The sequence below is a fragment of the Antechinus flavipes genome, chromosome 2 (assembly GCF_016432865.1).
Source record: "Antechinus flavipes isolate AdamAnt ecotype Samford, QLD, Australia chromosome 2, AdamAnt_v2, whole genome shotgun sequence".
NCBI lineage: Eukaryota > Metazoa > Chordata > Mammalia > Dasyuromorphia > Dasyuridae > Antechinus > Antechinus flavipes.
This window is the reverse complement of record NC_067399.1, coordinates 86403822-86475910: the sequence shown is the minus strand read 5'-3', so window position 1 is coordinate 86475910 and position 72089 is coordinate 86403822. Positions and strand designations below refer to the sequence as shown.

Below are 72089 nucleotides of genomic sequence, written 5' to 3'. Positions count from 1 at the left end.
AGTCCTTTCCAGTTCTAAAATTCTATAGTTCAACAAAAAACTGGACATTTTGTTACTACTTATCCTCATCTCAGTTCCTTTCTGTGATGCCTTTAAAAGGTCTCATGCAAGCCCAGAGGCCAAGAAAGAAATAGATGTTCATTGGGTCTAAGAGCGTGGTCTAAGGAACTGATTAATCAGTGTTTCCTTGGGTTGTGGAGAGGTTTAGGGGGAAAATATCCTAGACTAAAAAGGGAATAGTTTTTCAAAATCCAGAATTCTGAGGAATGTGGGGAGACAAAGATCTGACTTAGGAAGGAATAAGGCAGGAGGATCTGAGTTCGGTTTTGGCTTCAGACATTTATTAAGTTTGTGATCCTGGGCAATAATTTTACTGCTTGCCTTAGTTTTCTCATCTGTAAAATGAACTCAAGAAAGAAATGGAAAACCACTCCAGTATCTTTGCCGAGAAAACCTCAAAATGGGGTCACAAAGAATCAGATGTGACTGAAATGACTGAACAACATTTGCCCGCTGAATGTCTATCAAGGATCTGAAGTTACTGGACACAGGTGTGTGAGCTCCTCAGGTATGGATTTCTTTTTTATTTTCAAGATCAGATTATTTGTTCACAGATCTATAGAAGGAAGGGGCCTGGAGGCCACCTTGTCAAATCACACCATCTCATTGCACAGATGAGGAAACTGAGTCTAGGAATATTAAGTTACTTGCCCAACCAACGCAGGTTCTTTGATGCTAAAAGTCAGATTCTATCACTCTGCCAACCCAGTACAGCAGGGCAAATTCTTTGACCTAGGTCAGGTCTTTCTGCTGAGTCCAGCCCAGGTCAAGCCTAGTAATCATTCCTGAGACAAAGGCGAGGGAGGACAGGCTTTTCTTGGTAACCTGGGGTCATCATTATGAACATCAATGACTTTACTGTAGTACAGTGGTCCCCTCAGGGGCTGATGGGGATTAGAGAATTTCACTCCTCCTTTTCAGTCTAAATGACCCCTGACTGCTGAGCTCTTTAGGTTTTCTTTTTACTGCCCAACTGTTACTTATTTCTTCTATTTCTATGCTTGTCTTTATAGTGCCTTCATACCTTCTAATTTGATGCTTCTATTATTATTATTTAATATCTAATAATTAATGAGAGTTAATTAAATAGGAATTATCATCTAATATTAATGGGTAAAATCACTTTTTCCTGCTGGGTCTTAGTTACCTAAAAATAAAAAAAAATGAATTTGCTGATCTACAGTTTCTAAGACCTGTCCAATAGGGATCTCCTATTCTTCTGTCTAAACTCTCATGGTGGTAGATTCTGAGGAGGCAGCAGCTGTGCATCAAAGAGGGTTCACAGCTGTCCAGAGTGATTGATTCCCCCGTGGCTTTAAAAGAACACCAAGGCATAATGCTGGTAATTGGTGGAGTGGTTCTGTTAGGAAGCTGGCCTCTGGGTATTTGTGCTGAAATGCAGAATTTTTTTTTTTTTTTTTGAGAATTGGAATTGATCCGAGTTATAATTTTAGAGATGGAAGAAATCTTAAAGGTCAGCTAATCTAACTCTTTTGAGTTAGAGATCAGGAACCTGAGGTCAGAGAGGTGACCTGTGGGTAGTAGGATTTGAACTGCCTCTTCTGGCTCTAAACATGGGGCTCTATTGCATCTTTCCATGATTATATTGAAAGAGAGTGGTCATTTATGGTGACTCTTTGGAATTTGGAGGAGTGTAATACACATTAGGGCATATGCCACTGGAGCTGTCTTTAGGACCCTGAGAGTCAGTTCTGGGTTCCCTGTGTGTTTTGAGTTGTTGGTGTGTGGGGGTTGCTCCTAGGGTGAGGTTGAGACATGTTTCCCTTGGACCCTAGCATTGATTCTCACAATCAGTATTTAAAGAGTAGTGCTGACAAAGCCCAGGCAGATGCTAGATCTGATTAGCTTAGCTCTAAGCCCTTAGAAGTGGCCACATGGGAAAAAGAGACTAGCAGGGCTAGGAGAACAAACAGATCAGGCACTTGGGGTGCTTGAGAGTGATTAGAGTGTTAGTGGGTCCTTAAAACAGAGACTGGGAAGCCAAAGAAGGAAACTTATTAGAATCACACTTTTTACCTCTCTATTTGTTCACGTAGGTGATCTGTCTTGTGGTCTAGAAGATTGTAAGCTTTATGAAGGCAAGAACCTTGCCAAAAAGAGGCACAATGTTAGAACACTGGGTCCAGAGTCACAAAGACTTGAGTTCAAATTTAGCCTCAGATAGTAAGTGACTATGGGCAAGTTACTTCATTTGAGTTTCTTCAGTTATAAAATAGAGATGATAATAATAGTATCCTACTCCCAGGGTTGCTTGTGAAGATCAAATGAAATGATATTCATAAAGTCCTTAGCACAGTGTCTGATACAAAGTAGGTGTTTAATAAACACTTGTTTTCCTTCTTTAAACTTTGTTTCTTTCACAGTTATTTTAGAATGGTAGAGTTTTCAAATACCCACCTTTCAGACTAGGAAAAAGATCTGTTAGCTGCTTTTCAGTCCCATGAGAAGAGTCAGTCAATATCTACAGCACTGGCCAAAATGGATATTTGCTCTCGAGAAGGAGATTCCTCTCCCCACCCCTAGGAGCCAAGGTCTTAGAATAAGGAACAGCCAGTTAGCCAAAAAGGACATGTAGGTTTTCTATTCTATTTCTATTCTAGGTTAATTTTCCTTTTAATCTTGTTTAGTTGCTTCACTTATTTCTGACTCTTTGTAACCCCATTTGGGATTTCTTGATAAAGATGTTAGAATGGTCTGCCATTTCCTTCTCTGGATGCTTTGACAGATAAAGAAACTGAGACAAATAGGGTTAAATGACTTACCCAGGGTCATATAGTAAGTGTCTGAAGCCAGATTTGAACTCAAAAAGATGAGTCTCTGTGACTTCAATCCCAACTTTCTATCCACTGTGTCACCTAGCTGCCCTCCTTACTAATACCTAAGCATTTAAAAATACACCATGACTTGTATTTGGTGCTGAGGATACAAAAACAAAACAAAACAAAACCTCCAAAACAAACAAACAAAAAGCCACTCACAAAAAAGCAGACCTTGAACTCAAGGAGCTTATTTCTAGGCATTCTGTCAGAAGCCTCCAGTTGACTTGGGCTTAGAAATTCTATGTTCCTGCTTAATGTCTTATTGCTTTATTGAACACATTCAGCATCATTTTAGAGGCTTCATTTATTTTCTTCCAATAAACTACCAAGGGCTTTCTAGCTCTGAGGTTCCTCAGTTCTTTTAAGTCTCAGAATCCTTTAGTCTTTCAGACAGAGATGGGACATAGCAAAATAGAAGGACAAAAAACAACAGGCAAAGCCTTTAAGGGGCAGCATCCTTTTCAACGCTCTTCAATATTACATTTGACATAGTTTTAAAAATGCTCATCATTGTAAGACAGCCTCTGAAAAAACCTTAAGAGAATTTTATAAGTAGTAAAATATTTGAAATTGAGAGGATGCTCATCATTTGGGGAAATGGCTGAATAAACTGTGGTATTATGAATGTAATGGAATACTATTGTGCAGTAAGAAATGACGAACTGGCAAATTTCAGGAAAAAGCTAGAAAGACTTCTACAAAGTGAAGCAAAGTAAAATGAACAGAACCAGGAAAATGTTGTACATGGTATCAGCAATGTTGTGTGATGATCAGCCATGATTGACTTGTCTCTTCTCAGCAATACAATGATCTAAGACAAGTACAGAGGACTTATGAAGGAAGGAAAATAGCATCCATAACCAGATAAAGAACTGATGGATTCAGAATGCAGATTGAAATATAGGTTTTTTTCCCAATTTATGCTCGTGTTTTTTCCCTTTTGATCTGTATCTTTTTTCACAACAATGACTAATATGGAAATATGTTTTACATGATAGTACATGTATAAACTAGATCAAGCTGCCTATCTTCTTTGGAAAAGGGGAGGCTAGAAAGGGAAGTAGAAAACTTTAAAAGTCAAAATCTTGTAAAAATAAATGCCATAAATTTTTCTTGTCTTGCATCTGGGGAAAAAATACTATTATATTAAAAATGAGAATATTGTAGAGTATAAGGTAAAATCCCTTCTGCTTAACAGATTATATAATGGAATGGTACTGCTGCTGAATTGTACAATTATTTGAGAGCTACTTTAGTGAAGTTTAGAGAGGTTAATCACTAAGGTGGTGACCAAGGAAGGATTGACTATGATAAAATATCAAAATTGTTTTCTGAGCTATAAAGGAGCTATAATCTGCATTGGAGCCACACCCCTGAAATTATAGATCCCTGGAGTATTGACATCTAATGGTATATTTAGAAAATCCAAATTTAGAAAATTTAGAAAATCAACAATAACAAAAAAAATGATCTTGATAATGAATGGTTTTAGCAAGATAACAGGAGATAAGGAAAACCTACAAAAATCATGAACACTACCTAAAAACACAAACATGAGTAGAAAGGGAAATACTATCTTCAATAAAGATAGTATATCAAATATTTAGGCTACTAAAAAACATTAATGTAGCTAGGTGATGCAGTGGATAGAACTCCTGTCTTGGAGTCCTCTTTCTGAGTTCAGATCTGGCCTAAGACACTTAGTAACTGTGTGACCTTGGGCAAATCACTTAATCCTATTCGTCTCAGTTTCTTCATCTGTAAAAACTGGAGAAGGAAATGGTAAATCACTCTAGTATCTCTGCCAAGAAAACCCCAAATGGGGTCATAAAAAGTCAGACATGACTGAAATGAGTTAACAACTTTGTAATAATAAAAAAAAAAAATTAAAGTTTCATGTAATGACAATTTTAAGGCAAGTTTAACAAATAAAAGAAGAATTTATTTGAAAAAAAAAAAACCTCATAGTCATGGCCACGTTTAGGTAATGTAGGAAAAATTGCCTTGCTATCCAGATTAATTTACAAATGACTATGATACCTATCAAAATGCCAGTGGTCTATAGATAAGAACATTTTTATGACCTCATCAATTTGACTGAGAAAACATCAGTTATCCATTGTGAACTTTTTCTTTTCTGTTCTATATTTTGAACCCCTATAATAGGCTTCCTTTCTTTGTTCTAGTCTGAGAGAGTCTGTTTCTTTTCTTTTCCAAGGCCAATCCCTCTACTTGTGCTCTTGGTATCTATCTCAGCTTTCTCTCTTAATTATTCTGTTCTTCTAATCTCTAGTTTTTCCCTCTCTGCTGATATAGTCAGCAGACCTCCATCCTTCAAAAACAAAAACAAAAAAACACCCTTCACTGTATCCCCTTAAAATGACTAGCTATATCATTGGCCAAATTCTTATAAAAAGTCATCCGTAACACCTTGCTTTCATTTCTTCTATTCACTTTTCAGCTGAAAGTTCATTCTCCATATTTATCAGCAATCCCTTAATTGCTAAATCCTATGGCTTTGGATATTATAGTAGACAGTTTCATTGATTACTCTGTCATGCTTTATTGTATTGATTACTTTTTCCTCCTTTCCTTCCTTCCTCTATTTTTGTCCTAACCTCTGTGTCATGCTGAATCCTTGTTCTGACTCATTTTTAGACATCAAATGTGTTTTCAAATCATGTTTCTTTTTTTTTTAACTTTTGTAAATTTCTTGTCTATATTTCCCTTTCTGGGTATGCATACAATTCTCACCCTAATTCAAATCCTCATACCCTCTTGCCTGGATTATTGCCTTCAAATTGGTCTCCCTTTCTACTTACCAGTCCAACTTCCAACTCAGCTACTAAGGTGATTGCTCCTCCCCAAAATACATCTCCAAGCCACTTTTTACCGAGTGAGCTCCAGTGATTCCCTATAAACTCTAAAATCAAATGTAAAATCATTTGTTACTTAAATCTCTTTACAAACTTGCCACTTCCAATCTTCTTTCCAATATTCTTAAGTGATCCCAGTTGAAAAAAGTTAGCTAGTTGGAAAATGTATTAGGCTTTGATAACCACTAATATCTTAGTTATAAAATCTTTCCAAATGTTTAGGAAGACCTGGTTTGAGGATACCTCTAAGCATGAAGCTAAGAAGCCCCACTTACAAAGGCTATTGAAATAAAAGGAAAAAGGAGCTGAGTGGATCATTATTTTATTCACTGACATCCACTGGTTCTCTGGCCAAGTTTATCTCACACTACAAAGCAAACATTGGTGTTCTAGCCAAACAAATACTCAAATCAATGAATTTAATGTCTATTAAACCCCTCTTTATTAGTATTTCTACATGAACGGAAACAATTGAGTTTCTATACTTACAAAACCAAATACTGTCTTTTAAATCCCATCAAGGCATAGATATAGTCCATGTTTCTCAAGTATCTTCATTCATAGTAACTAAAAGGAAGGAAATTTTTCAAGTGGCTTGATCCTCCAAATTCTAGCTCCCATCCTCTCTCTATTTATATCCCAATCACTTATCATGGGACACATAGGAAGAAAGAGAGAATCTTTTTTTTTTCTTCAAAAGCAAGCTGGCCCATGGTGTATTTCTATGCTGTTCCTACTTCTGGGAAAATGATGCACAGGTGCATAACTCATTGAGCACATCATTTCAAGCCATAACCATTTATTAAGCACCTACTATGTGCCAGGCACTGTGATATAAAGGAAAAACAGCAGAATTGAAGACACATTTGTCTGGTGTGATGGACACCTCAGAATGGAGACATTTCCTCCTTTCATCTCCTACAAAAGATCTCAAGGTCACTGGTTTGTAAGGATCTTAGTCTCATATATGGTCAATGAAGTGACAGCACCACCTGGTGGTCACACAAACCATTCCAAAGGGGCTGAGACATCCCCCTATTTGAATACCACTGGGGGCTTCTCTTTAGCCTTTTCCCCTTCAGTCTGTGTCTCTACCCGCCTTGGCAGCTTGAGGCTGCTTGAGGAGTGTCCTTTTGCCACTGGTTGCTCAAGATTCCATACACAGTCCTCGTCCAGGTTTGTGCTCCTGGTTAAGGGCCCACAGTTGGGAATTCTTCCACTTATCTTAATTCAAAAGTCCACTATTTGGTGTTTCATTCACATACAAAGCTATCCTGTTGGAAACGATCTCGTAAATTCAATCATACTAAAGTGTGGTGACTAAATGTGAGTTGATCTCACAATTCTAAAGAAAGGGCAGACAATACTACTTTTTTAAGTGTCCTAAAGGAGTGCCTCCAGAATACTTGGTAGTATTTTTTTAATGCTATAAAGCCCCCATTCCAGAGCAGTCTTTTCACTGCTAGTAACTAACTCACCAATTCATTTAACCAATTATCCTTAATTGGTTTTTACAAAGGAATATTTGCTTTGAAATTAAAGTAAAATAAAGGGAAAGATACATTAACATATCCCCCAACACTAGGGATACTCTCTTTTCTACACCACCACAGCTTCTGGAGAAAGTGGGCTCTGGCTTAACAGAATTTCTAGATGACATTCATCTCACCGAGTTCTCATCCAAACATGGAATAATTGCTGGTTGCAGTGTGTATCTCAACTCCTAATGCATACATCTCAAGAAGATAGGAGCTTGGGGAGGCAGGAGGAAGCCTGATGCTGGACTCTCTGGCTTTAAAACCTAGCATGTACTCTTTTTGAAGATTTTCTGTTGCTTCTTTTTGACATTTTGAAGCTTCCATGGTCATTTCTAATCTCTTTCACCTAAAACAGGAAAAAAATATACACAAAGATGGATAAAAGCATGTTGTGTGTTTGGTTGAATAGAGAGGGCCCAGAGCCTCTCCCCTCACCACATTATCTCTCAGTAGAATGAATCAGAACCAGAGAAACTGTCTGTTGCTGCTGTTGTTGTTTTAGGGGGCAATCTTCCCTTTACAAAAATCAATAAAGTTGACTTTCAATGGAAGCACCAAGCAGTAGTAGAACATACAGTCTTAGTAGAGACCTTGAGGATCTTCTTCCTGAATTTCAAAGTCCTATATCAAGATTAGGGGAATTTTTGAATTATTTAGGATACATGATCCTAGACAGAAAAGGATGGTTTCAGGGTTTTAGTTGTCTCTTGAGTAAACCTCTAAGTTTGAGAGTGCCTGAATTTGAGAGTTTGGGTTCTTAACTTTAAAAAGAAAATTATTTAATTTAAATTTTAACAGGATAGTTTATTTACAATTGAATTTTTGTAAGGTATTTATAAGACAACTGATTTTACACATCAGAAATGGTATTGAAAGTATGAATTACAATACGGACGACAATCTGTGAAATGGGTGTTAAACAAAAAGAGCTTAAATAGATAGACAAATTGCTTTTCTTTTAATTTTTTAACACTAGCTTAAACTTGGCTAAAGCAAAATTTTAGAACAAAGAACCATGTTATAGGAAAGAACTGGGCCTTCAGTTGAATATTGAATTTTGCAGTGTTGTGTCTCATATAGGGAAAAATAAGAACATTTCTTCCCTCTCCCCACACTCACACATCAATAACACCCACTATAAATTTAACTTTTGGTACTTTGCTAGCTTGTTCTGTGAATTTTTAAAACAGGAAACCTGAATGTATAAGAAAGAAAGAAGCCTGCTAGTGGGGCAAGACACAACAAGGTTTTTAACTTTTTTGTGCCAGGGACCTCATTGGTAGTTTGATGGCCTATAGACCCCTTAAATTTTTAAAAATGTATAAAATAAAAAAAACATAGTATTACAAAAGAAACCAATCCTGTTGAAATACAGTTATATCTATCTGTCTATCTATCTATCTCCTATATCTGTTGGTCTGTCTGTCTGTCTGTCTCTCTCCTCATCTTATGTTAAGAACCATTTTCTAGAGAGAGAGAGATTTCTTGTTACATCATACTTGGAAAAAAAAAGTTTAGAGTTCCTAAAGTCCTTGTTGAATTTCGAGAGTAAAGGCAGTGAGATAATTCGATGGATAGGTCTGATGAGAAGAGGTGTCTTTGTTCAGTAAGCCTACAAATATGTTTTCCTTCTGGGACAAGTTGTTTTATAGTAGAAAATCATTGGGTATTCTGTGAAACTTAGGGAGACTGCATAAGAGTTCTTATGAAAGAGGAACTTATTGGAATGACAAATATTGGTCTAAAAGCACCTCCATCTGCTGAGTATTTTATGTTTTTTATGTGTTAATGGGCTCTTGGGGGTCCTTATCATCTTTTATAGTTTCTATGTTGCTATCTCAAATGCAATTCCCATATTGTATATTAAATATGAGTTGAAGATCTCATCACTTGAATTTGGAGAAATTGAGGTTCAAGTCATATGTAAATTTCATTATCCTGGGTCTAAAATAAAATAAAACAAAAGTTCTTTGTAAAAACATCTTTCTCCCTTCCCTGAAAGACTATTGGTGAGGGAATCTTTTCCCTCACCAATAGTCTTTCAGGGAAGGGAGAAAGATGTTTTCATATCCCCATTTTAGAGATGAGTTAGAGATTAAGAAAGTCAAGCTCCAAGAGATAAGGGACATATCTATTCCTGCAGCTACACAATTAAGGAATGTCAAAACGGGTAATTTGTATTACCTGAATAATCTGGATTGTTTAAAGTAAAGCCCTTTAGGAAAATTCCAGCATTATTAGGCACTTACTACATTCAAAGAGAGCAGTTTGCACTGGAGAAGACCCAGTTTAATGAAATCTAAGATCTTACAGTCTAGTAGAGGAATACAAACAGATATGCAAAAGTATGTAATATCTGTATTACACAATGATGTACTTTATTAAGGGATTGTTAGGGAGAGAGTTATAAAGCTTGAAATGTGATTAAATTACATCAGGGGCTGATTGGGAGATTCCTTCATGGGACCCCTGAACTGCTTGATGAGATGACAGGATATAATGGGCAAGTAATAGAGACAATAAGGCATGAATCTTCACCCCTTCAGACTTTGACTGCATTATTTACAATTTGTAATAGGAACACTGTTGTTAGATGAAGGCCCTTGAGGACCCATTGAATGGAATAGCCATAGTCCTTGCAGTCTAGATGAAAAGCCAACTAATCCCATTCTGGAAAAAAAAATATGGAAGAGAACTGACTAGGGAGGAAGAACCTAGCTCTTCATTTCACTGGTGAGCTTCTTGGAGAATGCTGCAATGGGTGGGAAAGGAAGGAGGGAAATGTTTTCCTTTCTACTCTCATTCAGTGCCGGATTTTTGCATCTGAAACACAAGACAGCATCCGTTGGATGGCCAAAGCTCAGTAGAGCCTGGTATTGCAAGGATATCAATTGTTCTCTAGTCCTGGAACATCAAAACCAAGAGTTGCTCCTTCTCACATGGCCATATATGTTTCCTATATGTACGCCTCAGTATTTATGAATGTGGTGTCCACTCTTCCCACTGACACAGTGTGTTTGTGGGAAAATAGGCCACAGGTTGATGGGGAGATGTTCTATTTCTGCTATTCTCTCTTTTAGCCTCAGGGCTCCTGCAGGGGTAAAGAAGATGGGGGAGAAAGGGGAGAATGAGAAGTTCTGCTGGTGAAATAGAATTCCAGCATCTTTTTCTGTATCAAGGAATTCAGGAACTTGTGTGAAGGACAGATGTCTCACCTGTGGAAACACTCATCTGTCAAGAGAACTCTTTTAGATTATAAACTGATGAGAAGCTGCCAGTCTTTATTGGCAGGAGGAAGCTTTCCACTGGGTGCTTCTTATGCCAAGAAAATCACAAGGGCAGACAGATTTTTAAAAATAAAATCAAGGCCCTACTCCAATGTCCTGCATAGATTTAATAGATTCTAAGAGACCTTGCCTGATCTCCCAATCAGTGGCAATTTCTTTTGTCTCTCATATTTCTGTAGCATTTTTCTCTGTATTGATCATATAACATTATCATGAGCTGCCAGGGGAACTAGCTTCAGAGAGGACTCTAGGACTACTGGATTGGAGGGAGGTCTTTCATGGAGTGGCTCCTGCTCAGGGAAAGATTATTGACCAATTACCTCCAAAGAGAAGCTCTCACCAAGACTTCACGAAGCCCTTCTAAAGACAGGAAACCTGCAGATTCAAACAGAAAATCTTATGCATCAGACTTGTAACTGGGACCTAAGTGCAGGTGTGCTGAATGGATTCAGTCCTGAGAGGCCTTTGATCTGCAAAAGCTTCTGTTTTACCAGCAGTTACCTCTCACCAATTTCAACAGATTCTGCACTTTTTTTTTTCCTGCAGTAATATTTTTTCTCATGTTTATTTTTAAAAGGTCTACATTTGTGGTGACCATCTCCCATTTGGGAAATTAACTGCATACAGATGTTGATGCGGCACAGTGTTCTCCCAGGACCAGAAACCACTGAGGTTTGGATATTGGTTCAAAAAGAAAAGGGGGGGAATGGGAAACCCAAGCCTCTCTGCATCTCTCTGAAGCATGTGGCAAAAATTCTTACCCTTCCATAAAATGCTTAAATGAGATTTAATATTGGAAATTGAAGGGTGGACAGGTTTTGAAGGTTTTGTGCCCAAGTGTTAAAAGCTTCCATTGAAATTGTCATTTGTTAGGCGTTTATGGATATGTCTGCAGAAAAAGGACCTGCTGTCTCAGCACAATTTTTAAACCTCTTGGCTTTCAGTCTGTGGGGACTTTGAAGTGTATACAAATGCTTAGCTCCCCACCCTGTCCAGCATGAGGCTTAAGCCCCACCTCTACCCAGGGCTCAACAGTCCTGGGCTCAGCTCTCTTCCTAACTTTGGATCCCTTGACCTCCTTATACTTATGGCCCACAAGTGTGGATTCTCCTGGGAAGTTCTGATGGGACATCTTAAGGGGAGATAGAAAATGGATTGCTGAAGTTTGAGTGGAATATCCAGAGGTGAACCCTAGGATACCTGCTGATTCTCATGGAGCTGGGGAGAGTTCAATAGGCTCTCTGTCCCTAATACTCTAACATCACTTTGCCCTAAATTCCTGCTCTTGCAGTTACAGGAGACTCTCCTGGATTATTTGATCTTAAAATTCTGATTTTACAAAATACTCTTCTTTTCCAACTAGAGAAAACTTTAGTCTCTTCCTTTACAGATAAGGAAACTGTGGCTTTTAGAGGAAAAAATACTTTCCTAAAGTCACAAAACAAGTCTATGGCAAAGACGGCATGAGAACCCCTTTTTAGTTATCTTTTTACCAGAATCATCTACTTCTAAATCCCTTATTCTGAGGCCCTGTTAGATGCTTCTTTCTTTTAATCTCTCATGGTACCTTGTGAGGTCTTATAGGTGTGTGTGTGTGTGTGTGTGTGTGTGTGTGTGTGTGTGCATCAGCCCATACCTTCTTAAACTTTTTCTACTTGAGACCCCTTTTCACTTGAGAAACTTTTATATATGATCCTGGATATATAGGTTTATAAAAGAGGCATACAAATCAAATGTTTACTGATAATAAATCATAATTATGCAGCTCCCACATTCAGTTATAAAACCTTATATGGAATTTCAAGCTACAGTTTAAAAAGCTGGGGAATAGAAGAAAGAGTATTGATTTAAAAGTAAGAAAAGTTTAGTGCTCTTTCATTTTTCTTGAGGAAATAATTTAGTCTCTTAATTAAAATGGGGATGAAGTACCTTGAGTGTCTGTCCCCTCTAACTTGTGGGTACTAGAAAATCTATCCCAGGTACAAAACACTTTCTGGGTCAGTGTCTATTCTAAACCAGAGCCTCTGGACCCTTAGTTCAGAAAAATCCCACTCTTTTCCCTTCTCCCCTTCTCACTCCCAGTGGAATCTATTCTCTTATGGGTTCTAAAATAACTAGTAGGGGAAGGAATACACACAGGAAATACATGTGACCTGGAAATATCTGTATCTTTAGAGGGGTAAATTTCCTATCTTAGTATATTTTTGTTTGGTCTCACTGTAGCATTATTTGCTGGCCATCTTGACTCTTTTCTGCTAAGATGCAGTGGTGAGAAAACCTCTTTTTGATAATGGTTGGTGCACAGCTTTTTTTCTCTCTGATCTAGGCTATGATCTACCATAGGCAGACAAATATAATCCAGTCAGTAGGCCCGAGACTAAGATTAAGTCCATTCTTCTATCTGTGTCTGGCACTGATTCCAAGTCCAAGGCTCAAAACTATTTGATTTAAGGGAAAAAAAAATCTTTATTAGTTATGTTTAATCCCTGATGGTGATTCTGGGCCTACTAAAACCTTTTTCATGGACTCTGCCAAAACGTCCTTATTGGCGTATGTAACAGAAATCTGGCAAGAACAAAAGCAAAAAGAAGGCAATTTTGTTGTCTGCTACCTTTCTGGTCCACATTTCTGCCTTTATTATGAGAATCTGTTGGCAAAAATAACAATCACCACCACCTTGACTTTGTTTTTGCATTGAATTATGGCTGATTCCTGCTTTGCATTCTAAAGTTATTGTGGGGATTAAATGAAATGACATATAAGACAATACTTTGAAAAGTGTACCCATGTAAAGCACAATTATGATGATTACTTTGCTTTGACACTCTCTGTCTCATCTCCAAGTCTATAGTTCCTATTTTCTCAATTCTTCTTCCCTGTAACATCATTAAGCTTCCTGAGGCATAGCAAAAAAAAAAAAAAAAAAAAATGATTTAAGGGAAAAAAAATTTCCTAAATGTTGGAGGGAAATGGAACCATTTCCAAGTCCCTCCATCTAGTGACTGTCTGATGCCCTCTGCTGGATGAATGAATCTCCTCTTGAAACTATTTTTGGTCAGAAAACTAAAGTTTAGTCTTGTTTCATATCTTTTCTCTATCATTTATTAAAATAGGTAGTATGATTTTAGAGTTAGGACTTGGAGATCTGGAACCTTGGCCTTTGGGGAAGGTGCAACCTCCTTGCACCTTCTGCACCTCCCCTAGAGTTGGCTATTCTCCATTCTTGAGTTACCTGGTTTCCAAAGCTTTTAGGGACAGGTAATGGGGGTGTTTTGGGGTGGGGTATGTGGGATAGTATCTAGTGGTTTTAACTATGGAAAACCTCTGCATGTGGCCTTGTCCCAGCATAACCCATGTTTAAATCTTGACCTCTAATCCCTCCTGAGGCCTTAAGTACCTAGGAAAAAAGCAAGAAGGTGGGGAGGGGGCTCCCAGCAGGAAGTAAGAGTTCTTGGTGTCTAGGGTGAAGAGAAGAGGACAAATGTGTCTTTATATCATTAGGTTAATATGTACCTTGAAGATTGGGGTAATAATTTGTTAGAAAGGTAGAATTCTCCCTAAGTGGAAACAGGGCACGTGTACCCTAGGCCCCTCCTTCAGGAAGCTGTCTAATCTTCTCCAGAAATTCTAGTATTAACCACTGGGCAACTGTGTGGTAGGAGTAATTGCTCTGTGTTCCTCCTTTTGAGGGATGAAGCACCACCCTATGATTTATAGGAGACACAAAGCCCTCATGTTTCTCCACATATCTAACTCTAGGATGTACATTTACTAGGGAATTAAAAAACACTTCACATCAGGTATGCTGTCAATGAAATAAAAATCCTTCTGCCTCTGTTGTCTCTAATTCAAACTTACAAGTTCCTGGACAGGTGTGGGTGATTGCTGGGAGGCCTGAGTCATTTGGAAAGAAGAGGGGTTCCTTTTGGCAACGGAACCGTCTCCCACAATTTTTCTCTAGAGGAAACTTTCTGTCTCGTCTCTGTCTCTGTCTCTTTCTGTCCCTATCTCTCTCTTTCTCTGTCTCTCAGTTTCTGTATCTCTCTCTTTCTCTGTGTCTCTGTCTGTCTTTCTGTCTCTCTCTCTTAGAAGATTCTCAGAGTAAAGAGAAAGACATCTTAAAGACTTCAAGGGAGCAGGGAAGAGCATAGCATCTTTTACCCTTAATATTCCTCATCCTAGACATCCTAACACTATAAGTGTGACCTCTGACAGGTGACCCCCCTCTCTCATCTGGCCAGTAAAATGAAGACACTAGATTAGATACCAACTCTAGATCCCACAACCTCTAACATACTTTGCTTTTCCCCTTCCCTTTTTGGCTAACTTGCTCTCTCTCTCTATTCTTAGTCACAAGCCACAGGCAAAGAGCTGAAGATGGAACATTCCCTGGAGAACATTCCCAGAACAAAATTTCAGGGAGCTACGTGTTTAGGAAACAGTGAAATTAAGGAGGAGAAGTCAAGCTTAAAAAAGAGATTTGATTAAATCTGAGTGCATCATAGAGCTTTGATGGGCACATGATTCTGGGCAGAATTTCAGAAAGCATTGATGATTTTGTATTTCCTGTTTGTTGATAGCTTAACGATTTTCTCATTTGTCCTAGGGACCAAGGTTCACTCTTTTTTTTTTTTTTTCCCTTTCACTTAATCACGTGGAAGAGTCAGCCAATCAACACCTAGATGTGTTTCCTCTCAGCCAGCCCTTGATCTCTACATCTAGACTGCACTGAGGTCAGGGCTGGGGTTAGGCCCTGGGTCTGTCTATGAAGGGGTTGGGTACGGGTTGATTTCCTTTCTGCAGAAGGAAGTCACATATTTTATTTGTGGCCAAACCTTTTCAGATCCTCGTGATCCAAGCCTGGACGCAGCTTTCCCCAGGTTGGCCAGGAGGGACCGACCTTCTGTCTGCAGGGCTGAGAGCCCTATGACCCAAATGCCAGCTTGAGAATTTGGTGGTATCATCAGTCTGCCAGCTCTTGCTTCAGAACGCTATGGATTTCCCAACTAAGTTATGTGCCAAACACAGGGAGGCCCTGAAGCTTTGTCAGAAGGATCAGAGATGTATTTGCATGGTGTGTCATGCCATCCAGCTTCATACCCCTCATTGTCTGCCCAGGGATGAAGCTGTCCAGGACCGCCTGGTAAGTATTATGTTAGACACCAGGGGAGACTTCTTTGGTAAGCCATGTTGGCTGTCTGTCTGTCTGTCTGTCTGGATGAATGGCAGACAGAACATTTATTAAATGCTTGAAACATGCCGGGCATTGTGCTGAGTGCTTGAGAAACACATACAGGATGAATAAGATACTCTCTTCCCTCAAGGATCTTATGTCCTAATGAGAGAATATAGCATAGAAAGGAAAATTAGAAAGGAAAGTGGAGCTTGCTCTGTAGAGTTTGAAGTGCTCTATAATATGAATCCCTAGGCTCACAGGGTGGACCCCTGATAACTGTCGTATATATCAGCTTCCTTAGTTAGTGAATCCTAGGTATTATTGGGATCTTTATGCCAACAGTTTCTGAAATACTCAGGAAAGTACATTCTCTTTCTAATGTATATGGTGTGTCAAAATTAAAATTTAGAGGCAGCTAGGAAGCACAATGGACAGAATGCTAGTCCTAGAGTCAAGAAAACCTGAGTTCAAATTTCGCACCAGACACTTATTAACTGAATGATTTTGGCAAGTTCAACCTCAGTCTTCTCACCTATAAAATGGAGCATAGCATCTATCCTCCCACTGCGACTTTTTCTCCAGTGACTTGATTTTGATTTTGGTTTTTAAGAGAAATTAAATTTATAGACAATAATAGTGACTCCTCCTTGGAAATGGACAGTACTCTGTTATGGATCCTGAAACCACTTTTGTGACAGGCCACTTTCTCTTTTGATTAGTTTTTGGTGCTTCTATGCAATCAATCCTCAATTTCTTCCATACTTCCCTTTGAGACTTCAAGAGAGCATGTGCATGCATGTGGGCAAGTGTGTTTAGATTGATAAAGAATTTCAGTTATCAGATGTCTTCATGTTCTCCTCCTCTTAAAAGTGAAGGGCAGGGTGTGGAGGTAGCATTTGCATTTTCTTATGGTTTCATGTAGGACAGCTATGGGATGTTGTGGATGGAGTGCTACCCAGAGTCATCTTCCTGCTGTTGCTGTTTAACAGGATGTCTGTCTCTTGCTCAAGGAAGTATATTTTCCTGATTCAAATGTGGCCTCAGATACTTAATAGCTGTGTGACCCTGAGCAAGTGACTCAACTCAGTTCTCTTCAGTTTCCTCATCTGTAAAATGAGTTAGAGAGGGAAATGACAAATTATTCCACTCTCTTTACCAAGCAAACCCTAAATGGGGACATAAAAAATTGGATGTAACTGAAAATGACCAAACAACAGGGTTATTATGAGACTCAAATGAGAAAATATTTTTAAGTATTTAGCACATGACTGGAATATAGTAAGTACTAAATGAATATTTTATTCTCTTCTTCCTTTCTGCCTAAAAGAAATGTGATTAGGTAGATAGGTGGTATAATAGTTAGAGCTCTGGAATTGGTCTCAGGAAGAATTGAATTCAAATTCTGTCTCAGACAATTAGTCAAGTCATTTAGTCTCTATTGACTTCAGTTTTCTCATCTGTAAAAGAGGGAAAATAATAATCTATCCACTAGAGTTATTATAAGATCAAATGAGGTAGTCTTAAAGTACTATGTAGATGCTAGCTTTCCCTCCTTCTTCTCATTCTAACCTCTGTTCCCCAATAGACTAAAAAAAATTATCATTTTAAAAGTTGTTGCTTAGCTCTGTGAACAAAACTCTTATATGAATAATCCTTCCAGCAAGGCAGTGATGCAGCCAGATTATGGACAGTGTGTCTATGGCTAGAATCTCAGAGGATCGCCTGGCACTGTGAGGTTTAGTGAAAACCCCCATAGCCACGAAGAATGCATTGAATCAAAGTCACAATGCAGTACAATCGAGTCAGTAATGGATTTAGAAACAGGGAAATCAAAGGACATCTGCCTTGGCAAATCACTCAACCTTTTCTGGGGATCTAGTTCTTTCTGCATAAAACGAGATGTTAAATGTTTCCTCCTGAAAGCTTTTTCTGACTTCCTGGACTTTCTCTACTATGCCCTGTCAGCTAGTACCTTTATCTCCCCTCTTTTCTAACTTTTCAGCTTGCTTTTATGTGTTACCTTTCTCAATTAGAATGTAAAATCCTCAGAGATTGGGACTGTCTGACTTTCCTTTTATATTTGTGTGCCCAGAGATTAGCACAATGACTGGCATGCAGTAAGCACTTAATAAATATTTCTTGACTTAACTTGGACTAGAGAGTGGAATGTAAGAACATGACTATTATGTTAAGAAAAATCAAGCTGGATTCCTTGAGTAAACTGTGTAAATAGAAATTATCTCCTGTATATAGTGTGTATACAATCTACAGTAATAAAATTGACTTATAGCTTAATTGGCCACTCAGAATTTCAACCCAATTCTTGTGACTTCAAATTGAATGCATTTCCTGCTTTATTAGGCTGGAAGAGCCAGACTAGAGTAGAGGTGAGAAGTCAGTGGAAATGAGAATAGAACAGCAATATAAAGGATAGACTATGGTGGAAGGGCTGAGTGAATTGTGACAGATAAAGAACATGGATTTAATGAGGAGAAATTTCTAACTCCTTGCATGGGATAATCTTTGAATAATGGGGAAAATGTACACACATAGGTGTGTACACATACATATTTGAATGTATTTATATATAATGTATAGAAACTGCTTTCCTCAGTTTCCTCATTTGTAAAATGAATGAGAAAATAAAATGGCCAACCACTCTAGCATCTTTGCCAAGAAAACCCCAAAAAAGAGTCTTAGAAAATCTAGACATGGCTTAAAAACTCAACAAAAACAAGAAATATACATATATTTCATCTATCCATCCATCTATCTATCTATCTATCTATCTATTTATCATCTTCCTTCCTTCTTCTTTCTCCTTCCTCTTCCCTCTCCCTTCCTCCCTGCCTCCCTGCCTTCCTGCCTCTCTGCCTCCCTTCTATAGTGGGAGAAACAAAGTTGCCAGCTAAACTCCTTCCTTAGGATAAATTGTCAACTCAGCTGACATTCCTGAAGACAGAGAAGGAAGAGGCCCTGGAGACAAAGCTGAGTGGGGAACAAGAGATCCAGGGGATGCTGGTAAGTGGACAACCTACTATCTGTACATTATCTGAGAGAGAGGGAATCTTTGGGGTGGCTGAGTAAGAGAATATTCTTCTTGCAGGGCTTTTGGACCTTTCCTTCTTTTCAAGTTCCTCAGGACAAGTCGGGCAGCAATCTTTCATGGTCCTATTTGTTTGCCATTGGCTATGGACAGGGTAGATTTCTTTTAGAAACTCAAAGTAAAGTGATCTGTGCAAGTTTATTTATTTATTTATTTGTTTTGCTGAGGCAATTGGAGCTAAGTGACTTGCCCAGGGTCACAAAGCTAAGAAGTGTTAAGTGTCTGAGATCACATTTGAACTCGGATCCTTCAGGTTTGGTGCTCCAACCACAGTGCCACCTCGCTGTCCCAATCAGTGCAAGTTTATGTAAGGATACTGCAAGTTATTCCACTCCCCTGCTCACTTGGACAAATCAATGGGACCTTAGAAAGTACTGAATACAACTTTTAATCTGACGGAGGACTATCATTGCATTGGGTTTTGTTGATTTGAATGAGAAAACTGCAATCTTTGGTCTTCAGCAAATACCAAAGAGTTGCTTTCTCAGGTTATAGCCTTGGAGAGATAGAGAGAAACCATTTATCTCGTAAGTTATACCTGTACAGGTAGAAATGCCCATAAATATAATGCACATATCCTAGGACAGCCAACCTTTATTATATGGCTTTGACTTTTAAGTCCTTGTCTTCTAGTGTTGGATCTATCTGGCCTGCATTGGGATTTTTTAGTGGCCATTCTTGATGGGAAATGGTGTTGTTTGGAGGTTGGTTTTATTCCTTCCTCTCTTTTCCAGGGATTAAAAGAATATTAGGACCCTTCATGCCTCAGAATAAGATTCTAGGCAGGACAGTCCTAAAGGGTCTTGGAAAGGATTCTTGATTTGAAAGTGGCTGTTCTTCTCTCCTCTTCCCCCAGAACCTAGTCAGTGTGGAGATGAAAAAGGTGGCAAGTAACTTCAATAAAATGCAAGAGTTTCTGAAAGACCAGGAGAAATCCCTGGTGCTCCAGATGGAAGAGCTGAACAGGGACATTACTGAATGGAAGGAACAATTTACAACCCAGCTTTCAAAAAAGGTGTCATACCTCAGTAATCTCATGGCTGAACTGGAAGAGCAGCACTGGAACCCAGTACTGAAGTTACCAGAGGTGAGGGGAAAGGTAGCTTGGGCTCTGGGCCTTTGTGAACAAGACTCAGTGCCGAGAAAGAAACTTGAGGTCTAGGATGAAAGGAGAAAGCATCAAGTGGGAAAGAAGCAGGAATAAAAGTATCTCCAGGAAGAATCTTTACTTTTGGATCTTGGTCTCCTGTTCCCTCTTCCTTTTTCCTCCCTATATTCATCATTGTTTTTTTCATAACATAACCAGTTTAGCATATGTTTAATCTTCACAATGAGGTAAAAGAGTTTCAGATTCAGAATACATTCAATTGAGATTAGTTTATCGATTTCCATTTTTCAGTTAATTTATTTTAGCAAAGATGTATCAAATGTCTCTTCTCTACAGGGTATTTTGTTAGACCACAAAGAAGAAAAAAAATACATAAACCCTACTTGCCCTCATAGAGCTTACTTTCTTGTGGGAAGGATACAAATGTATACAGATAAGTTAAGATGAGTTATTTCAGGTGGGAGAATTTATGTCCACATTCAGATTTCTCCCAAGCCACTTACTAGCTTTATGATTCTTGGCAAATCCCTTAATTTCTCTATGTCTCAGTTTCCTCATTTGTAAAAGAAGGTTGGATTTGATGGTGTTCTAGCTGTAAATCTTTGCTGCTATGATGAAAGGGGAGTGGGAATCAGGAAAGACTTTCCTACAAGGGTGAAATCTAAACTGACTTTAGAAATCTCGGGTCACTAAAGCAAGAGATAGATCAGGATTAAACAGAACAAAGAGTTTCTTCAGGTATTTCATTTAACCTTTCATCCATGTGCTATTTGCCCCAGAGAAGGCAGGTTTTTGCCCCTTTGAGCCCATTTTCATTAATCTGAGCTCTGGTTTAAAAAAATGGCATTTCTCTCAAAACTATCTTTCATCCATTTAGCTAGTGCTTGCATATCTATATCTTGAGAATTCCTCCTGTCTTACTACCATATTCTTCCTATGATCTTCCACATCAGCAGCTTTCTTCCTTTAAGAATCTGTAATGCTTATTTCCCTTTTTGTCCCATCAATCTTTTTGCCTTGGGTTATGTCATCAATTCTGATGTCTACTTCTGCCCTGCAGACTGGCCACCTTGGATTTATCATATTGATCCCCTCATGTTTTTTTTCCCAAATATTTTATCATCAATCCCTTTTATGCCATACTACCTCCTGGGCATCATGTCCAAAGCTATCCCAGATCAAGCCAGTGTACGCTATCTTTTTGTGTGGAAACAATAAACAAACTAGAAGTTGTTAAGAACACTTGTCTTATGGTTTTCTTTCTGGGATTCTGCATTTTTAGCATAGATGGCTCCTCTATTTCCTCGGTGATGCTATTACCTTCCATTTACTGTATATGTGTGTGTATGTGTGTATAACATCTAGTATGTTTTATATGTTGTCTCTCTAATTAGAATATGAGTTCCTTGAGGGTTGTGACTAGTTTTGTCTTTCCTTATGTTCCCCAGTGGTTAATGAGGTACCTGAAATATAGCAAATACTTAATAAATGCTTATTGATTGGCTGACCATGGAGTCAGTATTTTCTATTATTAAATCTGATCACTCTTCAGAAATAGCACACTGGGTACATGCCATGGTAGGGTGTGGGGGGGAGGGTACATCTCTGATTCTTACCACAAATATTGAGTTACCTTCTTTTTCCCTCCCTTTCCTAGGACACTGGAAACCTGTTACACAGGTAATGTATCATCATCTCCATTTCTCATGCCAAACATGAGTTGAGGCCCTATTCTATAGGTGACTTCTGCATCCTCAGTGCCATGATTAATATAGGACAATTGGGGTATTCCTGCAGGATGGGGAAATTGGAGGATGCTCATGACATTTTTGCTGAGGAGGAATTTTCTGTCCTCATTCATTCAGGTCTTGGTGGTGGTATGTACTTTTCCCATGGCTGAACTACCATTAACTTTGACCTCTTTATCCCCTGCCCAACTTTCCTCTTGGACTGTGGAACTTTTATCTCATGTAGAAAGCTCCTAAGGTCTACTTCCTCTTCTTCCCAGTGGCCTCATTGCAGGATCCTTATTGGAGCTTATTTTTTATTCTCCCCAGATTTTCTCCAGGAGAGTACAAGTCCCCATTACTTTTCATCTCAAGTAAAAATAATGAATGAAAAAGGTTTTTAAAGTGTTTACTCTATGTCTGTAATAATCTAATGGCATTTGTGCCATTCCTAGACAGGTCATGGAAATTGAGCAATAACTTTGAAATGTTCTCTGTTCTGGGAGCTGAGGTGGTGGCAATAGCATGAAACCCTTCCGTCCCTGAATTGGTTATATCTTGGAAGAGGATAATGTGGTCAAACAGTCTCTCATTGGCAAGAGGGAACCTCAAGGACTTTGTTTCCAAAGGTATTGAAATCATCTGAGTAAAATATTGCCAGTGATGAACTTCTTGTTCAGTGACCTCTCCCACTTTCCCCATGCATGTAACTGGAACCTCCATTACTTTGTGTCTCAACTTCCCTTTAACCACATGTGCCCTTTTTTGAAGTCGTCCAGAGCCTTAGTAAAATATTAACCTATGAAGAGAATATTTCTTTCAGAGGGGAAGCATTGGCTTTTATTGATCAGAAGGGACAAAATAATTGACCTACCATGGTCAATTGACATTGAATGTGGAACAGGATACCCATGGGCTGTTCATTTGCTCCCATTCTCCTGTGGTACAGAGACTTTGGCTCTAGAACAGCTCTAGCACCATCTGTTTTCCAGAGCTGAGATGCCAGTGATCAAAAACTTCAAGCCTGTGCTTCCAGAACTGAGAGACAGAATCCAACACCTCTGTGGGCAGAGCTGGGTCCTACAGAGGAGTATGAAGCGATTCACAGGTCAGAAGAACTGGAATTGTGTGACCCAGGCCTATGGTGTGTGTGTGTGTGTGTGTGTGTGTGTGTGTGTGTGTGTGTGTAAGAGAGAGAGAGAGACAGAGGAATCCAGAGACAGCAAGAGAACAAGAGTGAGAGCAGGCAAAAGAGAGAGAAAGAGAGAGAGACTGAGAGACAAGAAACAGAGACATAGAGACAAAGAAAGAGAGATAGGAGAGAGAAACAAACAGAGAGACAAAGACAGACAGAGAAAAAGAAAGACAGAAAGAGTAAGGAGGGAGGGAGAGAGAAAGAGAGAAAGAAAAAGAAGGAGAGGGGAAGGATTGGGAGAAGGAGAGGGAAAGGGGAGAGAGAAGGAAAGAGAGAAGAAGAAGGAGGAGGAAGAGGAGAAGAAGAACAACAACAATAATGACAATGACTATAATGACAACACAGGAGAGAGACATGTGTGCATGTGTATTGAGATGCTAGATTATACTGGCCTATGAGATTTTGATTGTGTGTGCATATGTACACAACTCTCTAAAACTAGAAAGTAAAATCTAAATTGGTATAGGAAAATTCTCAGTAGGATCTCCCTTCATTGGTAAAATCTCAGTTCTAGCCTTTCTGCCTTATCAACAAACACTCATATTAACAGATAAAAAATTGAGCATGATCCAGTAGGTTAAGTGACTTATCCAAAGTCATACAGAGAATAAGTATCAGAAATAGCATTTAAACTCTGAGTCAGTACTTTTATCACTGAACCATTTATGTTTATATCTATCTATATCTATATCTATATCTATATAGGCACACACAAATATCTATCAACACACATGTGTATACATACATCATGACACATGTGTGGATATATCCCCATATACACACATGAATATATGCACATATAATACACATATACTAATGTGCACATACACACATGTATATGTATGTATAGATACACAATATATTTGTATACCACATATATAAAATATTTTTAGATGCATGCATATTATATACATATATCTTCATGGTATAGTATCTATATTCATACAAGTATTCATATATATGCACACATATATGGTACAGTGGAAGGAGCACTAGTTCCGGACTTGGAGGGTCTGGGTTCAAATGCTACCTCTGACGCTTAATCTCTGTGTGGTAATGGCCACTTCTGTCATTTAATTTCCCAAGGCTTCACTCAGTTTTCTCCTCTGGAAGATGAGGGGAATTGATTAGGAAGATTTAGAAGCCTTTCCTCTCATGAGCTATAGTTCTACGACTACTAATGCTTTCATTTTATAATTGAGAGCTTCAGATTTAAACTTGAAAAAGTTTCCTCACTTCTGGACAGTGGTGCTCTTATCACATGCCATTACCCCTTATTCATGGCTCAAATCACCATTGACTCAAATTCAGCCAAAGAGGCTTTAGATCCAAGCTGTGATTTCACTGGCAGAAGGAGCTCCCAATAAGGAACTGCTTCAACTAACATCAGCAATGATTGAAATGGAGACAGATGATCCTTTATTCATTTTTAGGTTAAAAATGCAAATGAACTCATATCTGGAGTCATGTAATTGTGTTTGTAAGGAATGTTACATGCATGGTGGCTGATGACTGTGATTGTGTGTGATTGTCAGCAATAGCATGTGATGTACATCATTGATTTTATGTATATATATATTTATAACCTAAATCCAAAAAGATAGGTGAGGAGAAATGTCTCCATAGAAGAAATAAGATAGAAGATTATAATTTTTCCCTTTTTTCCCTCCTAGAGTGTCTTCAGTCAGAACTGGAGAAAAGGAAAGGTAGGTGAATGTAATCTACTTGTTAAGAGAGCATGTTGGAGGCTGCCTGTATATTGGAGTTCTAACATCAGAACCTGTTTATTCCATCATTGAGGGTTGACTGGGAAGGAAAATGAACAAGGGTGAACAAGGAACTCACCTCCATGGCAGACTAGCTTCCACAGCTCTAACACAACCAGCTTTTTTCCTTTCCTCCTTTTCCTAATTCCTCTTCTCCTTCTCTCACCCGCCTCCTTCCTGCCATCCTGGTGGTGTCCCTACTTCTCTCTTCCATATCCCTTTTCTTAGCCTTTTTGTCTCTCTTTACTCTCAAACAGTGGTGCTGACTCTCGACCCAGACACAGCCAACTCTCATCTGTTCATCTCTCTGGATCAGAAGACCGTGTCCTTCAGGGAAACCCCACAGAAGTTACCCTACAGCGCTGAGAGATTTGACTCCCATTTCTGTGTGCTGGGCCAGGAAGCCTTTAGCTCCGGGAAGCATTGCTGGGAGGTGTGTGTGGGAGTGGGCTCAATGGAAGGCTGGGCTGTTGGGGTCTCCAGGGCCTCTGGGAGAAGGAAAGGAGAAGTCAGTTTTGTCCCCTCAGAAGGGATCTGGGCTATCCAAATGCTGAAGGGGCGTTATGAAGCTCTCACTTCCCCAGAAACTCCATTGACTCTTAACAGCCCACCTGAGAGACTGGAGGTCTCTCTGGATTATGAAAGGGGAAGCCTAACCTTTTCAGATGCAGAGACAGGAACTCTCATCTTTGCTTTCTCAGTGGATTTCTGTGGGGAGATTTTCCCCTTCTTTTGGCTATGGGGTCAAGGGGCCCAGCTCACTGTGATTCCTTGACTTCTAGGGAATCCTTTTTTTCACTGGGCTCCAGTTTTCTTATCTGTGAAACGAGGAATATGTGTGCAGGAAGGCACAGGCTGACCTTTTTTTATCTTACCAGTCCAAGTCAGCTCTCTATGGAGAGAGCAGGTACCTATAAACTGCATCTATAAATACCAAACAGAGGGGTCTCCTTCCTGATCCCTTCATTTCTCTATCTTTTCTGATATTATTCACATTCATTTGCCATTTAACATGCCCATTTTAAAATGACTACATCATTAAATCTCAGGGATTTTGAACTGGAAGTAACCTTACATGTTATTTAGAATAGGAATTCTTAACCTTTTTTGGGGGTCTCATCTCTCCTTTTGGCACCCGTTGAAGCCCATGAACTCATTTTCAAAAGTAATATTTTTAAATGCATAAAATAAAATAAATAGGATTATGAAATTATATTGAAATCAAGATATGTTTGTTTTCTTGTGAAAGTTCACAAACTCCCTGAAATCTTTCCATAAACCCCAGGTTAAGAACTCCTAATCTAGACTGACTCATGTTACAGATGAAGAATCGGAGCCTTAACAAGTTTCTCCCTTACCCAAGATCACACAGGTGACACGTGGTAGAGTCACACTTCTGATAACAAATTAAGACTTCTTTTCACTTAAGATGTTGAAGATAGAGAATAATTTTTTGGGGTGGAAAGGAAATGAATATCTAGATAAAATCTATGTGGGTTAACCTTTGCCTTGGTAGATAATAAATTACTTAGCAGAAAGCAGGGGTAAAGGAGAAAATGAGTGTGTGTGTGTGTGTGTGTATGTGTGTGTGTGTGTGTGTGTGTGTGTGTCCCTCTTGATTTTGAGAGAGCAGGCTTCCTGGTCTGATTCCTGAATTGCATAGAGACTAACAGTTGCTGCAAAGGCTTATTCCTTTTCTAGGAACTAAAATGAAGGAAAGAGATGGATGGAGGATTTCGTTGGACTGAAAGAAAAGCCTTTGGTTTCTTTTTGGCTGTTTCCTCTAACTCTCAGGCGTGGGGTGGGGGGCTGGTCAGTCTATTGTGGTCTTGAGTTTTAGTTTCCCAGAGAGGGGAGGTTTTGGCTGCTAGCATTTTCCTTTCTTTGGACACCTCTTTACATGATCTAAGTCTCTGAACCTGGAGGAAGCCATAGTTTGAGTGATCCAAGCCCGTAGGCACAGAGAGCAGCCCAGGAATTTGGCTTCAGCATCATCCTCCTTCTATATTCCATGCTATGGAGTTAACTAGTGTCATTTGGTAGTATCATGGGCTGTGGATCCATCTTGGATTGTATTGCCCTCTAGTGAGCAAATGTCCACATAATAGTGGGTTTTTTTTTTTTGTTTGTTTGTTTTTGTTTTTTGCCATTATTCTGCCAAGCTAGAGTGGAAGGATTCTGGGGCAGATCTAGAACTGCAAAGATTTTAGAACTTTATAGGCTATCTATTCATCTAGTTTCTCATTTTACATAGAGAAAATCTGAGATTAGAAAAGAATAGCTTGTCAAAGATGCAATGATCCAAAAAGTTTCTTGTAATTATATCAAATGATATGTTGATAAATGGTTAACAACTGTCCTCCCCCTCTCCCCCTCCACCTTTTCCTCTACTCCAAAAGATCCTAGGAGAAACCTAGGAATTATGAAGCAAGGAAGGAAAATTAACCTATTCTATAACCTAAAGCTTAAGCCAATAAATAAGAAATGAGGCAGGAGAAGGGGTAGTTTAATTTGTAATCATTAATGTTAGTGATTGAGGGTAGTAGCTGTCCCCTGACTAACTTAGAGCTTCAGAGGTAGGAGACATCCCTAGCTCCTATGAGTGTGGTCTTTAATTGACTTTATTAGTTATGATATCTATAATTATCTTCAAACACCCCTCACCTCCCTATGTACTGATGAGTGCCTTCTTCCCACTAGCTCTGCAGCTCCAGAGAAGTTTATTCCTAACCCCCACCCACGCCATGGGAAGGTTTTGTTTTTTTTTTTTTTTGAAGTATTTTCAATTTGTCCATCTCTAGTCATGTCTTCTTCATCTCTGTCCCTTCCTAGACTCCTATTATTCAATTTTCAAGTAAATAAAGTGCGTTGAACATATCAGGCACAAACTTAATGTTTCTTAAATTAAAGTGTGCACAAATCTTTCCTATTTGTTAAGATAACAAGAAATCCAAATCCCCTAATTCTTTTCTTTTTAAGGCTAGTACATTTCTCTCTTTATTTTCACTGTTAAACCCTCTTTTGGAGGCTATTCTATTTATGTTAATTGTTGAACCTTCCATTCTCCCTAACTATTCCTTTACTTCTAAACCACTGACAATCTGGACTATATCTTTATCATGTTAATGAAAATCTCCTCTAAAAGATCAACATAACCCAACTGCCAAATCCAAGCTCTTTTCTCTCTGCCTCTTTCTCTTTGATCTCAGTTGTATCTATTACCTCAATGGTCTGCATTTTCAATTCTTCCCTTCTTGGATTTCTTTTTTTAAATCTCACTACGTTATCTTGATTTTCCAACCTTTCTCCTTTCCTGTCCCCTTTATTCAATTCTTGTTTTTTCCCTTTAACTGTCAATGTTCCTCAAGGTTTAGTCTTTGACTCATTGCTTTTCTCTACATATACCTTTATGTTTGAAGATCTCAGTCACTCACAGATGACGTTAGTTATATTCTCTATACAAATGACTTCCAAAGAGACACTTTTAGTTCTGACTTCTCTTATAAATCCCAAGACTGTTTCTCCAGCTACCTAGTGATAATCCCCACTTACAGTTCATATAACTTCAAATTGAGCATGAACCTAATTGAAACTAATATCTTTACTTCAAAACTAGTTCTTTATACTTCTTTCTTTTTTTTTTTTTACATTTTTACTTAAATCTTTGTTTTTTACATTACCTTCCCATTTCTAAATATACTCCCCTCCCTCTCATACCTAATTAGCTATTCCTTTTAAAAGAGGAAAAAAGAAGTAATAACATCTCAGCAAAACAGCCAACCCATCAACACATTCCAATGGAATAAACAACATGATATACTTATCATCCTATACCCTTTCAAAGAAGGAAGGGAAATGCATTTTCTCATCTCTTTTCTAGGACTCCCTATTTCTTTGTTATTTTCCTAGGCACTCAGGCTAGAAATTTCTTTGATGTTTTCCTTTTTATCTCCCAAAGTATGTAATCAACCTTTCACTAGTTCTATTTATTTTCTTCCTACCATATCTTTTGTATCCATTTCTTTCTTTTTATATCACCTCCCCTGCCGCCTTCCTTGACTAATTGGAAGTGATCATTTCCTCTTCAATTTCCTCTCACCCTTGTATATTGTACTCATTTGGCACTCCCTTATCATATCCTCCCTTGAACTGAGTTATTTTTTATATTTACTGGATACTATCTCCCTAACTCGATTATAAACTCTGAAGCAATGATCCAAAAAGTTTCTTGTAATTAGCTTATATCAAATGATGTGTTGATAAATGTTTAACAACTGTTTCCCCCTTTTCTCTACTCCAGATGTACAAATCATATACTTTTAAGTTAAATCTGCATTTTTGAGAATTTATTACTTTCTTAAATCTAGGCAATCAACAAAACAATAATTTAAGCCCTGATTTCTAATATTTGCCAATATCTGAAAAACTGAAAAACAAATCTAACAATCATGAGCCTGGCTCTTCATATTCCTACATATATTCCTTATAGTTATATACAAAGAAATATCAAGGAGATCTGGAGTCAGAGGGTTTGGGTGCAAATTTCAGCTTTGTTCATACATATGATCTTAAGCAAGTATTGTAATCTTTATGGGCCTATTCTCTTCTCTTTAACATATGTTGGTTACACTTGATGATTTCTGAGGTCCTTTTTACTTCTAAATCTTACAATCCATAATTTATTCCCATATAATAAAAGTAAGTAGATTAGAGAGTGAAGACATTAAAAAGGAACGTTTCAGGAAGGAAGATTGTTAATACAATGGAGAAAGTGTCAATATAATTAGTTGCTGATGAAAATAAGACTGAAAAAGTTCTGGAAGAAAATGGCATGGGGGAACAAAATAGGTTTAGGAAGCCAGCAACCAAGAATTAGACATATCTTTTCAACCCTACCTGCCTCCCTTCTTCTTCCTGTGCTCCACAAAATGTAATCCCTTTCAGTTTCTTCCTACAAGTCTCAAAGTTTTAAAAAAAAAAATTATCAAACTGGTAAATTTTGGGACAGAGTGTATTTAACCTTTTCAGGTCTAATGTTGCTATGGCAACCTTTGGACAGACTCCTGGGTGCTTCCAATCTTACTTTAGGTGTCTGCTTTCTTGGGTAAATTCTTTGATCTCTTCTTCTTCAAATGACCATGTATTTTATCTATCCCTTTAGATATTTCATTCCCTGTCTAGTAGAATGTAAATTTCTTGAAAACAATTAGTGAAGGAATAAATGAATAAACACTTAAACAGTGTACTGCAGTAAGTTCTGGGGATCCAAATAGAAAAATAAGACCATCTCTGTTTTCCATAAACTTATATTCTAATGGGGAGACAAAATGTGGGCATCTGTGTTTCATTTTTGTCTCTGTACCACCCTGGCAACAAAGAGTTGCATAATAAATGTTTGTTGGGTTGAGTGCCACATTCTTGGAGCCTCAACACCTACAAAGGGAGCCTAGAACAAGGGAAAAATATTCTGGGCAATGTGACTTTTTTGTAGTTGAATATTTTGATATCTTTTCATGTAATTATGTTAAAGTACATATTTCTTTTCCTTTGTTATTTTATGTAATATATTTTATATATTTACAAACATTATCTTGAGAAGAGGTTCATATTCTTTACCAAACTTTACCCTATGGGATTCATTTTTTTTTTTTAAGCTTAAGAACCTTTGATAGAGGCAAATATTCATTATGCTCATTTTCAGGGAGATGGTAATTCATGTCTGAGAGCAATTAAAAAATAGATAATATAGAGGCTAATATCTTTCTCATCCTGCTTCATGTAATTTATTCCAGGTCCAGTAATAATTCTATTTGAGTCTCCATTCCTCTTTTCCTCCCTCTCTCTCAGTTTCTGTCTGTCTGTCTCTGTCTCTGTCTCTGTGTATGTCTGTATCTCTATCTCTCTCTGTGTCTGTCTCTGTCTCTCTCTGTCTGTCTCTCTATCATTTATTTTGTTCCTAAAATGTAACAGAAACTTAACATGAGAAGATTTTTTTCTCAGGCTGCTTTTGCCTGGAAAGAATTTCCTTTGTGAGTGTTTAGTAGGAATATAGAAAACTTCAAGGTCCCTGTGCTTAGGACTTTTTATTATAAGCAGTTGTTAAGAGATTAGATATCTATATAAGCAGACAGTTCATTTGGTACTGGGTCTTGCTGTCTGTCTCCTGTTGACTTTAATAATCTGATCTGACTGGGAGCTGATAGATCTCCCATCCCTCAGAGAACTGTAGGAACTTTGATTAACCTGTGGCTGGCTTCCCTTCTGCTGAAAGTCAATATTCTAATTATGAACATAAGAACTGAATCTAATATCTGGTCCTTCTCCAGAAGGAGACTTAGTTAGAAATATGGAATACTAGTTCCATATCAGAATGTGTCAAGGATTATGCTGAGCCTTGGGGTTAGCAGGAAAGGCAAAAATATGAGAAGCTCACGATCTGATAGGGGAGGCAACATGTATTATATGGGCGCATGCAAGTATAGTAAAAGTGGAAGGTAAGGAGCAGGAGAGCCTATGAAAAAATTTCTATAGAAGGTGAGTTTTGAGCAGACTTTTGAAGATAGCAAACTAAGATATAAATGAGAGAAATTCTGGGTGTGACAAAGAAATGGGAGAAGAATTTGTGTGGGAAGAACAAGAAGTAGGCAATGGTTAATGGATCATAGAGTTCATAGTTGGGGCTAAAGTGATTGGAAAGGGAGAAAGAATCCAAGTGGTAAAAGGCTTTAAATACCAAACAGAAGGTAGTAATTGATTCTAGGGATAACTGGAAAACTCTAGAATTTATTGAGTAGGAAGATGACCTAGGCCTGTCCTTTAGAACCTCACCTATTGGCTCCTAGACATCTCTGCCACAAGCATTTCAAACTCAGCAGGTTCAGCAAGGAGCAAAGACTTTACCATCTTTATAATCATGCAAGTTCACAATTCAGAAATCATTCTATCACAGAATCTATAATTCTTAATTCTTCACTATTCTTTGGAATAGTCAATCTATTGTTGAGTATTTTTTTTCTTCTTAATATCTCTTGAATGTATCTGTCTCTTTATCATTATTTCTGCTCTTTATAACAATGTCCTTATAACTAATCTCCCGGCACCCTCTCTCTTCTTTCCAATCCATATTCCTCGTAGCTTCTTACGTACAAAATGAGGAATTTGGAGTACATGGCCTTTGAGATATAGTATTGTGAAACTTGTCACTCTCAGTCTTCCTGTAAACTGTGGTCCAACAACCTTTAGGACCAATGTTAAGGAAGATATAACTGTGGAAATAATAAATCAACCAAACAATTTATTTAGTGTTTACTGTGTCAATCAGTTAATAAACATTCATTACCATGTGGTAGGCACTGTGCTGTGTTCTGCCTCTGACACATATTTACTGTGTAATCCTGATCAAATCACTTCTTAATCTTAATACTTTAGTTTATTCTCTCAGGCTGTAAGTGGCAGAAATGGTGCTGACCTGAATTGGTAAATCAAGTGCCCTTGGTTTCTAGTCCCTGATATTAATGAAACCAGCTTCAGTTTTTCCATCTATAGAATGGGCATTTCCAAGGAAATGATAGGGAATTTAATCTCTGTCACTAAAGAAAGTGATTATTAGAATAAATAAACTTCCTTCCAACTTTACTCTTGATGTCAGCCTTTAAAGGCAATTGCTGTTTGGAAGGATTTCAATTTCAGTTGTAAACATTGTGATTTATAATCAAATGACTACAGATAGTTCATTTTATCTTAATGACTAGCCATCAATTTTCTCTGAATTTATTACTCAAAATCAATGGCAATGCTGATGGAATGGGTTGTATGTACAAATGTGTTATCATTTATTATTCATTTTAATTTGTCATCCACTAGGAGTCAGACCTCTTGTATCAATCAAGGAGATGCCTTTAACCCAGAAAACTTTGTTCCCAATTCCAAGGCAGATATATTATTTAGGTCTTTGAAATTCTTAGGTTTAGAATTATTGTATTGGAAAAGGTTTTCATTTTGCCTTAAACTTGAAAAACTACCCCAAACTAAAGGGAAGTGGCAGAAATAATAACACTTTCTTCTCCTTTGTCTGATAGGCTAGTTAGGAAGTTAACCTGCCTGCAGCAAATATAGATAATAAAAAGTTGGAAGGGATCTTGGAGGTGAGTCCAAGAACTTCCTTCTTTTTACAGATAACAAAACTGAGACTGGGAGACATTAAAGTGATTTGTCAGGGTCACCTAGTTGATAATTGTCTAAAGCAGAATTTAATTCTTCCTGTATCTAAACTCAGAATTTTATCTATTGCATTACTTAGAGGCCCATTTTGATCCTGTTTCTTCTAGGCTATGTCAAGAGTTTTTGGTTTTTATTTTGAGGCAATCAGGTGATGATTTGCTCTGGGTCACACAGCTTGTAAGGGTCTGAGGTCCTCCTGACTCTAGGGCTGATGTTCTATCCACTCCACCACCTACCTGTCCCTCTGGGGTTTTAAAAATATAAACGAATTATTTACATATAATAAGTCACAAGTTTGTCATGACTATCACAGTGAGATATAAAGCCAGTCTTGAAGTTAAGATAATCTGGGTTCAAATCTTCAGGTTCAAGTTCAAGGCAAGAGGCTCAAGTCCTGCCTTTACTGCATATTAGTTGCATGATTTTTAGATAAGTCAGTTGACCTGCTCAGTACCACAGAGAGAGAACTATTTAAGAATATAACCAAAAGAAGGCAAAATTGATTTTCACCAGAGTGGGGGGTGTTTTCCCATGAAGTTTTTCCTGCCTTAATAAAGTGACAGGTTCACAACAAACATAAAAAAAAATACTGAAAATTGAACTAGTCATTTCCCATTTGAGTAGTAATAATAATAATTAATAAAACCAAATATGCTTTGCTTCCAAATGTGTTTTTTTTCCCTCTGAGGCAATTAGGGTTAAGTTACTTGCCTAGGATCACACAACTAGGAAGTGTTACGTATCTGAAGCTGGATTTGAACTCAGGTCCTTCTGACTTCAGGGAAGGTGCTCTATCCAATGTGCTATGTAGCTGTCACCCAAATATGTTTTAATTGATTTTTGTCTTATTTTTTGGACTAAGTACAATATATACTATGGCAGATATAGCTTCAAGTATAAGATTCTAATATCCTGGGATCTCCAATTATACATACACGCATATAAATATACACACATATTTTAGAATAGAGACAAATGCTGTTACAGAAGTATTTTGCTTCTGTTTGACTCTTGTGTCTTCTAGCAAGGAATATGCTTTAAAATAGGAAGTTTGGAGTTGGAAAATAACAATTCTATTCTTTATAGATCTAGAAAAAAAATCCAATATAACCTTAATTTAAGGTGTTGGTAATCTGATATAGGTGAAAATATAGTTCCATGGCTGCTTCAAACAAGTTCAACTTAACCAAAAAAGAGGAAAATGACAAATGTTAGAAGAGTGGTGGGAAAACAGGCATACTAGCACATAAGATATGAATCTGTGAATGAAGCTGCCAAGTATTTTGGATCTATACCTAGAAAGTAGCCAAATTATGAATACAACTACTAGACCTATACCTTAAAGAAATCAAAGAAAGAGAAAAAGGATCTATAATTTTAAAAAGTTATATTGTTCTTTTTGTGGTATAAAAAATGAAAACTAGGAAGGTGTCCTATTGAGGATCAGCTAAACAAATTGTGAAACAAAATATAAAAGAATATCATCATGCCATAAGAAATGATAAAACAGTTTTAGAGGAAACTGGGGAGATTTCTGTGAACCGATTCAGAATGAAATGAACAGAAGTAAAATAATTTATAATGTTAACAACATAATAGAAAAAAACAGCTTGAAACAACTTTAGGATTCTCATTAAAATGATGATAAATGATGAGTCCAACACTCCTTTCCTGACAGAGAGATGATGAACTTAAAATTCAAAAAGAGACATAAATTTTTCATATACAACTAATATGGGAATTTGTCCAAACTATATACCTATGCATTGAAAGATTTATTGTTTTAGATTTAGGTCATTCTTACATACAAGTTGGTGATAGAGCAGGAGAAACTTATTACTTACAAAAAAAAAATCTTTTTAATTAAAAAAATAAGACTTTAAAAATAGGTTTGGATCTGTAGATTATGAGAAATTACATTCCAGAATATTGAAGGAATTTTTAGCTGTAATCTCAAAGCCACTGTTGATAATTCTGAAAAAAAAATTATGGAGATTGGAGAAATAGAAAACTGGAGATGAGATGAATGTCTTAGAAACTTTGCAAATTTAAATTAATTTAAGTTTCAAACATTAAATTAAAGCTATATTCCAATTGTTGTTGTTTTTCTTTTATTCTCAAAGAAGATCACGACTTTAGCAAAGTGATTCCATAAAGTATAAGTGAATTGGATTTAAGTGAGAATGGGCTGGACAAAGTCTGGTGACTTTCTCCTCTGGAGTCGTCTGGGTCTACTGGCCAAATATAGATCAAAATAACTGGAGATGGTCTTGAATGTAGTGGGAGCCCTTGGACCTTTAAAATTAAGGTCTTTAATAAGTTTCAGTTTGATTACCCATTCAATAATTAAAGGGTAACATGAGTAATGGCCTCTTTTAGATCTTAAAGGAGGGAAAGGTTTTTGTACTCACATGTGCAAAAATGTTTGTGGCAGCCCTTTTTGTAATGGTAAGAAACTGGAAACTGAATGGATGCCCATCAATTGGAGAATGGCTGAATAAATTTTGGCATATGAATGTCATGGAATATTATTGTTCTATGAGAAATGACCAGGAGGATGATTTCAGAGAGGCCTAGGGAGACTTACATGAATTGATGCTAAGTGAAATGGGCCGAACCGGGAGATAATTATACACCTCAACAACAAGACTATACTGCGATCAATTCTGATGGAAATGGCTCTCTTCAACAATGAGATGATTCAGACCAGTTCCAAATCTTCAGTCATGAGAAGAGTCATCTACACCCAGGAAGAGGACTGTCGAACTGAATGTGGTTCACAACATAGCATTTTTACTCTTTTTGTTGTTGCTTGTTTGCATTTTATTTTGCTTTTTTTTTTTTAATAATTTGATTTAATTTTCTTGTGCAGCACAATAAATGTATAAATATATATGCATACATTATATTTAACATATATTTCTACCATGTTTAATATATATTGGACTAATTGCCATCTAGGGGAGGGCATGGGGGAAAGGAGGGAAAATTGGAACACAAGATTTTGCAAGGGCTAATGTTGAAGAATTGTCTATGCATATGTTTTGAAAAGTAAAAAGCTTTAATAAAAAATAAAAAAGACCTCTTTTATTTATTCTAATACCTTATTATGAAATGGAGGTAAATCTGGACTTTTTAATGATATGCCATTATGACTGGTCTTACCAAGTGGAAGGGCCTAAGACTGTTTTTCTAGGACTCACTTCAATATATAGAAAGGTCATCAATACTGTAAAAGCTGATGGCATTTTCCCCTGATAGCAACTTATGAATGCATAAATAAAAGAAGGATTTTAATTTGTATCAACATTGATTTTTCAAAGAATAAAAATATCAAAATCCTAAGGATATAGAACTTCAGAGGGTGCTAAAACATTTGTGCTTTGCAAGTAAAAATAAGTGATTTTATCATTTAGTTAGCTGTTCACCTTCATTAAAATTCACTAAACAATGAGCAAGCAACATCATTACTAGTCCTGTACTCCAAAGAGAACAAAGAAGAAAAGGATCCATATGTACAAAGATTTTATAGTAGTTCTTTTTGTGATGACAAAGAACTAGAAATTAAGGAAGGGGGTGTTGTCAATTTGGTATTTGCTGAACAATTAAGGGTATATATAAATGCACTGGAATACCCTTGTACTCTAACACAATGATGAAAGGAAAGGGATCAAAGAAACCTGGGTAGACTTGTATGTTCTTTTAGAGAGTGAGGTCACCAGAACCAGGATAACAATTTATACAATAACAACCACTTTATAAAGACAGATGACTTTGAAAGAGTGATACTGATCAATGGAATAACTAATTATGGTTTCAGAGGACTGTTGGTGAATTATTTCACATTTCTTCTGATAGAAAGGTGACAATTTCAAGATGCAGAGTGAGACTTAAATTTTTGGACATGGCCAATGTGGGGATTTGTTTTATTTAACTATGAATACTTTTCCTTTCTTTTTTCTTTTAAATTAAAATGGGGGTAGGAAGGAAAGAAAAGAAACTGTTAATTAAGAAATTAAACAAAAGAAAATAAAACAGGAGGTCACTGGAATGTAAAGATGGTAGAAGTGGGTGAGCAGGAATTAGGAACACAGAATGCTTTTATAATTTGGAATGATTCTAACCTTTCTTGTTCTTTGGTTTCTATGGGGATTATCTACTATTCATACATTTATAGGGTCAGAGATAATACGGCATTCCTTCTATATGAGAAATGAAACACCTTCTGTACTTGAGAAGTTCCTTTACCATTTGGAAATACTCCACCAGAAAACAGAGATATCCCATGCAGACTGATCAGGTGCTGGACTGGAGGGAGTAGAGCTCTTGTATAGTTTTGCTCAAGTTGTCCAGAAGTCAAATTTAGTCTTCTTGCATATCAGCCAAAAGCTTTTCCCTCCACTTCAAAAGGCCTGGCTAGTCAAACTTTACTTAAGACAGTTTGAAGGGTTTTCAAGAGCTAAGATTGAACTTCTCAGAACTTTGAATAGAGTTGGGTCTATCTCATCCTGACTAGTCTTGAAATTCTTTACATTGGAAAGGACTGATTAATTGCAGGCTACAGTTCAAGTGGCAAGTGTTTTTGGTTGGCCAGGAAATCTGTTTTCTTTCAGGAATCTTGAAATGTATTTGCCCTCGCATTGTAATGTCTAGGACTGCCTGATAAATCTATTTCAGATGAAGCCTGTGATCAGGGATTTACAAAATACCCCAAGGTTTTTCCCAAAGACACCATGGCAACCAGGAATAGCTACGTACTTAGCACAATGTCTGACACATAGTAGGTGCTTAATAAATACTGGTTGACTTTCATTTCAAATTTATTCCTGTAGGTAAGGGATTCTCCACTCTTTTTGGAGGTTGTAGATGCCTTTGGTAAACTGGCAAAGCTTGATAGATCTCTTCCCAGAATAATGTTCTTAAATGCAAAAAAATAAAATACCTAGGATTACAAAAGGAAGCCTATTATGTTGGAATACAGTCTCAAAATACTAAAATAAAGTATTTTAAGGTTAAGAACCTCTGCTATAAAGTCAAGGTAGTTCAGTAGAAAGAATCTTGAATTTGTAGTCAGAGAAACCTGCTTTGGATCCTGATATTTGATTAAGACATTTAGCCTTGCTTAGCCTCACTTCTTTCATCTGGAAAATGGAGAAAAATATATCCATATAATACTTACTTACTTCACAATGTTTTTTAAGGATCAGATGAGATTTTACACACACACACACACACACACACACACACACACACACACCCTTTTGTAAATTTATATTACTATTATATTGTTGTTATTATATAAATAAAAAGTTGTTTTTATATACACACAAAGGAAATAGATCCCATATGAAACAATTAATATTAGAATAGAATATAAGATATACAAATGTATATAAAATGTGTTTTATATAGCACTAATATTTCCTTTTAAAATATTAACATTTATATAACTTTGTATATGCCAGACATTGTGCTAAGCATTTTACAACTCTTTCATTTGATCCTCACAAAAACCCTGGGAGACAGGTGCTATTGTTATTCTTCAGTTCATAGTTGAGGAAACTGAAGTAGACAGAAATTAAGTGACTCACTTATGCAGCCAGTGAGTGTCTGAGGCTAGATTTGAACTTGGGATTTCCTGACTTCAAGCTTAACACTCCTTTGTTCCACATACTTTCTTTCTTTTGGATGTGTGTGTGTGTGTGTGTGTGCGCGCGGGCGCGCGCGCTTGCACAATATTGATAATAACTAACATTTATACAATGATTTAGGGCTTGTAAATGCTTTGCAAATATTTTCTCACTTTTCTTCCCACCACAGGGAGGTAGGGACTAAATCCTGTATTATTCTGATTATGGTTCCATGATATTTGAATTGTTTCTTTCTAAATGCTTATAGTATTTTCTCCTTGACCGGGAAACTCTGGAATTTGGCTATAAGATTCTTGAGAGTTTTATTTTGGAACCTTTTTCAGGAGGTGATAGATGGATTCCTTCAATTCACCCTCTGGTTCTAGTATATGAGGGCAATTTTCCTTAATAACTTCTTGAAATAAGATATGTAAGCTTCTTGTTTTTAGTTAGTCCAATAATCCTGAACCTATTTTTTCAAGTCAATTGTTTTTCCAGTGAAATATTTCACATTTTCTTCTATTTTTTTACGTATTTATTTATTTATTTATTTTTGTTGTTGTTGTTCTTTTGATTTGTTTTGCTTGTGTTTCGATGTCTTATGGGATCATTAACTTTCAACTGACCAATTCTCATTTTTAAAGAATTACTTTCTTTAGTGAGTTTCTGTAATTTCTTTTCCATTTGTCCAATTCTGCTTTTTCAGATGTTGTTTTCTTTAGTGAATTTTTGTACAATTTGTCCCATTCTTTAGGTGCTTCCTTCATCAAATTGTTGACTCTTTTTTCATGATTCTCTTGCATCACTCTCATTTTTTTCCAAGTTATTTTCCCCCCTACAACTCTTATCTCAGTTTAAATTTTTTTTGAGCTCTTCCATGATTTATAATTGGGCCTGACACCAATTCAAATTTTTTTGAGGCCATTTTGATTTTTTTATTTGAGCTTGTGTTTTGCTCTTTCCTGTCACCATAGTAACTTTCTATGATCAGATTATTTTCCTTTTTTTTTTTTTTTTTTTTTGGTTGCTTGCTCATTTTCCCAGCCTATTTCGTGGTCTCTAACTTTATGTTGAAGTTGGACTCTGCTACAGAGGTGGAGAGGGCACTGTTCCACGATTCAGATTTTGTGGGGGGAGGTTCTGTTTTTAGAACTAGTTTTGGGGAATCTATAAGTCTTCACTTCTACCAGGGTGGTTTGAGCTACAGCTCTATGGGGCTGTGCTGTGGTTTATGTGCATACTCAAACATTTTTTTCTGCTCTAGACCTGTGACCAGTGTCTTTGCTTTCCTCTGGCTACAGATTCTCCATTTTACCCTGAAAATAAAAACCAGGTTTGTGTCCTGGAACATACCTGGGCAATATAGTAGAGTTCTGCCCTCAGTGTCAGTAAAGCATCCCATGTAATCTCAATTTTGACTATTTGTTTAGTACCCTTACTGTTTATTAGCTGAGAGTTCTGGAAATTGTTGCTACCAATTCTTTACCCCCAAGGCAAGCTGCTGGCTTACCAAAGCTACCCTTCCATTGGCTTGCTGGGTGCATCCTGCTGATGGCTTGCTTAGGTATAATCTGTACTACACTGAACTTCGCTCTCATTCCAGTGAGGCAATCCTTTCCAGCTGACCTTCTAATTTGTGTTGGACTGCAAAATTGCTTCACCTCATCCTTATATTGGCTCTGTCACTACATAGTCCATTTTGAGGCATTATTTTAAAATTGTTTGAAGGGGGATTTAGGAGAGTTCAGAACAGTAACCTTTACTTTCCTCTCTTCCCCTTCTCTCCCTTCCCAGATAAGTGGTATGGTGAATAGAGTGCTAGAACTGGCACCAGGAAGACTTGATTACTTCAAACACTAAATAGCTGTATGCCCCTGGGCTAATTACTTACCTCTAATTGCCTATTTACTAATCTATAAAAAGAGGATAATAATAATATCCACCTTCCAGAATTGTTATAAGGATAATATCTGTTAAGTACTTTTGAAAATCATAAACCATTATATTAATACTAGTTATTGTAATTATATTACTATTATTATTTTCCTTTTACCTTTCTGCCTCTAAAAAAAGAAAATCCTTATGTGACCAATAAGAAAAATCAAGCAAAATTTAAACCTCACATTGGCCATGTTCAAAAACTATGTCTTTCATTCTGCATATTTAATTCATCCTTTTCTGTCAGACTGACACATCACCTTTTTTAATGGAATTTTAGAAGTGTGATTTAAGTAAACATTCTAGCCTTTCAGTTTGCTTGTGATCTTTTGTGTTCTGTTATTATGCTTAGAAAATTAAAGCTATTTTACATTAAAAAAAATTCTGAGGTTTACATTTTTGGTTGACACCATTCATAAATTTTAACTCTAGCCCTGGTTTGTGGCAGAAGTGGGATGGGGAGGGTTTGTTTGTAAAGCAAAAAGAACACTTCTGCAAAGAATTTGGGGCTCACTCATTAAGCTTACAGAAGGCAGAAATTTAGCCTGTGGCAACTGTGTGCTGGATAAATTTGTGAAGTTGGCAAATTTTAAATTCTGCTAACTCTGATCTTCCTTTGCTATGAATCTGTTTCTTAGGGGTGCCTGTCTCACTATCAGATCTGATGTTGAAGAAAGATTGTAATAGTAACTATATAAATGCATATAGTATTATAAGACCAGAACAGGTTTTTCATGCATACATATTGGCCCTGTGACATTGGTTTTATTACAACTTCATTTTCCAGTTGAAAAAGGTTTAAGAGAGATTTTAGTCATTTGTCTAAGTTCAGTGATTAAGGAATGGGATTTGAACCAAGGTTTGTCTCCAGATGCAGTATTTCTCCTCCTCCTCCCTACCCCCCAAATCAAGGATAGATAACTGATTAGCTTGAATTAAAGGACATTTGCATATTAACAGTAGACAAAGCCAATAGTGGTCAAGAGAATAAAACCCCGAGTACTGTTTCTTTTGAGACATGGATGGGCTGAACAGATTTTTGGTATTTATTATTAATATTTTTTTGAGAAGGAAAGAATACATGCCTTGTTTTTTTTATTATCACATTATATGAGTGATGCTGACAGATAAACATTCAATTGAAATATTAAAATGTCAGCCAACCAGTCAGCTGCTTGTCTTGACTATAACTCAATATTAAAATCCAGCCACTAAGGAACAACCAGGTTACTGACTCAATTTTTCAATTTCATCTAGATATTTAATACAATCTGTAGTTACAGTCAGCATCTCTACCTCGGATGATTTTCTTTTAGAATCCAGAACTAGGGAGCTTAAAGGTGATTTTTAGTTAATGGGACAGTGGAAAGAAAGTTATATTTGGGAATCAGACAACTAAAGGTCAAATCTTGGCTCTGCCATTTATTATCTGTATTACTTTGGATATTTCACTTTGTGACCTCAGTTTCCTCATCTTAAAATACAAAAGTTCAACTAGATGATCTTAAAGTTCCCTTCTCACTCAAAATCTAAGATTTTTCCTCATTTTACAAATAAGGGTAGGAAATAGTTTTCTGGATTTGAAATCTAGTGTTCTTTTCAACAAACCATACTATCTCCTTTCTAAGGAGGAACAAAGATAGTTAAAATTGAAATGAATTAAAAAAAAAACCAAATAAACCAATTTAATTGTCTATTATCAAATGTTATTTGTGGCTTGTTTATTTGTGGCAAGAATTAGTTTTAAGTATATTAAGTATTAGTTTTAAGTATTATTATTAAGTATTATGTATGTATATATATGCACATAAATATATGTAAATACACATATATGCACATACATATTTGTGTGTGTGTGTGTGTGTGTGTGTGTGTGTGTGTGTGAGTGTACTTTTTACTGTTATGGAGATGTGTACAAAGTATTCTATAAAATTTCAGTCCTAGAATAGTAAAAAAAATTTTCTTTTTCTAAAAAAAGGCCATCATCAATTCTGGGGGATTTTTCTCATATTTTCTCTCATATTTTTCCAGGTTTCAAATAAAATAACTGACATGCTGTTAATCAACAAAAAGTAACCAACTCCCACTGCATTTCAGTGAGGAATCCCGAGACAGGAAAGACAATCTTCAGCTCTTTCAGATTACTTCCTGAAATGGCCAGCTGTGCTTCAGTTCTTCATCTTTAGGAATAAACAAAAAAGAAATAAAAAAGAAAGAAAAGAACAGTTAATCCTTAAAGATCTGATTTATTGTTCTAGGTCAAGGTCACATCAACAAAGAGAAAGGGAGGGTAGAATGATGCATTAGAGAGAATGTTGGAGTTAGTCAATAAGCATTTAGTAAGCACTATGTGCCTATTTTGTATGTGGGTAAGTAAAAGATAGTCTTTGCTCTAAAGGATCTTAAAATCTAATGGGGAGATAACCAACAAAGAAATTATGTACAAACAAGCTATATAATTAGGAAATACTTAATAGAAGCATTAGAATTGAAAGGTTAGAGAAGACTGGAAGAAACCAGGATATGAAAAGAGAGCATTCCAATATTTTAGAATTTGAAATTTAAAGATGGAAGGACTTCAGAGGAGATATAGTCCAACCTCTACCATCTCATTTTAAAGATGAGGAAACAGATTCAAAAAGGGTAGGTGAATCGCCCAGGGTATCACAGGTAGCATCAGACTTAGGATTTGAACTGTGGTATTCTGATTTTTAAGTCTCTAAGCTTTCGCTGTATTACATCTCCAGGGTATCTTCCCATTCTAATGTTTCTATGATCAAAGACATGCACAGAATGTTTCATTAGTGTATGCACCAGAGAAATTTTATTTTTTTATTTTAACGGCAACCATTGAATCAAAAAGAATATTATTTTTATTCAGCAAACTGAAAAAAAAATGAAACAACTTATTTTTAAGTTAGCAACCAAACTTTAAAATTGTATTTAAAAAATAACATGCAAAATGTCAAAAATATTTTTAAGACACTAGTTTGTACTAAGGTCTATGGATGATGAATCTGAAGTAAAGTCTCAAAGGCAGCCATTAAAAAATCTAAACATGGCTAGAAATCCAGGAATGGCATTTTTAGCAACTCTGAGGATGCCACCAGAAGGAACTTTAGCAGTCACCAAAGATCTGACAATTTCAGATAAATTGTACTGACACATCTGGTGGCAATCCTAATTAGAACCATGTACCAAGAGCCAGCCTAGGCTGCAGGCACAGAAGTTATATTCCTTCACATCAACAGACTATGTCTATTTTACATGTAGAATTATATTCTGCATCTTAATTTTAGTTAATTTGTGCCTCCCTATTTGCTTTTTAGGGAAAAAGATCCATACCGCTTTGATAAAATGGCATTTAATCACATATCAAAACTAACCTTGACTTAAACAATGAGATACTGATAAATAGGAATGAGGAAAGCTAGAAACAATTTCATTTATAAACTTCAAATGATATACTGTATCTAGCAAAACTACAAGTCCGATTAGAAAGAATAAAGTTCCCTTCTTTGTAATTGTGCAGAGGATAGAGGCTTGTTTTTTCCCCCAATGTTTAAAATATTCTGATATAATCCTGATTCAATTCAATACATTATTATTCTTTTTTATAATAATAAAACTTAGGCCTGGTTTGGCTTTGCAATTTACCTGGTTCTATTAAAGAGTGGTATAATAAATAGGATTCTAAACTTGGAATCAAGACCTGGGTGTCTCAGACATTTAATTGCTTAAGCAAGTAATTTAACTTCTTTAGATCTCAGTTTTCTCATCTGCAAAATGAAAGATGTGAATGTTATAGCCTCTAAGTTTCCTTCCAGCTCTATTGCTATAATTCCACATATAATTTCCCAGGTAGAGGTTATAAGCCAAGAGAGAAAAATCTTTTAGAGTGCTAGAATCCTTCACATCATAAGATAGATTCTAACATTTGTATTTTCTCCATTTTTAGTAGATGAACCTCAATACTACCCCTTGCAAACAGGGGACTTAGAATCAGTCATTAGACAATCATTTATTAAATATTTACTGTGTATGAGACACTATGCTATGTAGAAGGTATAATATCTAGATTGTATTGTGATCTAAGGGTGAAATAAAGAAATGGCTTCTCATTTGATATAGTCTTCATGCACTGGTATACATGAAGAGGGACACAATGCATTTATTTGGTTCTAAGGAAGTAGTAAATCTATATAAAGAAGTCTGCAAATATTAAAGCACTGTATGTATGGCCATTATTATTATTAATTTAGCAAATACCATAAAAGCCAGATGAGAACACCCCACATAAAAAGACCTAAAAGACTGTTTTGGAGATTTTAGCCATTTGAAGAGTACTCAAATAATGTATGTAGGAAAAAGAACATTGTGAATATTTTCTTTGTGAGCTTTAAGGCAGTAGAAACTTGCAACTTTGCTAAAGAGATGCTATGGGAATGGGTACATGAGAAGTCATCATAAAATCTTCTTCTTCAGATACTAAATTCTGGAAGAGATTGATCTTCTTAGGGAATGAATTCAATTTAATAGGTTTATTAGATACCTACTATTGAGGTGTTTAATAAATGTTATTTTATTAAAGAACCTGAGGATAGAGAGATAACAATGAAAAAGTGTCTGTTCTCAAACTGCTTTTATTCTACTGGGAAGATGTATCATCTGTGGTGGTAATTAAATGCAAAGTAATCTGGAGAGGAAGAGAATCAAAATGGGAGGGAGTAGAACAGAAACAATTCAGGAAGGAGGTAGCATTTGAACTCAGCCTTGAAAGAAAGGGATTCTGAGAAGTGAAGATAAGAAGGGAGTAATTCCAAATTTGCAAGATAATCCTGCACAGAGAGAAAAGAGAGAATGTTGGGTTTGGGGAAATCTAGGAAGTCAGATTGACTTAAATATAGGATGCAAGGTGAAAAGAAAATGAAACAATGTTGGAAAAATAAGTTGGAATCAAACTGTGAAGAACTTTAAATTATAAGATGAGAAATAAACATTTTACAAAATACAAATTTTGTCCACTGAAAATTCTAGAGCAAGGGAGTGACATGGTCAGCCCTGCATTTAGGAAAATCACTTTTACATGTCTACATTTCTATTCAGGAAGTTTCAGTAGAGAGTACTGGACCTGGAAGATTTGAAGTTCAAATCTAGCCTCAGGCATTAGTAACTGTATGACCGTGGGCAAGTCACTTAGCCTGTTTGCCTCAGTTTTCTCATATGTAAAATGGGGAAAATGATAATACTCTCTGAGTTGTCAGGATTAAATGGGATACTATATGTAATGAACTTTCTAAGCCACAAAATGCTATCTAAATGCTAGTTCCTATTGCTCATTCTTATTTTTACTGGTACTTATGCATTTGCACTTCCCATTTCCCATGATTGAAATATCTCCTTGAATTTCTATCTTGTAGAATTTCTCATATCCTTCAAGATTCAGATCAAGCATAATCTTGTCCTATATGAAGCCTTTCTGAATCTCTGAACCAATAGCTCTCACTTTTTCTATATTACCTTGTATTTAATTTCTTTTTATTCTGTATAAACTTGCATACTTTTTATACTGTATAAACTTACATACATATAGTCCTCTGGTAGACTATAAGTTCTTTGAGGGCAGGGATTGGTTTCATTTTTTGTCATTATTTCTCTGGGACTTAGCACAATGCCAGGGTATGGCAGGTGTTTAATGGATGTTTGTTGATTGATTGATTCAGAGTTATAGATTGCTGGCTTGTCAGCATGATGAGTACCAATGTTGCCAAGCATTTGCTAAATACATATTAAATAGTTTAGCAGGCTTCAAGTATTATCTTGAGAAGGTTATTCTAATACTTGGCCACATCTAAAGGCATGTTATGAGCTGCTGACATTTTCAGGTCTGGTGCTTTTTAGAGATTTGTGGAAGAATTATTCCACCATTGCAAATCCTCTTATAATCTTGCCTGTGGATAAATTGTCATAAGGAATCACAAACAACCAAAGAAAGTTTAGCAAAGGTAGCAGTGTGGATTACATAAATTAGCATACTTCAGAGACTGTTGAAATGAAAAATTAGGCCAAACCTTCAACGATCTATTTAACTGTTTTGCACACACACACATACACACACATGTACAGACACACATGCACACATGCATGCATACATACATACAGAGAGATATTTACACATTCACAAAAGCACACAAACATGGGCTTTTGTCAATCCAATAATTCCTTTGTATTGCACAGAAATGTGGGCCTGGATGTTCTATCTATAGTTCTGTACAGAGAAATGATTACTATTAGAGACTATTGCATTTGCCAGTCAGAGGTCTATTATTCTATTCAAAAATTGGAATTTCAGGGCCTGAAGTGGGTTGTCAACCCAAGGTTTTGAAACTATGTTTATGCAATGTCCCCCACCTACTCCCACACTTGTAAAGCTCTAGTTTTGATTGAATCAGCTCAAATTAATGTTCACAAGCTTGTAGTCCCCTCTGAATTTCTTCCTTAAAAGTCCAAGCTGCTTTAATTTCAATTATATGACCTCACAGATGATGGTGAAAATGAATTATTTAATGAACAAATATAAAGGGGGGAAATAAACAGGGAGTAAAATGCAGACTTTATAACTTTTTCTCATCCATTTCCAAAGTATAGTCTTCCTGCACCATGGTTCAAGGAGGTATGGGGGTAATGTGAGTTAACACAGGCCTCTTTTCCCAAGGTTTTGGCTCTGTATTTCAAGTAAGGAACCAGAGAAATTGTAAGGTCTTACATAATGGAGAGATGGTGAAATCTCTATGTCCAGAACTGGCAGTAAAGTTCCTGGGTTAGGAGCTATGGCCTGTGCATCTCAATACATATCATTCATGATATTAGGAACTGTGGCTATTTCCCAGAACTGGCTTTAGTGATTGTACATCTCTACCTTAGAGATGTTTTTGCTTTTTCTGGTCACTGTTCCTGAATTTACTAGAGCTAGTAACTATAATCCTGTTTTCCCATAGTCTAGTCTCATTTAAAAAAAAATCTTTGTACTCAGAGAGACAACCCTTATATGATAGTGTGCTCCGTATGTTTCATCCTTGAATTTGCCATTCCCGATTATCTTCCATTAAATGTAACTTTCTGAGCCCAAGATCATACGGAAGATATAGCCTGATAAGAACAAAAATAGATTGTCTCCAATATGGGGGTCACAGGTCTTTAACATGTACAAAGCACAGTCCCAGGTATGGGTAAATGTCAATCTGTTTGTTTAAAGACTAAAGAAAGCAATGTTGGATACTATGAGATAGAAATGGATTGCTGCTTACACCACTAAAATGGCCCCCAAGAAGAATCATGGAGGAAGATGTCTTGTTGAATTTATCTCCTGAATTTGAGACTGTAGTGATGCATAAAGAAAGGATGAAAGAGATTTCTGATTTAATAGGTACAATTTTTCTGACTTAAAAAGTCTGAGATATCCTCTGGAAAAATGTACCATTAATAAAAGTAAGCTACAAAGTTCTGAACCCCTCCTCCACATTCAAATTTCCAATTAGTTACAACCTTACTCCTTTCTGGGACCCCAAAAGGGTCCCTTATAAGGATTGCATGGGGACAAAGGTCTCCCTACTAGCAGAGGAAGAAATATTCTCCTCTCCTCTTTTACCTTCTCTTCACTTCCTCCCCCACTCACATCAGAGATAGAACATATCTCTGTTTTTCAGAAGTCTTTGATCTGGCAAAAATTAAAATATTAGAACTAAACCTATAACTTGTATTGGTTGGTTGTTGAGGTACATTCTTGAAGAACACCAAAATGGCATTGTTATGTTAGAGTCAAGTTACGAGTCTGACTATGGCTTATCAGATCAATGTAAGCTCAGAATGCTCTTCCACAATTTGGGCACAAATAGTCCATATGAACAGTACTGAGGGAGAGAAAGCAAGTCATTCTCTCTAACTCCAGTGACTGTATGAAGAGTCAGTTTACTTTCTCAGGGCACCAATCTGTTACCTACCTCCTTCTGAAACCTCCTTTTCCTGCTATTTCTTCCAATACTTTCATCACTAATCAGCTTCAGCCTTGGCCCTCCCCAATTTGTAATAGATTTTGTTTTTGCTTTCCAATATATCCTTTCATACTTTCTATAATTACTAAATATGCGTTCATTCTCTTCTCTTCACATTCCTTCCATCTTCTTATAGTTATTGAAACCTAACTTTTACTTGAAGACAACAGTCATCATATTTCCTGACATTCTTTCCAAGATGGCTACTTCTTCTTCCATGCCATCTGACACATAGGGCTAGGAGAAAGCATGGATATACTTCTTCCTCTACTACTAATTTTAGACCTTTCCTTTGCCACAACTGCTCAGTTATCATTTCTCCTTTAAAGTTTTACTTTAACAGTCCTTTGTTAAGGCTTTGTTTCAGGCCACATTCTCTTTCTCAATAAGTTTGGTGTCCTTCAAATCATGATTTCTTAATAAAATCTATTCTCCCAATTGCTCAACTTTTCTAACTTAGAATCAAACACAACAGCAGCCATTCACAAAGGAATCTGCTATTCCAGATATCAGAATTCATACTTATGCCTCTAGGAATACAACTTAGTACAGCTAAGTAGATCTCTAGCCAGAATGCTTTTAATGGATCTTGCTAAATATACAGGGAACACTCAGATCAGAGCAGAAGTATAGTGCATGACATTTCTGACATCATCTCCTATCTCTGGTGGCTCACCCCACCCTGTCAGAGTCCCATTCCCACTCTCAGCCACTTGCCTCCATCCCTGCCTCAGTCTACCCCCTGAGTCTGAGCCATATATATTTATGTCATTGAGAACTCTCATTGTTTGCTGGATTTTTGGAGACGATAGTCTCATTCAGTCCTGGGACCAAACCATGGATCCATTTGGTCCCAGTAAATCTCTCCCTTTTAAATAAATTATTAAATACTCTCTAATCTCTATCTTGCCTCAGTTTCTCTGGCATTACATGACCTAACTCACAATCCTTGTAACTTTCTGGATAAAAAAATATGTCCCTCTTTGGCCACTATTCTTCTATGTATATTGTTCTTACCTTTAGAAAATAAACTCTTTGAGGGCAGAAACTTTTTCTTCTTGTATTTGTATCTCTGGTGTTTATCACAGTACTTGTTACATAGATTGATCAATTCTATTTCATTAATTCATGCATTGATAAGATGGAGGGGGATGGGAATTAATATATCAATAAAACTTTTTTAAAAGTGTCATCCCTAATATATATATAAGGAGAGAGAGAGAAAAAAGAGAGAGACACAGAGAGAAAGAGACAGACAAACAGATAGAGATACAGAGACAGAGACACAGATAGACAGACAGAGAGAAGCAGACACACATAGAGATACAGAGACAAAGACACACAGAGAGAAAGAGAGAAAACAAAAAGATACACAGAGACAGAAACAGAGAAGGAAGAATTTGCAGGGGACAGTGATGGCAACTAGGAAGATAAAGGCTGGAAAAGTATTTCCATAGAGGAAAAGGCATGGCAAAATCATAGATGATTTTACCAAAATAGTGAACTGTTTGTCAGTACTGTGGAGCTGGGAGCTTCAAATTGATGATAGCAATTAATGTCCTTCATCCTCTGCCCTTTACCATCAATTCAACCAGATATCACACCCATATAACCACAAGCATCACTAAGCCAAAGCAGAATTTGTTGCAGAGTGAGAATACTTCATACAAGGACTTTTAGGGATGATCTAGGCTAACCCAGCCACCTTTTACAGAACTAGGAAATGAGACTTAGCTACTAAGGGGCCAGTGATTACACAGCCAGTTAATAGAGTGTGAATGGGAAACCAGGTCTTTTCACTCCAAATCCATTTCTATTTACACTATACCATATTCCTACCCACATTTCACAGGACCACACAATATTTAGGGGCATTTAACCAGGCTTACCCTTCAGTTTAGGAGTTAAATGAAACTTTCCTAAGTTATGTACTTTATAAAATGTTAGGAATTTATAAGATTTTTTTTTTTTTTTTTAGCATCTTTACTTCTTGGCTCAGTTTCTCTTTGCATTTACCACTTTCCTGTAGGATAGTCCTTCTTTCTGTTGATTGTCAGACTTAGTTGAAGGACCCCAGTCTCTTTTGCCAGGTAAAGATGTGAAGGGCCAATTGTTAAGTTTTCAGTATGAACATTTACACCTCAGAAATTAGCAAATTCTAGGACTCAAGATTTTATTTATTATTTTATTGATTGACTAGACATAATAAAGTAATGGACAACATGTTAATAATTAAAATTAAAAGTGTGTCAGCCTACTTTTTCTTCTGAAAAACTCATTGTTAAACAGTTTCCAACATATCTCTGGAGGCAGTGAGCTAGCACTCACCAGGAAAGCTGATTCCATAGAGCCATAGTAGCACAAGGCAAGGAGAGCTGATAATGGAGCACTTGGAACTCTGTATTAAGCTAACTTATTAAGAATAGCGCTTTCATTCTTTATCAGGTGAGGAAACAAGGGCTCCATTGGCACTTGACTGCATTTTTAGGCTGAGAAGGGGCTATTACTTTACTCCAACTTAACTCTTCTTCTCCATTTCATTGTCCAGAAAGACCCATTTCCCCATATTTATATTTGCGTAATGCTGTGTGAATTTCAAAGATTCACTTAATGATAATTACAATTCATATTTAAATAGAATCTTAAGAATTGTAAAAACATTCTTTATATCCATTCTCTTGGTTAATTCTCAGAACAACCCTGCAAAGTAGATGCTATTATTTCCATTTAACAGGCATGCAACTGAGACACAGAGAGGTTAAGTCATTTGCTCAAAGTCTCATAGCTAGACCCTCACACAACATCCTTGTCTGTAAATGGTCAGGATAGGTATCATATATTGCTATATCATTGATGAGGTAACTGAGGCCCAGAACAGTTAAACGACTTAGAAAAATCCCAGAGTTTGCAGGGACTCTTAACTCATATTCACTAACTCCAAATCTTATGCTCTTTCCATCGTAATACTTCCATGGAAATAAATGACATTGGCCAAAATTGTGGTTTAATGGTTGAATAATTTTAATAATGTTTAAATGAATTTGGGCCAATATGTTGGCTGTTCTCCATAGGTTTTCAATTAGTCTCTATGACTAAAAGGGATCATTATGGTCTCACATTCCCCTAACTTCATTTTTTAAATTTAATTTTATTTTTTGTAGAATTAAATGCTTTTTTAAATAAACATTTTAAAAAGGTAATTTTCGGAAAAGGAAAAGTAGAAATGTTTAGAATGATTCCATTTCTCAAAGGAACCACTAGATGTCCCTCAGGCTCCATTCATGTAGAAAACCATCTTGCACACTTAAGAGTTTTCAAAAATGGTAGGACTAGTCCCATCATTTAATCCATTTTAGAGTCTTTGGAGAAAGGGAAGGCAGGGAAACTGCTCATATATAAATATTATTGTTAGGTAAATAAGATTGAGAGAACATGTGACTTGGCTGTCAGTGTGACCTTGAGGAAATCATAATATTTCTCTGATCCGTCTGTGAGTTGCACTGATTTGTTGTCAAGTCCTGTTGATTTTACCTTCATGATATCTTTCATATAGGACTCTTTGTCTCTTCTGAGACTGCAAAAATTCTAATATAGACCTTTATCATCTCACCCCTGGACTATTACAATAGGTTGATCTTCCTTCATCAAAACTCTCTTTACTCCACTCTATCCTTTCCTCAATTGTCAAATTGAAATGCCTAAATCATAGATCTGATTACATCACCTCTTCCCTTCATTCCATAAACTCTGAGGTCTCCTTATCACCTTCATGAAAATAAAATCTGTTTTATTTTTAAAGTTTACAATCTACCCCAATTTTAGTTTATTCCCCTCCATGAATTTTAACATCCATTTATATTGGGCTTCTTAAAATTCTTCACATGAATTCAGAGGTCCTCAAACTTTTTAAAGAGGGGGCCAGTTCACTGCCCTCAGACTCTTGGAGGGCGGGACTATAGTGAAAACAAAAACTTTGTTTTGTGGGCCTTTAAATAAAGAAACTTCATAGCCCTGGGTGAAGGGGATAATCGTCCTCAGCTGCCGCATCTGGCCCGCGGGCTCTAGTTTGAGGACCCCTGCAAGCCTATACCCTAACTTTGCCACTTTTCACTAGCTGTTTCTCACATCTGGAACGCCATCCCTCCTCCATTGATTCCTTCAAGACTCAACTCAAATTCCATCTTTTGCAAGAGATCTTTCCTGGTATTTCCTCAGCACCCCTGCATCCTCTTCCTTGTCCCCCACTGTTCTAATTTACCTTCTGAGGTTGTTGCCCATATATGTTCTATATGTATATTTCTATATGTACATAATTGTCTCCTACATTAGAATGTGAGCTCCTTAACCATAGTTATGTCTTTTGCTTTATTCTCAGAGTGTAGCACAGTGCCAGGCAAGTAATAAGTACTTAATAAAGGCTTATTGACTAATGAGATTTCTCTGGGTTTCACTTTTTTCATTTGTTAAATAAGGGTTTGGAATAAACAGTCTCTCAGATATTTTCTAGCTTTAAAATTCTACATAAAGTCTCTGATACTTGGGCTTCACAGGTTATTGATAAATTGCTGAAGTTAGGTAGTGTTGGAGAAATATCATCTTATATGTTTCCCTATAACTGCTCTTTGAAGTCATTGATCTGCCACTTGAAGACCATATGGGAACCCTCATCCATGTCCTTCCTTCACATAGTAGAACCTTTCACTTTAAACCTCCAAATTTTTACATTTCCTCTCTGTCTATATTTGCTGTCCCCACTTTCTTGTCACTCAACTATTTGCAATCTAGTTTCTGTATTTACCTTTTTACTGAAACTATTCTTTCTTCAATGGCTCCCAAGAATTGATAACCAAATCCTATGACCTTTTCTTAATTCTTATCCTCTATGACCTTTCTACAGCATTTAGCACTTTGAACATCCTGAATTTGTGGTTTATGTCCTTTTTTGTCTTTCATGAAACTTGCCCTTTTATGAAACTGTTTCATATTATTTTAAAACTTTCTTTCCTATTTTTCCTTTCTTCTCATACCCTGTAAGTGTTGGCACCCTTCAAAGCTCTGTCTTTTTCCATCTCTTCTCTCATTATTCTCTTTTTTGATGATCTTATTTATTCTCATGACTTCACTTCTCACTTTTATGTCAGTCTTCCAATTTTAAAAATTCAATCTTAATTGTTCTCCTGATTTCCAGTCTATTAATATCTTAACTTTTATGTTCTCTTGGCACCTTAAAGTCAACACGTCCTCATCATCTCCTTCTTTATCCTCAAGCCTAGCTTTCTTTACAACTTCCTCATTTCTATCATAGCCATTTTCCAGTGCATTGGGATTTTCAAGTCATCTTTGAGACTTTCTTTTCCTTTACTCCTGCCAGAGACCACTCTTGAAGAGCATGGTCTCTGGCATATCCTCAAGAGTGGTTACTCCCTCCACCATCTAAGAGGTGACAAGCCTCCTAATTTTACCTCCACTCTAAAGTGTAATGTTTCCTGTTCTCCATTCACATGGTGTCATAAGATTCTTTTCACCTTTTATCTGGACTATTGTAGTAACAACCTTTCTGTTGTTACTGCTTGTGTTCTCTCCAATCTATCCTTCATAACTGCAATAAGAAGCTCATGATTTGAACCATAGTGAGCTCTAGGTTTTGACTATATTGAGCTTCTCCTCCTTTGGTTGCAAAGCATATAATCGATCTGATTTCTATATTGACTATTTGGTGATGTTCTTGTGTAGCGTCACCTTTTGGATTGTTGAACAAGAGTGTTTGCTTTGACAAGCGAGTTATACTGATTAAATTCTGTTAGTCTTTTGTCCTTTTTGTATTCAAGTCCAAAGTTGCTTGTGATTCCAATTATCTTTTGATTTTCTTCTTTAGCATTCCAATCTCTTATGATGAATCTGATTTTTTTTTTTTTCTAGAAGTTGTTTTAGGTTCTTATAGAATGAGCAACTTTGGCTGCTTGGTATCAGTGGTTGGAACACAGACTTGCATTACTGTGATGTTGAATGGTTTGCCTTGGATTTAAACAGAATCATTCAAATCATTTTTGAGATTATACATGGGGATTGCTTTTCCTACCCTTTTATGAATTATGAAGGCTATTCAATTTTTTTTTTAAGGAAGGTAGTATATATAATGAGTACCTGAATTAAATTTACCCATTTCTATCCATTTTAGTTTGCTGACATCCAAGATGTTTATATTTAATCTTACCATCTCTTGTTTTTAACCACATCCAAATTATTTTGGTTCATACATCTTATATTTCAGATTCCTATGTAAATATTAATCTTTTTAGCTTTGGACTTGTCTTTCATTACTAGACACACCCATAGCCGAGGTTCCTTTCAGTTTTGGTGCAGCTGCTTCATTTTTTCCAGAGCATACTTCCCCAATAATATGTTGGTCACCTTTCAAATTTAGGGACTCATTTTCCAGGGTCATCTCTTTCATCATTGTTCCTGGAGTTTTCTTGGCAAAGATACTAGAGTAGTTTGCCATTTCCTTCTCTAGTGAATCACCTTTTATCAGAACTCTTCACTGTCACCCGTTTGTTATCTGTATAGTTCACAGTTTCATTGAGCTATGGAAGCTCTTCCAACATGAAAAATTATGATTTAGGAGGGCATTGCATTTTTGTCCAAGTCTAATTAGTTGAGTTTTCCTTTGCATCCAGCCTAAGTTTGTCTCTTTTAAATTCTTACTCAGCACTCTTAGATCTTTGGTATGGGACAAATTAAAATAAATACAATAGACTGAAGATAGATGTTCAAATAACGGCAGATAGTAAATCTGGGCCTTCTCGAGGGTAAATATCCTCATTTTCTTCAACCCATCCTCATATTGTATGGACATGCCAACTTTGACTGCTATTCTTATGACATTTTCCAGATAATTAAAGTCCTTTCAAAAATGATGATCAAACTCAAAGATAATAAACTATTTATGAAGTACTTACTATATGCTAGTGACTTTGCTGAGTTCTAAGGATACAAATACAAACAAACAAAATAGTCCCTGCCTTCAGGGAGTTTACATTCTACTGGAGAAAGATAACACAGAAAGGGAAAATGTGGGTAATGAGGAAAAGAAGAATGTATATTGATGGCATGGTTTGGAAATGGATTGAATGTGAAAGGAAAGCTTTTGAAAGATTCTAGCTGTCACATAGTTCTTGTGCAAAACTTTTGGCAAATCCCTTCACTGTAATGCCAGAGAAACTGAGGCAGGAGAGAGATTAGAGAGTTTTAATATTTTTATTAATGGGAGAGTAAGATTGACTGGACAGGACTCTCGTCTCAGATTATCCAGTCAGACAGAGATAAAGATATCCTGGGACCAAGGAATTCATGTTGGTCCCAGGGCTGGAGGAGTCCAGCATACAACTGCCAGCCGCCATACTCCAGCAATGAATGGAGGAACCCCAACTTCTTAAATACCTTTTTGGAGACAAAGAAGAGAAAGGGAGGGAAAGTTTTTATCAGGGAGGGGAAGCCATAAAACCCTAAAAAATCCAGAGACAAAGAAGTAAAGATATCGTGGGTTATCTTGGAATATTCTAAAGGAATATTGTAAATCCTTGAGGACACAAAACAGTCAGGAATCTACTCTCTTATCTTGCTAATTTATAAGAGATTGAGACAGAACAGTTAAGGAAACTGAGACAAGGGAAACTTTTACAGGGAAACTGAGTCAGGACAATTAAAGAGAACTGTGGCATAACACACTACCTTGAATCTTGGTTTACTTAACTATAAAATATATCACCTGTCACACAGTAGTCCTTGCGCTGAGCACATGGGATAATGGTTATCAAGGCACTTTTTAAATAACTAATGCATAAATTTAAATTATTATCACTATGATCAATTATATATGGAAATCTACCAACAAACAAGCCAACAAGAGTTTAATTCTCTCTCTTTAAAAAAAAATCCTATTTTAATTTAAATATAATATTTAATTTAAATAAAATATTTAATTAAAAAATTTTAATATTGCACAGTTCCATGTACAGTCATCTTTTTAAAAAAAGTTATACTATCTTATGGAAATGCTTGTTTTATTCCATAAATTAAAAATAAAATAAATAAAAATGTATTTAAAATGTATCATTTATTCTAAATATTTAAAAATTTTTGATTTCCATATTTTTTTCCTCTCCTCCCACCCACTGAGAAGGCAAACAGTATATGTGAAATAATGTAAAAATATTTCCATATCAATCATCTTTTTTAAAAAAGCAAGAAAATAATAAAGTGAGCAAATTATACTTCAATTTGTCCTTAGAGTTCATTGGTTCTTTCTCTGGAGGTGGTTAGCATTTTTTCATCATGAATCTTTTGGACTTGTCTTGTATTATTGTATTAACCAGAATAGCCAAGCCTTGAAGTTTCTTTTTATAATATTGTTGTTACTGTACGCAATGATCTCCTACTTTTTCTTCCTTTCCTTTGCATCAATTAATGTCTTTCAATACTTTTCTGAAATGACACATCTTGTCAATTCTCATAATACAATAATAATCATATGCCAAACTTGTTCAGCCATTCCCCAATTGATGAGCACACCCTTAATTTCAATTCTTTCCTACCCCAAAAAGAATTGTTATAATTTTTTTTTTTACATATATAAATTATTTTCTTTTTTCTTTGATCTCTTTGGGAAACAGACCTAGTAGGATTTTTATGGGACAAGGGGTTGAAAGGTATACACAGTTTTATAGCTCTTTGGGGCTAGTTCCAAATTGTTTTCCAGAATGGATGGATCAGTTCACTATTCTGCCAATAGTTCATTAGCCTACCTATTTTTCCATCATCCCCTTCCGCATCTGTTATTTTTTGCAGGTATGAGATAGTATCTCAGAATTGTTTTAATCTACCTTTCTCTAAATAATAGTTATTTATGTAATTTTAAAATATAACTATATATGAAAAAAGTCTAAATCACTATAGATTGATTTCTTCTGAATATGGCCTGCTTGTAACCTTCAACAATTTAACAATTGGTGAAAGGTACACTAAGTATATACATAGGAAATGAGGTCTTTATCTAAGAAACTTCCCATAAAACTATTTGATATTATTCCATTGCCTATGGTAACTTTTAGCAAAATATAGTTTTCTTGTTTATCCCTTTTAATTAGGTCTGCTTTTGTTTTTGTGTTATCTGAACTCATGTTGCTATCTCTGCCTTTTTACTTTAGCTGAAGCACATTAGATTCTGGCCTGTTATTTTAACTCTATATGTTTTTCTTTTTCAAGTGTGCTTCTTCTAAATAACATATTGTCGGGTTCTCATTTTTAATCCACTCTGCTATCTGCTTCTCTTTTATGGGTGAGCTATTCCCATCCACAGTTGCAATTATTGTTTATTTCCCTTTATCCCCTCTTTTTATCCAGGCTCTCCTTAAAAGTCTATTTTGCTTCTAATCACTGCTTCCCTTAATCTGTTCTCCCTTTTATTTCTCTCTCCCTTCCCCATTCATTTCACCTCCTATTTTCAGAACTAGTTCTGGGAATTTACAAATTCTTAATGCTTCCAAAGTAGTGTGATGTGGGAAGAGATGATCACTTTTCTCCTGATCTGTGTTTAGTCTTTACCTTTACCTTAAAACTTAGAAGAGGACCTCTGCTCCTTTGTAATCAATTCTGGGCATTCCTCTCTGCCCTTTAACTGTGACACAGAACTGCATATGGGCAATAGAGTTGTCAATCAGTGACTATATCCAGTGCCAGAAAAGGGTCCCCTGTAATCTCTTTCTGTCTGACCTTCTTACTATCTCTGGACTGAGAGTTCTTAAAGTTGCTGCTGCTGTGGAGGCTGTTCCTATCCCTGTGTATGTCGGCTCTATACAGGCCTCTGTCCCTTAGGCTGGAAAAATGTTTCACCTTGACCTTTTGTTAGCTTTGCCACTACAAAATTTGATGGAAAAATTTAAAGCATCATTAATTTAAAGTTGTTTGGAGGGGAATGTTAAGAGAGTTCAGCTGGATTGCCTTTAATCTACCATCTTGCTTCTGCCTGTGAAGGCCCAGTTTTCAAAAAATGTATAATATTTTCTGGTTCATTTAAATCCAACTCAAGAGTCATAATGAGCCTTTTTTTAAAAAAAGCAATTAGTAACTAGAGGCCTGGAATTGCAGTAATAATCTTGTGATTGGATGAGAAGCTAGAATTGAAAGTGTATACAAGATTTGAGATCATATCTTGCTTTCTTTTTTGGTGGCTTTCAAGTAAAGAAACTGATATGAATGACTAAATGGGGCTGTATTCCCTCACTTAGCACCCATGTATCTGAATGCAAGGTGACAGGTTATTCTGAATTTATTCTTTTCTGAGCTGGGGTGTTGATTATATGGACATGGAACTGAACAAGCTGCAACCTTGCAAGCTTTTAAAGGTTGTAAGAGGTACCAGAGACTCCTTTATCAACCTGAATTGGTAGTAGATATCATTGGAGCCAAAGAAGCAACTGAGAAATTAGCTTGACCCAATTCAAAGATAAATTGACTTGTCAGTTGAGACAGCACATCTTGGAAGGAGATAGTACAGGTGACTGAGGGAGTGACTCATTCAGAATACCTAACTCCCCAAATTAAACTTGGTGGAAACTTCACAAAGAGAGAAAAGGACTTTCAGGTCCAGCAGTGAAATACCCCTTGATTCCCTATGCTTACTATAATGTGTCCCTCACTGCTTATGTATTTTATGTTCTACCTAACTATCTCTGGTGGCTATGTGCAGAGGGGAGAATTTATCTTTAGTTTGGGGTAAGAGAGAAAGTCTTTATAATTTTTGTCCTTGCTATGGTCCTCTTCAAGAACAAAGGACAGCAACCCAACAATCACCTTCTCAGTATATATATCTATATAAAACATAATTGATTTCAACTGTGGATTGATATTGGAGGAACATAGGAAATGGGAACTTATAAGTGGTAATAACAGAAACCACAATGCTTCGGGTTATTTTAGAATCTGAGGGGAGGAGCAGTCAGTTGCCTTCTGGGGACCAAGGCTTTCCCCAAGTGAGGATTGGGAGAGCGAGCCCAGATAGGATAGATAGATCATATGTATTGATTGTTTTTCAGGGAATGGCTGCCAGTAACTCTGTGAATATTCATTTTTGGCTCAGGATTTCAGAGTCAAGATAGGCAAGAGACCCAGCTGTCCTTATTTTCTGTTTAAATATCTTTGAATTAGCTGAAAGCTACAGCTGCTCAACAGAAAGAAGCTGTTTATATGTAAGACAGGCCACTTCTGTCTCCCTTTGTTAGAAAGTAAGGGAGAAGCTGATCAGGTTAGAAATTGGCTGGAAATGTAAAAAGGAACAGTAAGAGAAGTCATTATTGAGAGTTAGCTAAGAAAGCCACTGTGTTCTTTTCAATAGGCTTTTGATCCATTCTGAATTATAAGGAGATTTCTTCCTAAAGGGCCATTTATTTTAGACCCCTAGAATTTAGACTTTTTTGTGAGTTTTTTGATGAAAATTGATCAAGATGGTGGTAGAATTTTCTGAGGGCCAAGGGCAGAGTGGTGAACTGACTGGTTAATCCCTTGTATTACCTGATAAACTCTCATTTTGTTGATGTGTTAAATGGGCCACTATCTTTCAGATGTTCTATAGAAATTAATGATTTAATAATACCTACACTTATGTAGGCTTTATTAGTGTGTTAGATATATTAGCTCATTTGTTCCTCATGACTATTCTGAGATTGAATGGGGAGGGATCATTATTCTCATTTTTCAGATGAAGAAATGAAGACTCAAGAGAGCTTAGCTCAAGCTTAATGATGAGCAAATAAGAGATATGGGACTCTGAATCTACCCTCAGATTACAAATAAAGCTAGAAGGAGCCTGAGAGGCAAACTAATCCAAATTCTTAATTTTAAAGATGAGGCAACTGAATCCCAGAGTTTAAATGACCTTCCTAAGGTCACAAAGGTACTAAATAGAAGAGTTGGGATTTGAACTAACAGTGTTCCAAACATCATTTTTTTTTTTTTAATTTTTAAAAATTATATAAGCCTGACTCCTGGGGCTTCCTCTTTCCATTTCACTGTAAAAATAAGGAACAAATATAATTGGAGAAATGGTCTCTGAGGTATATTTGTTATAGTATGCTATCTTTTCTCTTCATTTATGAGATCTTATTTGGCTTCAGTCCCAGTTACATTTGCTCAAGGCAGGTGAATTTCTTGGTTCAATGAGACAAATTTTGTTTTCAATGATATATTAGTCAAGTTCATTCAAGAGGTAAATTTCTTACAACCCTGTCCTGAAATATTGATAAAGCTAACTCAGACTAGTGGATTGCTAAGTGTTAATCACCTATATGGAAGCTGGCTGGATGGCATAGTACTGGATATAATGCCAAGAAGAGTTCAAATACTGCCTCATTTAACTATGTGGTCCTAAGTAAGTTATTCTCTCACCTGTCTCCTTCTCTGTCAAAATGAAAATAGTAATAGAATCTATATCAGGATTGTTATAAGGATCAAGTGAGATAACACATGTATGGTGTCTTGAAAGCCTTAAGAGCATATAAAAATGTTATCATTATTATTATTATTATTATTATTATAGACAAAGTAGATGACTATATAATATTGTCATTCTTGTGTTTGGTGCTTGTGAAATTGATATTTTAAACTTGCCTCTAGCCCACTATATTTAATCTTATTAAAGTTGGTCGATCTGATATATTTTTGTATTCTGACTTTGTTTTTTAATGTCTTAGTCATCCTACCCAGCTTTGTGGCTTCACCAATATAAAAATCATGACTTCTAGGCCTTTATCTAAATCACTGGCATATAAGAAATATCACAAGTTGCACTAGCAGAGGGATAATGGACAAAGGTCCCATCTTCACCAGCTATACCTAGCCCTTATGGGAAATGATTGCTTAGCAAGCAAGGAATTATAAGGATTAAAAAGAATCTTCTCATATGATATCCATAAACCTTTTTTTTTTTTTTTTCAGTTTTGCTAAGTAATGTTTCAAAATAATTTGAAGAGAGCTCATCTAGGTAGTATGATAACATTTAAAAGGAATCTCAAGTCATAATTCAGATGGAATTTGTACCAGGTATCTGAACAGCAGTGAAGAAAAGAACAATTCAAAAGACATGGCTAGAGATCAGCTGGGTATAGCTGTCTGGTGTCTGAATAATAAAAGAGTTAAAGGTATTTCCTTGCTCCAACTGGGAAAAAGCATTTTACAGCTGGAATTTATCTGGCTGTAGTAACTCAGTAAGGAAGCTACACAATAGCAAAAACATTGCAAATGATCATAGAGAATAGCTGCTGTTCCACAGAGATAGATAACAGAATATAGCTCAATGGAGATCTCTAGATAAGAATATCATAAAGACATTTTTGGAAAACAGGAGAGAACATCATCTGCATGATTGATGCTGATTTGGTTATTCACTGGTCATGCATATTTCTTTTATGTATACTCTTTGACATGCATTCTTTGTTCTTTTATTTTTCTCTGCATGAATATCCTTCATCAATGATGAAGTGATAACCTAAGGAACAGTTGGTAATCAATATGGTAGCCTCAGGAAGTTTTTTGGCTGAATGGAGAAATAACAAGATGTGGAGTCTGGAAGACCTAAATTCTAATCCTGCCTCAGATATTTACCAGATTTGTGATTCTGGATAAGTCAATTAGCCCATGTGTCTGTCTTTCTTTGTCTATAAAAAGAAATCCACCTCCCATTATCATTGAGATTAAATGAGTAATATCTATTAAGTGTTCTATAAGTCTTAAAGTACTATAAAATGCTAGTTATTATTATTTCCTTATTGATGGACAATCCAGTGTATATGGGAGATAGGGTCTTTTTTGTTAATTATTTTGTTGGGTTGTTTGATTAGCTGTTTTTTGCTTTGAGTTAATATGTCATTTCATTTGTCTGATAATAACTAAGTACTTATGGCAGTTCATAAGCTATGGTTTTTGAGTTGCTAATGATATATAGGAAGTGTGTCAAATTTGCTGTTGATCTCTAGAGGGACCTAGATGATGGTGAGTGGTTGAGAATTTACTGATAAAAATATCAAAAACTACACAGTACTGAGGATAAATTTTGGGGGCATTCCTTTAAATTAATATCAAAAGACAATATGATCTGGTTCAAGAAAGAAGGAGACTGAAAACCTGGATTTGAATCTTGACTATGGCTTTTGTTCCCCAGGTGATTTTGGGTTAAATCACTTCCTTACTTCTAAAACCAATCAATAACTACCTGATGGACCTGATATTAATTTAGAATTAAGAAATTCCAAATCCATTTTATTCTGAGATTTCAGAAAGAGCCCACATGATACTTTGTGTTTATGTTTATGGTAACATTTCATGGTATTTGTTATTCATTACTTTTTAAAAAAACCTTTATAGTATCTGTCTCAGTCACTTTCTACACATGTGGCTTTGGTCAAATAACTTCATTTTTCTAAGCCTCATATGTCAAATGAGGAGGGCTGAATAAGATGGCCTTCAGATCATTTCCAGATCTAAGGTTCTTATCTAAATGCTGGAATTGTTCCCTGTGAACTTCAGTAACATAAGCCAAGACAAGGTAAAGGTATTCCAACAGTGGCCCAGCAGACATTGTTCAAAACAAGTTTATGAAATGCAAATTAATATATAAAAGTGGAATATCCTTACAAAAACCAGGCATAATACATGCTTGGTTGACAAACTGGTCTCCTAGGTAGTAAACAGTAAGTGCCTTGGAACTATTCTTCTCTTGCCTACAAGCTCTGGGTCAGAGATATTTCTGAAAGAGACTTCATTTCTTCTTTTATCTGAGTACACTAACTTGATAAAAGCATAAAATTTCTGTATGTTTTGCATTTAATTTTCTTTTTTAAAAAAAGATTTACTTGAAAATAATAAAATGATGAGAACCATCTCTAATGGTTACTTATTTAATCTCACTAGCTATATTCTGATCTGTAAAATGAGAGCATGGGCTCTTTATTCAGTCTATGATCCATCTAGACTTTCTTGAATGAATTTATATCATTTGTAACTAACATGCTCATGAAGAGTAGTTTTCTTGGATAGGTTAAGCATTTCCCCTGTTGTCATACCTGCAATGTTAAATTGTTAAATCACACTTTCCCCTCAAACAGACAAATAGAAACAAACATTGACTTGATCAGTATTTGGATTATCATGAATTCTGAATGGATAGAGTCCAATTTTTTTTCCCCTGAAACTGTGATTTCATCCGGATAAAGAGTTTCTAGAGATTTCCTTCACTAATGGATCTTGGTACCTTTTCTGCAAGTTATAATCTTAGAGAATTTCCTGGTGACTGAGAAGGCAAGTGACTTGTCCAGCATGTGTCTAAAATGGGACAATTTTCAGCCTTCTGACTCTGAGCCAACTCTTTCCCCATTATACAAAACTACTTCTCTGTAGTTTAAATGAATGTGCCTTTATTGTATTTGTGACCCTACCAGATACCAAGAATCATATGAGAAAGGAAGAGAATAACCTTAAAACAGGTTAAGAGGGACAAATAATAGTGGCATTTGGGTCAGCCTTCATTTCTAACTAATAGTAGACAGAATAGCTAATATCTAGCATCGATGTAATATTTTAAGGTTTGTGAAGCACTTACATATGTTACGTCATTTGATCTTCAAAACTACCTTAGATCAGCACTATTATTATGAACATTTTACAGATGAAGGAACTGAGGCTGAGGTAGTTTAAAGTATGTGCCTAGGATCAGATAGATAATAAAAATCTGAAGCTGGATTTAAACTCTGGTCCTCCTGATTCCAAGTGCAGCATGTTCTGCATTGTAGCACTTATATTACTCAGTCAAGAATCTAAGACCAAGTCATCTGTGGATTGCAGAAGTGATCCTCCCCATTTCCATTATTCCTGGATTGTTCTTTTCAGTATGTATCTGCAAACTTGTTTTAAGAAACCTTTCCTATTGAGTCTGCTGAATGATCTTATTTATAGAGTTCAAGGCTTCCAGCCAAGCTATGTTTCATTGTTTGACTAAATCAGGATGAGTTGGAATAGGGGAGGACTGCTATTATTTTTTTCTGAGCAAGTATATTATCTTCCTTATTGACCTTTTCCTTGTAGCTTTTATTCACCCAAATGGTACTTTCTCTTTGACTAATTTCAAAAAAGAGTAATTTCCCCCCAAAGGCTGACAATATCAATTAACTGTTTTGATCCAGGGAGGATTTATGAGTCTTTGCCAGTTGGGCTAATTGCTTATTCAAAGCCTTTAATTGTTCCCTGGCTAATTTCTTTTTCCAAAAGGCAACTAAACTACCCTTCCTGCCTATTACTAATCTTGGCAGCCTCCCAAAATAAACAAGGTTTGACATCTGGTGTGTGGAAAGAGCTGGGTGCTAGGAATGTACTGACTAGCTGAAGGTTTCTTACCATTTCTTTGATGCTGTCCAGATTTTTTTCCACCCATCTGGTGGTCAATCTTCTCTCCTGTTACTAGCTCTCCAAATAAGACACAATGTATATTCCTTTGCTGTTGGGTGAGACAATGCTGCTGAGCAAAGAAGCAAATGTCTATGCCAGTGGTACTACCCTGGAGAGTAGATGTTGCTAGGTCAAGTGCAGGATTTAATAATTTGACATGGATTTCCTCTAAGTGATCCCTCAATTACTTCTGCATGTGTCTTTGTGTGGGTGCATGCCTATGTGAATATGTGTATGTAGAATAAAAAAAAAATCCCCTCATGTGCTGGATTTTACCACTTTTCATGGAACAGGCAGCATGCACTCTGGCTCCTTCTACTGGATTACATGTTCTGGCTCCCTACTAATGGGCATATGGGGCCAATAGATTCTGGCTCATCCAATTGGTTGCTCAGATGTGAGGGTCACATTAAAGATGACGTGTTACTGAATCAGAAGAAACTGCCCCCATCTTGATAAGAGTTTAAGGGTTGTTCAAAAGCCCTATCTGCTTCTCTTTTGAGTAGATAACTTGGGATTCTGCCAACTTTCCAATGGACTTCTAACTGGATCAGGAATTTCTCTCATCTTTCCTTAACTCTGAGCATATGGCAGTGAGTTCAACTCAGTTTTTTGTTTTTTTTTAAGTCACCTCAAGATCAAACTTTAAGTTCTTAAGTAACCCATTCTAGTTTGTGTTTCTTTTCATGGAAACAAGTGAGTAAGCATCATTTCTAAAAATTGATTTCCAGTGGTGGTGAAAACCTTGTGATTTTGAAAGTTTCTGAATTACTAAGTCAGTACCAGATGGCCTCCAGGAGATTCTTAAAACCTAATAAAAGAGAAGATGATCACAGCTGGGTAGAATAGTTTGACTGAAAATACAAAGAAAGATGCAGCTATGACCCATTTAACCAGAAGATCTGGACAGTGTTAATTTTTAAAAAAATCTAATTTATAGAGTGTTCCTTAAAAGTTCAAGGACTTTAGTCAAACTATGTTTTATATCTCATTGTTTAACTTAATAATGATGATTTGGGATGCAGGAGGCCTGCTTTTCTCTTTTCTGAGCAGTTATGCTATATAGCTTATTGACTTTCCCTTGTAACTTACCTCCCAAAAGAGTATAATAGATGTATTGAATATTTGTTCAGGCTTTTGCATTTTAGGTATTTGTTTGGTCATGTAGAAAATAGCTGTTTTATACCTGATGTACTTCTTATAGTACTGGCTATGTGATTCTAGGCAAGTCACAAATTCTCTAAGCAAATCTCTTAAGAACATAAGTTGCAGAGAAGATGCTGACTTGCATTAGTAAAATTTCCTCACTAGGGACTTTTTCTAGTTATAACTTTTTATTTTCAAAAACATGCAAAGATAGTTTTCAACATTCATCCTTGCAAAACCTTGTGTTCCAAATTTTTTTCTCCCTCTCTTCCTTCTACTGCTCTCCCCTAGACAGCAAGTAATCCAATATAGGTTAAACATATGCAATTCTTCTAAATATATTTTCATATTTATCATGCTGCATAAAACAATCAGATCAAAAAGGGAAAAAATGAGAAAGAAAAAAAAAGCAAGCAAACAACAACAAAAAAGGTGAAAATACTATATTGTGATCCACATTCAGTTCCATAGTCCTCTCTCTGGATGCAGACAGCTCTCTTTATCACAAGTCTATTGGAATTAGTCTAAATCACTTCATTGTTGAAAAGAGCCAACTCCATCTCAGTTGATCATCACATAATCTTGTTTCTATGTACAATGTTCTACTCACTTCACTTAGCATCAATTCATGTAAGTCTCTCCAGGCCTTTATGAAATCATCCTACTGATCATTTCTTATAGAACATATCACAACTTATTCAGCCATTCTCCAACTGATGAACATCCACTCAATTTCCAGTTTTTTTCCACTATAAACTGGGTCACTACAAATATTTATTTCCCTTTCCCCCTTTTTATAATCTCTTTGGGATGCAGACCTAGCAGAGACATTGCTGTATCAAAGGACATGCACAGTTTGACAATTCTTTGGGCATAGTTCCAGTTGCTCGCCAGAATGGTTGGATCAATTCACAATCCCATCAACAATGTATTAGTGTCCCAGTTTTCCCACATCCCTTCCAACATTTATCATTATCTTTTCCTGTCATCTTAGTAAATCTGAGAGATGTGTAGTGGTATGTCAGGGTAGTCTTAATTTGCATTTCTCTAATCAATAGTGATTTAGAGCATTTTTTCAGATAACTAAAAATAGCTTTAATTTCTTCATCTGAAAATTATCTGCTTATATCCTTTGACCATTTATCAATTGGAGAATGGTTTGTATTCTTATAAATTTGAGTCAATTCTCTATATATTTTAGAAATGAGGCCTTTATCAGATGTAAAATTTTCCTCCAGTTTTTTGTTTCTCTTCTAATTTTAGTTTCATTGGTTTTGCTTATACAAAATCTTTTAAATTGAATATAATCAAAATTCTCTATTTTGCTTTTAATAATATTCTCTAGTTTTTCTTTGGCCATAAATCCCTTCCTTATCCGTAGATCTGAGAAGTAGACTATCCCTTGTTCTCCTGATTTGCTTATAATTTTATCCTTTATGTTTAAATAATGAACCCATTTTGACATTCTCTTGGTAAAAGGTGTTAGGCATTTATCAATACCTAGTTTCATCATACTATTTTCTAATTTTCCCAGCAATTTTTGTCAAATTGTGAGTTCTTATTCCAGAAGCTGGAGTCTTTGGGTTTATCAAACACTAAATTACTATAATCATTGACTATTGTGTCTTGTGTACCTAACCTATTCCAGTGATCAACTTCTCAAACTTCTCCAAAACAGAGCTTATATGCCAAAGATAAAAGTAATTTTAACTATCTTCATGATCTAGGGCATTCAGACTCCAAAAAAAAAAAAAAAAAAGATAGAACAACCCTCCTTCCCCAAATGAACAACATAAACTGACACTCACTGATCCTGAGCTCATCTAGCACCCCTTCCCATCTACTCTACTAATAGAAGTGAAACTGTATTAGCAGATCCCGGACACAACACAGACTTATAGCAAAACTTACCTTTTCATCTTGATCCTCCTTATTCTTTCCAGTGTTATAAAGATCCTGGCTCTAGAATGCAGAATTTTGCTTGGGCTTTGACAGTCAGTTTGGCCATAACCCTTTGGAGCAAATCAATGCCAGGGACTGCAACCCTGTAACACCAGTGTGGCAAAGCTCAGAATTGATACTTCTGAGGAAAATAGGCTCTATATTGCCAGTACTGGGCCAGAGAACTGAGGAAGAGAGGGAGAAATAATGTTCAAAAGGACAAGATACAATGTATATGTGGGACTGTACAGTAACCCTTCATCAGTCCTGATGGGTTTCTAGTGAGGGCCAGTTTGGTATACCCAAAAATCTCTTGAATTAGAAACCCAGTCTAGAACCAAGAAATGCTCAGCATGAGAAGAGTCTGAAATGCTTTGCTACTGAGCTCCCAAATAAACCATAATTCAAGGGAAGTGAATCAGAAAGTGAGTGATAGGGAAAATAAGGGAGAAAAAGAGACTGAAATTGCCAAAAATTTCAGAAAAAAGAAATCTCAAATACCTAAAACATAAGTCATCAGGAAAGTCAACAGGTAAGTAAACAGGAAAACCTGTAACAACAGGTGGAAATATGGCCTCCACATCTAATAAATGAATTAATTTCTCTATGAATAAATAGAGTAAAAAAGGAAAATGATTCAACCTTTGAGAAAACAGAGGGCCCTGTAGAATTTGAGAACATGGAACCATAGTACTGTTCTTGAGTAGTTCAAAAGAGAAATGAGAATTATAAAATTATAATGTATGCCCTGCATAGCAAAATTAATGAGGAGAATAGAAAAACTTGAATCTGCAATGTAGTATAGTGTTTTGGCTCCTAATTTAATTAAGCAACTAATTAAAGAAAGGATGGTAAATTTCAAGGTGGGGCTAAGAAATCTGATGCTCACTGGTATTCTTTTATGTTTCAATTTTAAAAACTTATTTTTGAAGAGAGAGGAAAAATCAGAATGAAAATATTGCATCTTGGGCTTTGGGAAGATAAGAATGAGATATGTATATTTTAAATGTCTTAAAGAAATTTTTCATGAAAAAGTATTATGGGAGCAATATTTTTTTTCTAATAAAAAATCTTAAGACAAAACAGTCAGTCTTTATGAAAAAGCTTTATAGCCTTAGGAGAAAGAGTCCTCTGTAAATCTGAGGGTATTAATAATAGTAATAATGTATGCAAAGCATCCTGAACCTTTCTGAAGATAACTGGCTGTGCAAACAGGAGTGGGAATATGGTAGTGAGTAAGATTTAAATTTTCAAGTAAAATACAAATAAACCCTAATAATGTATTTCCCTTTGGGATGCAATGCCCTTTCATTATAACCATACCTCATTTGCTTATTTGCTTAGGAAAAATCCAGGCTTAGCTGCTGTTACAGTTTAATGTCACAGCCTATTTTATGTCACAGTCTAGTTTCAGTGGCTACATGCCTGCCTTGTTTCTCTCTCCAGTTTCTTCCTTTCTTTCATTCCTTTAATCTCCTCCTATTTATTTTCTCCTTTATTTTCCTCTCTTCCTGGCAGTGTGGCACGTAAAAACTGTGCCAAAACCTCTTCCTATTTAGAACTCTTGTGATTTTGGACAAGTGTAGTAGGAACAATATCTTAAGCCCTTCCTTCTGGGAAAATTAAGCTACCTTAAAAGGTACTGAGATCATCCTCAAGACTTGGTTGACTTGAGGGACTAAAGACTTAGATTGTTAATGTCAATTCCTCATGGATTAAATGCAAAACAGCCACGATGTGCCCAAGCTTTCTCTCTGATCTTTAATCAATGGATCATGATGGGTAACTCAAATAAGAAAAGTTCACTAGCTCAGTCAACTTGTGGTATATTTAGTACCTACCTTCTTGGATCACCTTATCCTACTATGGTTAAGTAAATCTCTTTTTTATTAACTTTTGAATGACTTACAAGTCTCCCATCTTGGTCCCAAAATAAATTTAAACCTCAAGGGATCTGGTTTGTGTCAGGCCCAGGCCAGAACATCAAGTCACAAAATTTATATGCACTTAGTTTTCTTATTGGTGATGTGAGGAAATTGGAGTAGATGACCTTTATTATTCTTTAGGGTTCGTTAGATCCCATGATCCTTTGATTGGTCACATGTCGTCTCTCCTTACAAAATCTTTTGATTTTATACTACTGGTTTGGGGGATGCTTTTGTAACTACTATCCCTGCTATATCCCTTTGTAAAAACCAATTTATGTGAACTGTTTGATTGATATTGGAGACAAAGAAGAGAGATTAGGAGTTACAGTATGAGAAGCCACAATCACTCAAGTTCTCCTAGAATTTTAAGAAAAGAAGTAACATACCCTAATATGGTAAACTAACTAGTTCAGAAATAGCCTACTTGGGTGAGTGCCCAGAGAGGTTGCCACACTTGATTATTCCTGGGTTCTTTTCTTTGCTTTATCCTTGACTGTGTGACTTTATGTATATCATTACTCTTTTCTTAATTTTCTTTATTTGTACAAATAAAGATTTTAATTCATGTTCTCCCTTCACTTTAATTCATGGGTATATATAAGTCCCAAGAAAATACTAGTAGGGTGGCCACCCATGAGGATGAAAAGTCTCACAGGAAATTAAGGGTAGTGTGGTAGTTAGAGAGTTATCCTTATTGTTGGGAAGGACTAGACTTAAGTCATTCCTCTTACAAAGATTTGATAAAAAGTCTTCATTACTTCAGGAATCTCTAGAAGCAGTAGGTAGAGGGGAGTACCCTCATTCAAGTCCTCTACATGAAAGAAATGATAGGTTTAACTCCTCCTGCAGCCTATCCCTATGCCCAAATCAGGCAGAAATTTTGCTCTGAGTGACCAGGAAATAAAGCTTAAAAATAGGATTAATCTTAAAGCCACTAGTTAGCAGGAATGGCTCTGGCCCTGGATTCCCCTGAGGCAAGGTATCTCCTTTTGGAGGAAAACAATTAATAAATATGCTTTCCATTCAAGGCTCAGAAAAATAGATAAACTTTATTATGGAAAGAAGAACAATCTACTGAAAAATTTCCCCCTATTTTGAAAGTGACTGCATATGCTAGTTTTTTTTTTTTAAGTTCTAGCTAAAAAATAAATAAATAAACAAAACTTCTGGGTCTTATGATAAAAGTAATGATAGAGACAACTTTGCCTCTTCAAAGAAATAGCACTTCATCTGGAGATCACAGTTAAAGGCAAGCTGAACACAGAGAAAAATTCCATAATTTCATACTCAGTGGAATTGTATCTCATGGCAACCATGGTACCAGCAGAAATAAGTTATTTTCACCATATGTACACACACATACACACACACATGTTTATGGATAAAATAGTTTGCTATTTTTATTATTTGTGGTATTGAATTCATTTCCTTTAAGTTATCTGTTTCCTGAGCTGACCAATAAAAGTAAACACATCACTCATAGCTATGATTTACGCATGAATCTTAGTACATAGAGCATTTTGAATCTTAGGACAATTTTATTTGGAGGATCTACTATGTGATTTGGGGGTGCCCATCAATCTCTTATATTAAGTACTTTTTCAAGTCATCATTCTGCTCCCTTCTGCTATAAACACAGTTTTATGTTCTTTTAGTCATTTTATTTCAATCTTTTATTATTTTAGATGGGCCTTGACTCACTTTCCTCAATTCTGATTCTCTCTTCTTGTTTGTTATCCCTTTCCCTTTAGTGTTTATTAGTTCCCTTTTTATCCTATTGTTTTTATCTGGTTATATATTTCACCTCTCTCCTTTTTTTACTCTTTCTCTCCTCCCCTTCAACTAGTACTATTCTTTAGTTTTTTTTTTTAATTTAATTTTTGTACTTCTTTCCAAAAATTATTTCTCCCACTCTCTTCATTAGCCATTCTCTCGCTATTCTAGATGCTCATTTTCTGATTGATGAGCCTATGGCTTTGGTGTTAGTGGGTTGCTGACTCTCTATGGTAGCCTAGACTCCATGGCACTGTAGACAAGTGGGCAGAAGGAAAGGGAACTTAGTACA

The 72089-nt window shown here is 36.3% G+C and overlaps 1 protein-coding gene across 6 annotated transcripts; it reads left to right on the top strand.

Moving 5' to 3' along the window:
* Nucleotides 1–15349: 15349 nt before the first annotated feature.
* On the top strand, nucleotides 15350–42653 carry LOC127548017 (E3 ubiquitin-protein ligase TRIM7-like). 6 transcript variants are annotated; one of them, XM_051975170.1, is made up of 7 exons: nucleotides 15352–15744; nucleotides 18703–18798; nucleotides 19740–19970; nucleotides 21649–22826; nucleotides 24587–24619; nucleotides 24937–25112; nucleotides 42499–42653. In XM_051975170.1, the coding sequence occupies exons 1-4, from the start codon at nucleotides 15595–15597 to the stop codon at nucleotides 21673–21675; spliced, it is 504 nt and encodes a 167-aa protein (XP_051831130.1). In that variant the 5' UTR covers nucleotides 15352–15594; the 3' UTR covers nucleotides 21676–22826; nucleotides 24587–24619; nucleotides 24937–25112; nucleotides 42499–42653. The 6 variants fall into 6 exon arrangements, with proteins under 6 accessions (XP_051831128.1, XP_051831130.1, XP_051831129.1 ...); XM_051975171.1 differs by having other exon boundaries at nucleotides 15360–15744; nucleotides 18665–18798; nucleotides 42499–42648; XM_051975167.1 differs by lacking the exon at nucleotides 42499–42653 and having other exon boundaries at nucleotides 15366–15744; nucleotides 18665–18798; nucleotides 21649–22347; nucleotides 22711–22826; nucleotides 24937–25927.
* The last annotated feature ends 29436 nt before the right edge of the window (nucleotides 42654–72089 follow it).

Coding starts and splice junctions, on each gene's coding strand:
- LOC127548017 (XM_051975166.1), top strand. CDS start 22,718: ATGCCAGTGATCAAAAACTTCAAGCCTGTGCTTCCAGAACTGAGAGAC. Junction 22,827..24,586: donor GAGTATGAAGCGATTCACAG/GTCAGAAGAACT, acceptor TTTCCCTCCTAG/AGTGTCTTCAGTCAGAACTG. Junction 24,620..24,936: donor AGAACTGGAGAAAAGGAAAG/GTAGGTGAATGT, acceptor ACTCTCAAACAG/TGGTGCTGACTCTCGACCCA.